The sequence below is a fragment of the Ascidiella aspersa genome, chromosome 8 (assembly GCF_963924565.1).
Source record: "Ascidiella aspersa chromosome 8, kaAscAspe10.2, whole genome shotgun sequence".
NCBI lineage: Eukaryota > Metazoa > Chordata > Ascidiacea > Phlebobranchia > Ascidiidae > Ascidiella > Ascidiella aspersa.
In genome coordinates, this window is record NC_139454.1 from 6,592,546 (window position 1) to 6,653,493 (window position 60,948).

A 60,948-nucleotide genomic window follows, 5' to 3' on the forward strand; every position below is an offset into this window, starting at 1 on the left:
TTCCACGCGTGACATCAACCTTAAAATATTTCTGTCGAATCGAGAATTCCTATAGCGTCTGGAAACATCATGCACAAACGAATATGTTTTTAACAAAGTTTTGTAGTGTATTATAACGTCTAGTCCGGTTTTGAAGGTAGAAACAACTAACTGACTCAACAAGTGTTAACGTTCAATTGGTACCGTTTAGCCTTTACAACGACAAAAATTTGGTTAAAATTTTGTTTTTGATTCCACATTTTACATCTTTGTCTGTCGAGTTTAAGCTTCGCTATGAATTATTGATGCTACACATGCGCAAGTGGAATTAGCTTTGCACAGAAAGCAGTCGCTGAATTCACGACATCGATTGCCATCGCGTTCGCAGTACTAGCTTGTAAAACGACGTAAGATTTCTAGAAACGTAAACAAGGTGAATTAACCGAAAATTCTGTTTTTATTTTTTCTGTTGGAATACGATTAAAAACAGGCTTACACGCGTGGTTTAATTAAACGCTTAAATAAGTGTGGCCAACACTATAGTGTAAGTATCTATATATCGTGCTGATGCGGCTTAAATTACAGCAATAAGGGGGTCCGTCACCTAGATTTTAGGGGTCCATGAAGGCCTAATTGAAATATTAGTGTATATTTAAGAAGTAATCAACTTATCAAACACAACAGCTTAATTAAAAATAAAACGGTATTGTACTGAATGCATTAAACTCCATTACCCTTTCACATTTTTGGACCGAAATCAGCAGACTTATAAAGTCTATTTGTATTGTGACGTAAATTCATGACGTCATTTTAAAATTTTTTTGCCTATTGTGGTCCAAAATTTTAGGGGTCCGCGGTAAAAAAAGTTTAAGAACCTCTGGGTTAGACCGTTCGGTAGTCTTGATCCTATAAAAGTTACGTTTTCGTTACTTGATTGGTCGCAAAAACATAGTATTTTACAAACATACAACTAGAGAGATAAGGTATAATAACATGTAGACTACAAACATGATGATTTGGGTTGAACGTATGAGCAAATAAAACAGATTTCATTATAGTTTCACAAGATTTTTCATTACAGGCCTTCATGGACTCCTTTAAATTAATGTTCGCGTTATCCGCAAGGGATCCATGGACCTAGTTTAATGACTTCTGAATAAGCGAAATTACCACCTGTATGTTTGTACGATTGGTGCGTAGATAACCGTTGTTGTCCTAAGTTTGGCAGGCATCTTATTGTGCTTCCTTGTATGTTCTATTCCGCTGTAAGGAAATATATTTACCCCTTTCTCTGTTGCCAAAGCGCCATGAAGACGTAGCACCCTATACAAAAAAAAGACTCATGCAAACTTACCTTTAAATGTAGATTAATGCGTTATTGCTTAAAGCGCAATTCCTGTTAAGTCTTTACAATATGGAGAGTTTAGGTCAAATAAGCTGCTACAAACAAACAGTCAAGTTTTAATCAGAATCAAGACTTAAACCAATGTTTTCATGTATACGATTGTTACAATCACGGATTTGTTTATTTTTTTACTTTTGACCAGGGTCTGATATGTGGTTTTCGAATTTTGTTCGACAATTTGATCACATATGAATGTGCGGATTTTTTTAAGTATATACCACGAACTTTCCTACTCTCCTAACTGTGTGAGAAAATGGCCATTATATGTCTTGTGACTTTTTTTCTGCATGCATTAGTTAGTTTCTTGAACACAACGCAATTTAAGATTGTCGAGTAGATTTGTATACCATTAGACCTGTGTTCTATCCATCCAGATAAATCTTTTCATTTTGAAATTAAACCCAACTGTTTACGGAAATATAGCGGCACGTTTTTCCCGCTTAAATTATTCCCTAACCGCAACGAATAGTTGAATATGCCCCTTCGGCAATCGTAGCTCAATTTCTCAGCGGTTGGGAATTTCCGATTTGAATACGATTAATTTGTCATTGAATAAGATATGACTTGTGCAGGAAATTTTTGCGGTGCCAGGTCTGGCCTTACTTGACTAGAAGGGAAATTTTTGCGGTTTTATCTCAAGAAAAAGGCTTTTAGTGGTTACGCATGGCATTCTGTCTCTTATCAAAAGCCAGCCCTGAGTATTTAAGCATGGCAGGCACTCTATTTATCGTCAGTAAGCTGGGTTATTTGAATTACAAACATACATGCAAGCATTGCAGAATGCTTTTTTTATGAAAGAACAAACTATAAAAAAGGTTTAGAACAAAAAATAACGGAGCATATAGCACAGCTTATTTATTCAACCGTGCATTAGTGAGGTACTTGCTTCTGAACAATAAATTTACGTTCATTTACTTCCATTCTTAATTCCTCCCCAAGCCAGTATTCCTGTAAAGTTAGGTATAGTGACACAAATGAAACTAAATTCTAAAAAGCTAGCTTTTTTAAATTGGTCTGTGGCCCACCTAAAATGTTTCCATGGCCCACTGGTTGAGAACCGCTGGATTCGGCGATTGTAAAGTTACTGTATTGTTGTTCTGTTAAAAATGCGACGCGACATATGAAAGTTGTTTAGTGTGCGGTAAAAAAAACTGTTTGTTGCAGTTGTTTAACGAACGTCCAATGATATAGTGAATTGAAAGAAAGAGGTGTGTGTGCTAAAAAGAAGTTATTCGCCACACACCGCAGGTCGTAGTTATAAACACAACGCCCACCAGCAAAACGTTTAATAAATAAAAAATATTAAACTTGATCAGCAATTGGGCCATGGCCGTGTAACGCAATAGGTTTTCAAGCAAGTTATTTATTGTTTATTGCTGGTTAATATACGGATGAACATTACTGGAATCGGTGGTCAGCAGTCACAAAGTATAAAGCGGTTTGGGATTTCCAGAACGTGCTTGCCATGTATCGACAAATATTTCAGAAAGGCATTCTTGCGTTCCCAGCGCTGTAATAAAAATCCAACTGGGAAAGTTTGTTGTGATTTGGTTGTAACAAATATATCTTGTAGCGCTAGTAGATGGCGACGATGACTTGTAATTGAAGCAAATATTATGTCGGCTTTTAAGACTTTCGACCGATTCTGATTATCTTTATGGAATCCAAAACCATTGGCAGCAGGTTTCTGCTTGTCGATCACTGTTCCGCTGACGCGTATGTTAACAAAAAACTTGAAGTTTAAAAACCAGAGAAAAACCAGGATCAGACGTTTTTTTAAAAAGGAATGGATAGTTTTCTTCTGACAGCCTGATGTTTTTGTTTTTAAACTTTTTTACTTAAACCTATACTGATTCCTTAATTTTGTGACCTTTTTATTAATTTTATTATTATTTTGCTTTGTATATTATGTATTTCACTTTACTTAAAGGAACTGACGATGCCAGTATAGGCGAAATATATATTCCTTTTTAAAAAAAATGTCTGATCCTGATTTTACTCTGGTTTTTAAACTTTGAATTTTATTGATTAGCCTAATACGGCATTTTTCGGGTAAGAAAGTTAGTGGTTCGAAACTTTAGCGCTTTGTATATAAAGCTGTTTTTCTGCGTAATTATGAAATAATGTTCGTTATTAATAACTGTCATTATTCCCTATGACTTAAAGTAATTAGTTTTCCAATTTTAAATGCTTAATTATTTTTTTACGAATTTGCCTATGTTGTCCATATATCTTCATTTGAAGGTTTAAACTGGGTAACAGTTTTTCGCAAGAATATAGCACAGGTGTTGGTGACTTAAAAACGTACACGTAGGTTATATTCATTTCAACCTTGGCTCTCCTAAATTAAACGTATTTGGGAAAGCATGATGCAGTTCATTACTGATACTACCGATGCGCACCCAATAACCCCAATTTAAAATACTCTTTTTAAAACACTGCCGCAAAAACCTTCATTAAATTTTGCCCTGTATACAGCAATCCTTGTATACACAAAGCGTTTCGCTCAGTGGTGGTCCACGCGCCTAATTTTCCCCTTAGTATTTCGGCGAACCCTTTCCGTTTCCACAGCTAGGGCCGCATTTCTTCTGGCAAACTTCGATCGCCTGCCGTTGCGTTTCGGCCCAGCGTTGAGCGTCTGCCTAGAAAAAAGACGCAAGTAAGTCGAATTAGGGCGGAACTAGTCTACATAAGCGCGGTCTCCTCGGAGGACCGTCAGGCTCCTGTTTTTAACAATGCCCGTGCTAATTTGTTCAACCCTCAATTGCTATCTTTTAATACTAGACTTCGCTATAGTTCGCCCTATGGCAAACGCTTAATCTTCTCCGATCGCCGTTAGTTAAGTTAATTTTTAAGCAAATTTTTTTTAAACTGCGCTATTTCCAATTTTTGAAAATGCGCTATTCCCGTTCTAAGTTGTCCCAACCCTTAATTATTTTCATTTAAAAACTAGGCTCCATTGTAGTCAGTTTGCCTTATGGCCGACGTTTTATCTCGTAAGGTGGTCGCTCTTAAAATGGTTAGATTAATTTTTAGTTTTGGCTTTGTGCAATTTCAGCCACCTATTCACTGTTTATTTACCATTACGAAAAAGCACACTACTTTTTCAGCTATGTCTCTGCGCGTTTCGGTCACAATCAAAAAGCACTTTAGGCTCTTTTAATCATGATCTTGTGTATCTTTTCAACCTGATTTTTGTTTTACTTCGACGCTTCCGTGACCGTTTTTTACCCCTTTTTTTAATTTACTCAGACCCTCGAAAAACGCCAGGCTCAGCATTAGTAAAAAATCACTTTTATCTCGGCATAAAAAGTAGTCGGTTCCCACCCGACCAACCCGTGAGGTTTTCACGTCTCCCTAAAGAAAGAAAAAGGCAGGAGTCCCATCCGGCCAAAGAGATGTAATCAGGGCGAAGAATGGTGACTCGAACCGAGACGTTTGAGCCACGCATTTTCAGCGGTCGGTTGTATGCCGATCAAATACAATACGGCACCGAACGTAGCGAGTTTAGCGCATAATTTGAAAGCAAGGGTGTTTGCTTTTTATTATAGCAAACCACTACAAATCGTGTTTTTGCAGTTGCTAGTTTTTCGCCCGATCTTACACCGTTGTGTCGTTTTGCTTTCAGCATATGTAAGTTAGATATTTTCGCGTTAAGAAATCGAAAACAATGAAATCACGAGAACGATGTTTGCTATTGGTCGCAATAGAAGTGATTTTCGCGGGTGCTGCAATTCCAGCTCAACTCGTCACCACAGGTAAGTTTGTTTTTCTTTACTTATTTTATTATTATGTTGTTTTTAATTATAGTCGTATAGGATGTATATCACTGTTGCCTATATATGCTACTTTGTTTAGCCAATGTAGTCCCAGGTAATACCCACAGTGTAAAAAATACATTTGTATCGTTTTTTTTACTCTTGCGAATTAAGATTGTGTTTCAGTTTTCCATTTAAGTTTGATTTGTTTTGTTGCGTGCGACTATTTTTCAAATTAAAATATTTTTTCTAAAATACAAAAGTGTTGCATGTTTTTGCCCCTACTTTAAAGTTTCACAATTTACTTAAAAGTCTATATTAATAGCGATGTTACTTTGGGCAGGCCGTAATATTTTACAAACTGTGATTGTTGGTATCACATAAAATAACCATTGGTAAACCTATTACACTACAACAGGGGTTCTTAAACTTTTTTCGACGCGGACCCCTTTTTTTTTGTTTCGTTGCGACCACAGTATAGGCAAGAAATTTTTAACGTCATAAATTGACGTCACAATCAAATAGACTTTCAGAAATATGCTGATGATTTAATTAAAATGGAGTCTAAATACATTCAGTGCTAAAACGTTTTATTCTTCATTAAACTGTTTTATTTTTTTGAAAAATTAATTACTTCTTAAATATACACTAATAGTTCAATTGGCCTTCATGGACCCCTTAAAATTATTTCACGGACCCCCAAGGGGTCCATGGACCCCAGTTCAAGAACCCCCGCACTACAACTTAGTAAAGTTTGTGAGACGGCCTGCCTGAAACAAATTCAAACGACAATGGGTATGGCTTTTTTTAGCCAAAAAACAAACGAACCAATAAAATTCACTAAAAAAATGTCGACCTTGTCGCCAAAGCAGCATTTCTCGCGGACTTACTGCTGTTTAGCCACGACTACAAACTTGTATGCAAATGTTTACAACTTTACAACTACCTCTTTGTAAGTGATCGTATTCTGTGTAGGACCGAGCGCTGTCAATTGTTCCCAGTCGTTGGAGCACGCCAGCGTGAAAGCCTACTTTGATTGGCCCTTTAAGCTCGACTGCGATGAATTGCGAGATCTGTGGACCTTCAACACAACGCTTGATTCCGCCAAGGTTAGTTGCCCTTTGTGTCAAGGAGTTGTGCTTTGTCGACAAGCGACCCTTTTCGTATTCATACGCGCAATATTGAAATTATACATACAATACTTTTTGGGTTTTATTAATAGAGTTTTTTGAACTGACGGACTCTCATTAATTTCTTAAAACATATGAATAATTGTTTGAAAATAAAAATATCGTATCCACGTAAGATACTGCATTACTGCATACATATTCGTAATTCGAAAGTCAAAATATAAGTAAACGTTTATGTCAATTCGAAGCGCGTTTACAGGAAGAATTCACTGGTCATCATATTTTTACTTTTTTTCTAAACAAGAATTTGAGTACCGTAATAGGAAATTTCAAGAATTTTGAGTGGAATTTTGAACTATTCCCAACTACTAAAAGCCTTAGTGACGGGGTTTAATTGCTTAAAATGTCGTTTTTGTTCGTCACTCACTTAACCAATGTTTTCTGGAAAAACTTCAACTATATAGGTGTGCAGGAAATACACTTTGAGTGACAGGCATATCCCATATTTACTCCTGTAGTTCAACATAATGGGAAGGATGTCTTCCAGCAACACAAAATTGTACTTATTAAATTTAAAAAATGTTGACGCAATACACTTAGACCTCCTCCCGGGTCCCTAGGACCCGCTGATGCCAGTTTAAAAAAACATTTCTTATGCAGGGATTGAGCTTCATAAAGTTAAGAAAATTTATATGTTAATAACAAATACAGTACAGTTCGACTGACAATTCCGATAGGTGTGAGCTTTTTGCCATTTCTGTGACTGTCGGCCACAGATGAACTACAAGATCACAAGTGAGATGAAAGCATTTGTTTTACTGCACCATCTGAGGAACCTAAACAGTACATGGTGACAGGGGACTTTTACATTCAAGACACGTATTGTTGGGAAAACACAACAAAACAACGATATCTAACTCAGAATAATCAATAATACCATAACATTAAGACCAATGACCTAATAAAACCAAATTCGCAGTAATAACCATGACTTAATAAGAATAAAATCGTCTGAATATGATCTAAACATGTGTGAATAAGTTATAAATTTATCGTAATAAGGACTAAATAGATAAAACAAAAAGGGCGAATGGTAGGGGTTAGAAATTGGGTTAGGGTTAAACATATTTGGGGAGTTAGTGATATAGGGTTGGGGGTGAGGTTGGGTAAAAGGTTATATAGGCCTGATTCTGACCCGTTTTTTCCGGTGGATTTGGGACCTATTTCGATTTAGACGATTTTTATAACTATTTAGTCCTAATTTGGTCTTATTCCGAACTGTGTTTTTTTTCGACGTTGATATTATTCTTATTTCGGTCTTATTGGTGGAGTTTTGTCACCCTACTGTGTTTTGTCGGAGAACGTAAACAAACAATGGCAGTATTTGTCCGAAATGAACTGTATCGTCATTTGCGCAAGGGCCTCTTAAACAGGATGCGCGTGGCTAGTTTTTGTCCTCAACCCTCAGCCAATCAGCGCTCGGCTAGGTCGTCACGTGCTTTCAAATCCTCCCGATCACGTGACTCCGCTTTGTTTTTGAACCAAAACAAAACAAAGCAGAAGCGATATAACAAAGCGAGGATGCCTGCAGAGCCGGCGTCTTGCTGCATTCACAAGACAGGAAGGACGACCGCTTAAGAACTGTGATCAATTTATTAATTATCGGCCCCTTGCTTGGAAAGGATCGATCCCTCACGTATCCAACACCGCCTCCATTGTGTTCAGGTGCCGTAAAAAACTCGCCCGGGACTCCTAATAATCCGCTAGGGTTGGCGGGGCAAATTGCTGTGACAATTGTTAAGATAAAGGGTGGGGCATTTTTTTTTTCGGAATTCTTGAATTGCTATTTTTATGAATATACTGTTGCTACCAGGCATTGTTTCAATTGTAAAACTGTTGTTCCGGCAAAATTGTTAGTGCCAACGTTTTGACCACCTGTTCGGCCATCTTTTTCAGGGCAATATAATTGCAACTATAGGCGATAAAATATATATAAATAAATTCTAGGCAAACAATAAACTACTATTTTTTACTTCTTTGATAAGCTTTTTGACCTGAGTGCAATGAATCAATAAATATTTTTCCACAATGTGCACAGTTTATCTACATTGTTTAAATTTCGTTTATTGTATCATCAAAGTATACCACTGTGATAAATCTTTTGGTGGTACAGATTGGGAGGCATACATTAGAGTCGAAACACCGATTTTTGTTTAATACAGTTTCGTTTAACTCTGAAATAAAGACCTCGAATTGAATTTCAAATAAAAACAGGGGGTTGTTTTGAATTTGCGATACTGGTTTGGTTTATTTGCTAGTTTTTAGTAAATACATTTACTACTCTTCCCTGTTTTGTCCATGAAACGATTTGAAATTACATTTTTAAACTTTGTACATACGTTTTGCAAAAATATATTTTATTATAGTCGTTTTCAAAAACGTACGTTATTTACGACCGGTACTGAAAATATTCCCGCCAAAATAATTTCGTTTCTCGAGGATCGTCCAACCAATCAATCTCTGGCATTCTACCTTTCCAGTTCCCGCCTTTTTTATATATTTTGGAGAACCGAAACTGTTGGATGTGGTCTGCGTCTGTCTTGTTGGACCGACCAGTTTCAGTCTAGACAAACTATATGTGAGTGTCTTGAAATTATGGATTTGCAATGGATAGTGCGTATTTAAGTCTAAAATGCTTGCGTGTATTCCTATTGGTAATACAGATACCCTTATTTTTCAAAATTAGAAAATTCGCGGCACACTTGACAATCTCTAGAGGCTTACTGGTGTGCCGTGCCACACAGTTTGGGAATCACTGGTCTAGATAAAAGTTCTTTGGGCGCTTTTGTCGTTTTTCCGCACTTTTAGCTGTTTACGTTGTGTCGAGTTGATGTGTGTTTTTCCAGTTTCGTTTATTGTGACATTCTAGTGTTTTACCTACGTAAAAATCTTGTAGGAGTGCCGCAATCTGTTCATCATTTCTTTAGGCTACCATCAAACGTTGAGAACCACTGGCCTACGTTAAAGTTCCCCGGTTGTAAACAGTTGGAGCTTTTGTTGTTTAACCTCACTTTTAACTTGCACAAGCGTGGACGCCATTAACTTTGTGTCAAACGGGCCAAAGTTGTACGTGACGACCCAGCAGAGCAGACAGGCCTAATCGAAACTTGAAACTGAGGCGCCTTTGGAAGCAGCCGTCGGCTTTTTACGTCGCCCCCCGCAAACCTCACGACGTCGCGAAGGTGACACGACCTCTGTATGCTGGCAAAAGGGAAGTCTGCGGTTTTAGCCGACACTTTCGATTCGAGCTCCTGCCGTGGCTGTTCATCTGTCCCGCGCATTTGCCCCTTTCTTTTTTTCGTTCAATCTGGATGCTACCGATGCTCTCGTTGCGCAGCTGATATGTAATTTATCTTTAAACGGTCAAACTGCTTCATCTGGGGATCAACCTACTTCATCTAGTCCAGTGGTACTCAACCTTTCTTCTTTCGTGGCTCATTTTCGTTGCACAAAAATTCTGCGGCCCAATAAATGTTTAGGAAAAAAACAACTATAAACTAGGTTTAGAACAAAAAACAGCAGAAAGTGTTTCAAAACAGATTATTTCTTAAACCGTTCACTAGCTGCTGAGCAATAAATTTACATTCCTTCTCAATTCCTCCCCAATCCATTATTCCTCTAAGATTAAGTATAGTGACACAAATGAAACTAAATTCTTTAGTAAATCTAGCTTTTTTAAATTGGTCTGTGGCCCACTCAAAATGTTTTCATGGCCCACCAGTGAGCCATGGCCCACTGGTTAAGAACCGCTGATCTAGTCACACTACTTGCCAGTGTCTCCTGTCTCTTTAACAGATCACATTTTGCTTGATCCTTAAGCACCAAACACACATCATTACATTTGCCCTTTTCTTTGTTTAATCTCGACGTATGCTACCGATGTCGTTGCTGATGTTCTTGGTAAAGTTAGAGAAATACAATTCAGAGGTTGTTTACCTGCATCCCGTCAACCTACTTCATCTCTAGTCACAGCACTACCAGTACCAAGTATAATGTTTTTTGCCCTTTAACGGATCACATTTTGTATTCGCTCTTCCCATAGATATCCTGCATCTAGGAAGGCTACTACCGGTTACAGTAGGTGGGGGGTCCGCAGTCTTTTACTGCTTGCCAGGGCAATGTTTTCCGCTAGTTAGATCTACAAACTAACTAGTGTCTTCTGTCTCTTCAACGGACTACACTTTGCCTTTAAACTGGAATTTGCTCAGCCCATAGACGGAGTTATCTTCTGCATCTAGTAAAGGCTAGTAACTGCCGGTTATAGTTGGGTTTTCCTCTCTCTTTTACTGGTTGCCAGGGCAATATTTTCTCTAGTTAGATCTACAAACTAACTAGTGTCTTCTGTCTCTTCAACGGACTACACTTTGCCTTTAAATTGGAATTCGCTCAGCCCATAGACGGAGTTATCTTCTGCATCTAGTAAAGGCTAGTAACTGCCGGCTATAGTTGGGTTTTCCTCTCTCTTTTACTGGTTGCCAGGGCAATATTTTTCTCTAGTTAGATCTACAATCTTGTGTCTTCTGTCTCTTCAACGGACTACACTTTGCCTTTAAACTGGTATTCGCTCGGCCCGTAGACTGGGTTATATTTTGTATCTAATAAAGGCTATAGCAATTGCCGTTTGCAGTGGCTCGTTTTCCTTTGTCTTATACTGATAGTCAGGTCAGGCAATCATTTTTCTCTAGTTAGATCCACCAAATACTGGCAACCAGGAGTTTCTTGAGCTTGTATCAAGGGCTACTCACACCGCATATGGGCAGGACTAATGTCCGATACTCGTGTTTTGTTTTGTGACCGATACCCGAATTAAGGAACCTCTACTACCGATCTGATACCAAATGAAATCATTGGTGGGGTTGAGAATCAAAAGTAATGAAATTAAAACGTGGAAACGTAGTACGTTTCAGGTTGTTAAGCGACATTGAACAACTTTTTTACCTTGTTTTTTGATATGCTACTTCAGTAAGATGCCTCTTGCCCCCCTTTGGAATTTCAAATTGCGCTTATTGTTATTGTTTAAAAGTGCAATATGTATGTTGATATCATAGGTAATAAAGTTAAATCATGTGTATGTATTCATGGAAAAATAACGAGCGCATTAGTAACCAAATTTTAGCGCTTCGCTAATGCACCGATTTTAAAAAGCTGCAAAATCCTATATGGAACGATAGACCGACCGATTTTGCAAACCTAACTTGCATGCAATTTTGGCATTATAGCTGTAAGCTAACCCTGTGTGTTGTAGATTAATATTATTCAGATATCGATGCAAATGCAGTTGGGCGGTAATGGGTTTACTTGCCTATCAAAAGGTCACGGGGTTGACCGCGTTGTTTACCTAAATAGACTAATAGCCAGCGTGTCCCACTCAAATCGACTTTGAATTGATTTTAAATCTAGTAGTTTTTTTACTTTGTGAATAATTTGTTTTCAGGGCTCTGTACGGCCGCTAAGTTGTTTACCGCTTCGTTGTGTTTGACTTGTTATTTCCAGGAAAATATTTTTAATGGTCGAATATCGATTTGTTTACCGTTGGTCGGCAGACCGGTTAATCCCTCTTTAATGATCTCTATTAGTTAATTTGGCAAGATATTATATTATTGACACTAAATCGAATAACACAATTAAATGACCAGTTGAACAGCTACAAATGAACATCTATTATTCAATGAAACATATGTACACACACATGAGTGTTAACAACTGAGATCTAGCCCTTCTGAATGGCTTTCAGTGTACAGTTATAATGCTAGGATAAAATTGTTGATATTATTTTGTCGCCAGTTTGAGAAGTAGCAGGTCATAATAGTGAATCGAAAACATTTTGTTAAATGACTATCGTCGGACAATTATCATTTGAAAAATTGGAGTAAAATAATGGTTAAGGTGGCGATTTTATGTTGGCACACGCGTATTTTTTCTTTCGCGAAATGTTTCGCGTTAAATATGTTTTTTTATTCAAATACTGCCTGACGAATAGCTTGCCAAAGAGGGCATTTATATGACCTTTATTGGGTTTGTTGTTGTTTTTCTTGCAGCGTTCGGGTTTTTTACCATTGCTTGGTAGTCTGAAGCAGGGTATTGTTGCTTCATTCACTTGAAAAGTAAGGCTTTTGTTTCAATTAGATGCAAATTGGTCCTCGAGATTCTGAGTAAAACTGAAACAGCATAATGAGCATATGCCCGGGCCGAACGTTGTGCAGCAAATCAGATTTCGGGGCAGAATTTGCTATGCGACTGCGGCATATTGCAGTTTTATGCCCCATTAAAATATACTTTTGGTCCAATTTGTTTCTATATTGTTAAAATTGCGTAAAAAAGATAGAAATGATGTTTTCGATCAAAACGTTTAATGCCTCTTTAAACGTCAGTTGTTTTTTTAAATAGATGATATCCTTGTTTGACTTAGCCTACAGCATTTATAACTTTTTGGTATGGTTTGCCCAAATTATAGGATTTAGTTTTGAAATGTGAGTTATTTTATTTCCTGATCATTTTCCAGACTCCAGGGTTTTCATTAAACGGGTATTTGGGTAAGCGCAAATTATTATTTTTTTAATTTATTTTACAACGAAGTTTCTGTACACTTTTTTCAGTGTTACGTGGAGGGCCACAACACCCTTATGTCGCCTTCAGAAGAAGCAATCACTCTGACGTCATCAGATCCCGGCCTGGTCCGTTACTCCCTTTATCTGGTGAGTATAGTTTGCTTTTGGTAGGTCTTCTTGCTTTAAGGACAAGGCGGCAATGCGAACGGACAAGGGTTAACCTCAACCACAAATAGCATAAAGCTGTTTTTATTGAATGCTGCCAGCTGTATTATCTTTAAGGTGTGAACTTTGCGCGACACCCCCGGAATTTCTGACCACTAGATTTTCTTCTCGCTCACTTATTCATGCGATAAACCAAAAGTGTGTCAACATTAAAAAAGTACAAAACCACATACAAGCTAAGTATAATGAATGTATATTTTTTCGTATTTCGGTAAACGTGTTTACTCATTTTACTAGTTTACAAGATTTTTGATTTATGCCAACTTGGCATTAAACAACCACGCCGAAAACAAACATATGCTCAGTATATAAATGGCCAGAGAAAGCACTGGTTGCCAAAACTCTTTCACGTGTAACTTATGCAGCCCAAATACCTTAAGAATCACTTTACGAATTTTATTTTAAAACCGTACTCTCGCCCTACACACATAGCGTTTTGTTTCGGCAAAAAAAACATTTTGACATCTATTATTTACGAAGTCCGTTAGATCGACTCTAACCACCATGCGTCACTTGAAAAGTGCTTTGCCACCGCATACACCATCGCTGTAGCTTGCACTCTAAGTTAAAATCGTCTTTGACATTGCGCGTGGACAAAAGTCAGTGGTGTGTTCAGTGTCCATACAATGCGTCGAACTAGTAGAAATCAATAAAGGCATAAAAAAACAAGCCTTCGTTTTTTTTTTACCTATAGATAAACAAATATATACTAAACATACAATAGTGCCTAATAACTTGGATGAATTTTTTGAGTTCAAGTTTGAATGCGTGTTTAATGAAATTCCATTTTTTTTAAAGTCTTTTGTTTTTCTTTGCTAAAAATGATTTAAGCCGATCGAGTACATCAAACATTCCTACAAACATCTGAAAACGGGCGTAAACACAAAAAGCAATGTTTGGAACCTATATCTTGACCTTGCGTTTCGATGGCAAAGCTATTTTTGCGAACTGGGCAAATTTCCTTGAAAATTGGCTCGTCTGCAAACCAGTACATTCTTACAAGAAAACTGGCGTCTTGCTATTATGGTAACAGACATTCTGAAAGTAGGAGAGTTCGTGACAGGAACGCGTGCGCCATTGACATCAGTAGATTTAAACATTTTAACTTGTTTTTAGCACGGTAAGAACTCCCATTACGCTTTCTTAAAACTAATGGATCTGATCCGATACTGAAGTCTTTATCAGTGTACGGGAATGTATTAATAACACAAAGGCTTGCACAAGTGGATTTATATCTTAATTCGAATGAATGCTAAACAATGTTAATAATACAAAAACAACATCAGTGTAAGGTAAACATTATCGCCAAACACATACAAGTAGTACTTAACAAGGCGAGCTCCTACTGTGACATGGTAACTGCTGTTAACGACAACCACAATGTCAAGGCACCATGTGCTAAGTGACCTTTGACCGTTTAACCGCAATTAATAGAATGTTTACACAACTAAATAGCTCATAAAGCACTTACATCAAAATGTGCTTTAACAAACTCACTGTTAATCTTAACACTTTCCACTAAACAATACAGTCAAACATGAATCACTCTTCCCATGAGGCTATAGCAATCAGAAAAAAATAGCTTTATCAATTCTTTCACCAATAGTGTGCATTAAAGTCTCGCATGCTTGCCTTTATGTCTGCTGTTTATGTAACATAAATTGATTTTTGTAATGCTACAAAAGGTTCCGCGTCACACATCGAAATCTTTCGGGCTTAGTAATGTGCAATAGGAATGTCCGATACTTGATATTCTGTTCCGATACCCGATACCCGATATTTTGGACGCAAAATATCGCGATCCGATCCAAAACCGAATGACGTCATTGCTATGTTCCAACAAGCGAAATAGCTGAAATCGAAACATTGAAAAGCCCTTTTTTTCAGGTTTTTCACCAAAGTTTGCTTTCGGGTTAAGAGTTTAACTCTATTTACCTCCAGTTGTTAAAAAAAATACCGATCAATTTACCTTTTATGTTTGAATCGCTGCGTTTAATCTCAAATCATGGCTAAAACACCTGTATTAATTTGATATCGGATCGGCCCCGATACTGCCTTAGTATCGGACGAGTACCGATACTCACACTTGGCATCGGGTATCGGCTTCGATATTTCATTATATCGGACGTCCCTAGTGTGCAGCGTCGCACAGGTTGAGTGCCACCGATTTAAACAGAGACCCGTCGTTTCTCTGTTGTTGCCTAAACGCGGCGGTCACAATAGGCGGAGATTGTTCTCAAAAGTGTCTAGTCAGACAGATTCAACTTGTTGTTGGGGCTCCTTCGTAGAGTTGCTGGAAAAATAAAGCACTGAGATTGGCAAGGCCTCGTGTTCCTTTTGTGCACAACGACCTTTGCACGACACAGTTTTTTGCAAAATAGAGTTTTTTTTATTGTGGCGCTTTACATATTTTGTTCTTGCATCGATGATACCTTGTGTCAACATTTGTTTTTGTTTCATATAAACAACACGTTAAGCACAACACACTTTGCAATAACAATGCTCAGGTTAAGCGAGGTTAACTTACATTTACTTGCAAAAACCGTAAATACACGCACTTATATGACCAAATATTTGCTAATAATGTAAATAACCAAAAGCTGCATTGCAATATGGTCTGATTTAAAAGTATTACAATATGGTACGATTTAAATTTTGGCAGACTTCGGGGACCGTTTGCTTATCGCAAAACGTCACCGTAACAGTGACATCACTGCCAAATGTGAACTGCACAAGTGACGTCAAACAGAGTCTGGCGGATGACGTCAACGTCCAGTACCTTAAAGTTAGCACCAAAAACACAATCGACGCCTACTGTTACCCCGGTAAGTTTTAAGTTATGGTTTTATGGTTGGTTGGATTGTTGAATGGTTGGATGGTATACAGGTTGGATGGTGGGATGGTTCGATGGTCGGGTGGTGGAATGGTTGGATGGGGGAATGGTTGGATGGTGGAATGGTTGGATGGTGGAATGGTTGGATGGTGGCATGGTTGAATGGTTGGATGTCGGCATGGTGAGATGGTTAAATGGTTGGGTGGTGGAATGGTTGGATGGGGGAATGGTTGGATGGTTGGATGGTGGCATGGTGAAATGGTTGGATAGTTGGATGGTGGAATGGTTGGATAGTTGGATGGTGGAATGGTAGGTTGGTTGTATGGTGGCATGGTTGGATGGTGGAATATTTGAATGGTTAGATGGTGAATTAGTTGGATGGATAGCTATTTGACTGGATGGTTGTGTGTTGGGAGTATTGGCTGGTTTGTTGGTTGGCTGCTGGGATGGTTGGCTGGTGGAATTGTGGATTGATTTGATGGTTGGTGGTTAGATGGTTAAACGGTTGTTGGATGGTCGATTGTTTGAACTGTGGTGATGGTGGGAAAATTAGCGATTTAGGTTTTGTTAAAATTAAGCTGACGGTTAATGAAAAATAACCAACTTTATTATTTAGTTCCCGGAAGCGGAATTTTACCTCCGGCTGTATCCCGGGATCAGTACGAAGTAAAATGGGTGAAGACCTCAAGAAAACGCTCGGGTGGTGTCGACAATAAACCGTGCAAAAACGTGGTGGACATTTACAACCGCTACGATATCAACGTGATTGGTGATAAAAAACACCTCAACTATCCAAATATGTTCTATGTGAGTAAGCTTGCAATATAGTTATATGAAAAAAAAATGTTTTTATAAAGCTAAATAAACAGCTTAAAAAACCCTAAACGCTAATTAGTTCGGAACATTCATTTTGTGTTTTAAATAAATACCGTTTGCACAACGGATTGATTAAAACATTTCCATTTATTTTGAAACTAATTTTTTTTAAATAAAAAAATATACATATTTTTTAAATTGAAAATTGTTGTCTTATGTTCATGTTTCTGAGGAAATAGAGAGAGTAGAAGAAAAATTGTTTTTTGATAATTTTTTTCAAATTATTGCGAAGCCGCGATTTACCAAAGCGAACACAAAGGGCAGGCATAAGCAAGCATACCATAAATAATTGGAACATTAATTTTCAGGTTCCGTCCACTAGCTTTCTGTTTCCTGGCATATACACCTGTGCTTTGACATACGGGGCTCAAACCGCCTACATCGCCCACTACTCCGTTTGCGTAAAAGGTAACAGTCTAGTTTTTTTAGTTTAATCTGCCCTGACCTAAATTGACGGTTCGTTAGTCAATTACTCTAACACTGAAAGATCCCAGAAATTATTGCCAACAAACAATATATACCCTTTTTATTATTTCTAGTTAAAAATACTGGATGGAAAATCGGCAAAATAGGTATATCTTGCTTTAAAATAGTTTTATACATGCGTTAGGTCAGGATGACCGAACACCATAATGTTGTTGATTAAATGATTTAAAAAATGCAACAATGTGTTTCATTATAAAAATGATCTCGCTAAAAGGTTTGTTTCATTGTATAGTGCAGTGACTGCCAACCCTATTTGCGCTACTGCCCCTTACAAAAGTTATATGAAGTTCGAGGCAACCTTTCTAGTATTTTCGTCCGTCGGTTTACTGTTACGTCACAATATACGAGATTGAACCAACACAAATTAACTATACACCAGGTTAAAGAACCTTCATTTATTGCAACTCTAGTCATCCACAAAATATGTTTCAAGAGACTCGCTAAAAGGGCAAAACTTGGGATCCATAGGAATATGAAATATCTCTCGGCACCCTTAAGCATTGCAAATGGCACCTATTCTGGGAAGCACTGCTATAGTGACCTTCCAATCCGATGTATTTCTATCTGCAAGAACAGAAAAAGAAACTCTTACCAAACGACAGCCGGATGATTTTTAGTTTCGAAGGCTCCTAAACCGGACTTTCACGATTTTTTGCTTGCATTCAAAGAAAAGGAAGACCAGTTCTTCAAACCGGACGTTAACTGTGAAAAGGAGATTCTCTTCTTCGACAACACGAACGTCCCAATTTCGTGCGACAGCCGAAAAGACATCAATAAACTGGGCGACGGCAACCTGAGCGTCGAATGGTTCAAGGTGCGGTACGAAATAACCCGACAAACATAGAATTGCCGCGTCGTTCTCATCACATATATTTGCGCCGACATTTTTCTGAAAATTGACTTGAAATAGATGAAAACTGCGCTCTTCGCTTGAAATAGATGAAAAGTTATTAACCGACGTTTAGGTAGCAGATACCAGCTGGCATAATAGCAGGGCAAATGTTTTAAACGAGAAGACGTTGGCTAACTTATATACTGTATATATGCCGGTTAAATAAAAATATAACCATAAAGGTAGACCAGCCTGTTATACAATCCAACATACAATTTTCCACTTTAAACGGTAAATTTTTAATAAAAAACGAATTTAAAATCTTACATAGATAAATATATAAAGTTATGTGCTTTGTTAGTTGAAATGAACCAACAGGCTGTAATCGATGTCAAACATATCTCTTAGCGGCAAATTTTCTTTGTTAGGCAAAGCTAAATTTTTTTCTACAGCACAATCTCTTAAAAACTTAGTTGTAACAGGTTGGATTTCTAACTAGTTTTTGGGAGGAGATGAGCAGTCAAACTGTGTTCTGTTTTCTCACATTCATTTACGTAGCTTTTGTAAGTAACATTTTGTTTACTTTTTTCTCATTTTAGGGCGGCGAAGACAGCAGCAATGTAATTTGTCGTAACTCCCTGCCAAATTTGGTGACCCCGACTGCCGATAGTCCCATCTCGTGTGGACTGTAAGTATTGCTGTAACGCATTTGGTTGTAAAGAATTCGCTTCAACTTACCTTTTATCAGTGGTTCTTAACCTTTTGTCTTGCTGGACCCCTTCCAAAGCACCAAACAATTCTCGCACCTCTTTCAAATCACCAAACAATTCTCACACCCCCTCTAGACTTGCCTAAATAATAAAACTATTCTTATTTTATTTTTATACGAGTTACTCATAACACAGTAACACAATAGCAAAACGTGAGCTTGTTTTTCATTTAACTGAGTGAAGAAATAAATTACAGTAATACGATTTATGTGTTTGATTCAGCAACCCCAGCACCCCTTGTTAAGAAACCCTGCCTGTAAAAGCTTACTTGAATATAAGACAAGGTTGGTCCACTCAAATAACACGCTTCGGCAGCGAGCAATACATTTGTTTCGCGCGTCGCATAGTAATCTAACGAAGTTGTTTAGCTTGTATATCACGTAAATAAATAACAAACGGCTTTTACACACAAATAAAACTATTATACCTATTGGCAAGATCCACGTAAATTCGTCTACACGTAAATGCGTCTACACGTAATGCGTCTACACGTAATGCGTCTACACGTAATGCGTCTACACGTTATGCATCTACACGCACGTAATGCGTCTACACGTAATGCGCACCTAACATAAGCATGGAAGTATAGCAGAAAACATTGAATTTCTGTTCAGGCGCGAATTTGTGAATGAGGACCCGCCCTGCTTTGATTACGTGCCTGAAGATGACCAGATCAAGCAGAAAGAAGAAGACAAGACGTTTAAAGTCTTTCTTAACTTTAGGTTGGTACGTTTGTCTACCAAAATAGGCGATATCAACCCCCCCTCCACCCTAAAAAACAATTACGTATAGCATTTAGTTAGATTGTACAAAATAACGATTTGCATTGACTCACCTAGGGTTTTGTTGGTTTTCAATGACCTAAAACGAAACTTATGGAGTTATATTTGTCTGCGACTTACAGAAATCAAATTTTAGGAGTTTATTTTAGTTATTTACAATTTGTATTATTGGGAGGGTTTGAATTAGTTCAGAGAAATATATTATGTATCAATTTTCACTGTTTTAACATGATCAAGCAGAAGGAAAAAGACAAGACATTTAAAGTCTTTCTCAACTTTAGGTTAGTTGGCCTACCAGGCATAGTATGTACTGGAAATAAGTTCCCCTGATACTTATCTTCGCATATAGGCAGGTGTTGAACGATAAAAAGCAGAGTTTTTGCGTCGTTGCCCTTATCGCTTTTATGTTGAACGTTGTGTAGCGCATTTTTGCATCCTTTTTGTGTCGTTTTACGTTGCGTGGTGTTTGGCGTGGTTTTGTTCCATTCCCTGATGTAAGCATTCTGGATAGGTAGCCGAAACTTCGGCAAACAAATAAATACCAGAATAACCTAATTTTAGAAACACTATATACGGATTTGTTCATAAGTTTAATGATGAAAATAACGGCCCAAATAGACGTTAAAAGCGACATGCTTTATTTTCAAACGTTTTCGGCAATATCACTGATGATGGCATGAGCATTTGCCGAAACGTTTGAAAATAAAGCATGTCGCTTTTAACGTCTATTTGGGCCGTTATTTTCACCATTAAACTTAATTTTAGTATATTTAGGTTAGTATGGCTGTCTGCCATAATAGACCCTCCACCCTAAAAAGCAATTACGTGTAACATTCTAGTCGATTGTACAAAAATACCGATTTGCATTGACTCATCTATAGGTTTTCATTTGAGCTTTAATGACATACACCGAAAGTTGAAAATGTAAGTATGTTTGTACTGCGACATAAGAGAAATGAAATTCCGGGATTTAAGTAATTAACACAGTATATTATCCGTGGGAGGGTTTGAAGGTGTCCTTACAACATATCTTTTAAGGCTGATAATAAAAGTTATGCTAGTTGGGAGAATATTTTTCTTATTGAGTTGTATAACAGACCTTATGACTGCTTGTGTACAGTAAGTGTAGTTGATATGACCGAACTGATTGTTAGAGTTATTGTTGTTCAGTCAATTTTAATTTTCGCTGTTTTACACATTAAAACGGTCTGCCGGACCATAAGTAGTCCGCAATTTAATAAAGTTTGAGGACCACTGATATAATTAAAACACGAAATTTTTTGTCAAAATATAAACTGCAAAATAGGAACTGCAATAATGATCAAGCTCTTCTGGAAATTGTAATTTGTCAACCTATTCAAATCGCCTTCGTCAGGGTGAATGACACTGAACGTAGTACAATAAATGAAAAAATACTAAGAAAAATACGAGCAACCACAAGATAAGAAAACAATTAGCGATAACGTAAAGCCTCTAGTCTACCAGAAGAGTTGTTTTTAATTATTATCACTAAGCCCGGTAACAACAGTTTATATATGAACTGCAATTTTGTCAATCCTCTTTTGACACGTTTCAAACTTATTTCTATTAGTCACGAAAGCCGGCCCCCAAACCTCAGTTACTTAGTTGAAAAAAATCTTTCCCAATTATACTGACCGGTTCCACTTTTTACAGAGCCATCAAGAAGGCGCAGGCCGGCAACTACACGGTCCGCGTTACGATCAACGGGAAAACGTCCGAGGCAAAGACCATAAAGCTGGTGTTCGACAACACGAAGGAACTGGAGGAGCGGGTCCGGACACTTGTGATCGTGCTGGCGTGTTTTATCGTTTTCATGCTGGCCGCCGCCATGGTCTGGTACTACTGGCTCCAGCTCAAACTCTTCTACCGGCGCCATTTCGGCAAATACGATCGAGGTTGGTTCACAATTTGCTTTTTGTGTGTTTTTTTATTTACTTAATTTTTATGAAAAACATTTCAGTTTTTATGTTGTTGCTTGTTACCAACATGTTTTATTGCATTGGTTTGTTTACTGAATGTGTCTTTTGGCAGTGTTGTATATCAGTCATTTTATAATGACTCAAGTCCCAATCAAACCAAATCAAGTCATAATTTAAGCAAGCCAACTTCGAGTCACGTCTTTGTCATAAGAAAACGTAACATATAAGCAAATTGTTTTAGGTGCTAAAATTATGATAAATATGAGCTTAATTTCATAAAAAATTGATTTATGAAAAACATTTTATTTTATACCCAGTCCATTTTTCAAAAGACTTAAGTCAAATCAAGTCATTTGAAAACAGTGACTTAATGCACTTAAGTTAAGTCATTGACTTAAGCCAGTGCTTTTCAACCTTTTTTCGCGGCGACCCAAATATTAAGCGTAAGTTTCACAAGGCTTTGGCGACCCAGTTGTTTTTTCTTGTAAGCAAAATAAAAACTAGCTTCTTGCGAGCGAACAAAAAATATGCATTAGCATAAAGAATTTCGAATTTTAAAAAATATTATAAGACATTATTTGTATTGCTTCCTTAATTTTCTTGATTGAGAAATTTTGTTCAAAACCAATCTCAATAAACATATAAACTACTGCGGTCAGCGACCCAACCAAATCAAACAGCGACCCAATTTTAGGTCGCGTTTTCACCCATAGGTTGAGAAGCACTGACTAAAGCCGTTACAACACTGTTCTTTGGCGACATATATCTTAAAGTCTTTACAAACGACTTTAATTATATCATGAAATTCTTAAGAATGTTTAATAGCTGTATTTGTCTACTTTAAAAGCTACAAAATAGACGGAACTATACTGTTGGACAAATTGCACTTTAGAGATCGATTTATAATACATTACGCATAATTTAAATCAGCGTCCGTTTATTTCCGTGGCAGACGACAAAAGGTACGCTATGGTGCTGTCGTACGCCTTCTCCGACAACACTTCGGACAGCGAGCGTAAAATGGTCGGCGAGATAATGGAGTGGACCAAGGCGAAGGCGGTCGAAATGTACGGAGAGTCGTCCTACTTCGACAAGTGGGAGGACGGAGTCGAAATGGGATGTAAGTGGCGATTGAGCATGTGCGATACTTAGCATCTTGTTCAGATGTAAAGTAACACCCATACAATCTTTTACCTAACGAGCAATAAAAACTGAAACATTTTACTGACTATGTGCCAGTCCCGTAGCAGCTATGTGCTGAAAACATTAAGTAAACTGTCCTTAACCATACAAAAAACGCGCTCCTGAATTGTTATCGTGATTATAAGCCAAAAAATTAAAGATTTTTGAATCAACAGCGTTAAAACCATGTACTTCTGTTAGGGCTTTTCAACGTTTAACCCCCTCGTCATTATACTCAAATTAAGGCGGTTTGCGTGTTTCTGTTTTTTAATAAGAGTTGGTATTTTAGCAAGACTTCTACTGCACATATTTCACATATATATATTTCTTTTAAACTATTTAAGCAATCGCACAATCTCGCAAAACACAGTTCGGTTTTGCTCTCGACGGACATAGCTCCACACCAGCATGTTCTTTCGCACTCCTCTACCTAGCTGACTGTAAAATAACCGCTTTATTCTGTTCTCAGTTTCGGTGGAGACCCTTCTGCGCGACCTGCAGAGAAGTCATCGCATGGTGGTCGTTCTAACCGAGGAATACGTCAACGATAAGCGGATGCTCTTCGAAGCGCAGCAGGTAAATGTGACGTCACTGCTGGTGACGAAAGGGTTGTACCGATTTGCCGATTGCCGTAAAATGCCTATAAATCTGGTTGTAGACGTGCAATGAAATCGGTCGCCTTAAACTTGAGGTTCTTTACCTGTAGTGCTGTTACACGTACAACTATTCCTATGCGCAAAAACTATATAGTCAAGTTTTATGAAGCTTTTAGGTCAATTACGCGAGTGTAAGATTGCTTTATTTGCTCATATTCTTATTTTGTTGTAATGGCACGATACCTTAAATCTACACTCACAACTATCGCTGAGAGCAAGGCTTTTTGATTCATATTTAAGCTTTTCAAATTTAGCATAAAATGGTTTAATATTAAGTAAATAGCCACTGATACGAGGCTATATAAAGCGGTTAAGAACCATTGCACCAAGTGAAACAGGGGTGTATTTTTTGCACCAATTACCCTAAAATAGTTTTAGTGAAGTAAAATAAAAGTTTGGATTAAAAAAAAAAAGTTTGGACTGCCATTATTCGACAAGGTTTTACATCATACCATTAGACTTACAAATATAAATAGGCGTTTAACTGAGTATTGCTCACCCAGCAGTTTTATTATAAATAATCGAAGTTTCGGCGCCATATCCATTGTTATAATAAAACTGCTGGATGAGCACTACTCGGTTTTACATTATGCCTAGCAGTAACAGTGTATTTCATAAGTAGGCGTGCTGTGGCCATATATGACTATAAAATGCTAGTATTATGCTTCAAGCGTTAGACATTCAGTATTTTGCAAAATACGGTTTAAAACCTAAATTTACGCCAAAGTGTTGCAACGTCGACGCGAAACCTTCACGAAACAAACCATAACACTACTGTGCGGCATGCATCATGGTCTTTTATGCTTTATTCACTTTTCTAAGAACCGTAATTTCGTCGCAGGGCTTCATCAACATGAAAGAAAACCAGATGAAGGTGATTTTCATTCGCACGCCTGGAGTCAAAAGAGCACTCAAGCGTAACAACTGCGATTACGCACGTGACCTGAAGGAGGCCATCAAGGTAAGATTAAAAATTCCATTTTCATTTAAGTCGTTTTGTTGCGCAGTTGCATTTGTTTAGGGCTAGGCAGTGGTCTCCAACTTTAATTAAACTGATATCCGCATTTACATGCGACCCCAGTTTGTTTTTAGATAACTAATGCTTGAACTAAATAACACAAGCGATTGATTGTGCTTGAATTATACCCAGGTCCAGGTTATTTCGTTTGAATATACTCATTGCACTCGTTTAAATCCCGTACGCAATAAAATAGAACTAAAACTGCAGATATTGGTAAGTGACTGCGACCCCATAAAATGTTTAGGCGACCCCACATGTGGTCGCGACCCATAGGTAGGAGACCGCTGTATTAAGGGATAACAAAAATTACACAGTACTCATGGGAGTCACAAAAATCATCATTGTTACCGATTATAACCCAATTTTCTAAAATATTAAACGCTTTGCTTACAGACGGTGATGAAAAAAGGCGTTTATTCAATGTGTCCGGTCCGACATGACAGTTTTTTTTTTCAATGTGGTAAAAAATTAAACCTTTTTTTTGCAATATTGAAATGAAAGGTGTAATTTCAAATAATACGGTTTGCACTCCGCAGCAGTTTGCACAACCACTCGACTCGGCTAGGCATACTTTGTCGAGTTCGAGTACATGGGTCAAACTCGTCACACCACCTATAATGCTAATCTTTATCAAGCTTACAACACCGACACCAACTCGTATGTTCTACTCGACTCGGCTAGGCCTACTCGTTTCGAGTTCGAGTACAACAGTCAAACTCGTCGCACCACCTATAATGCTAATCTTTATAATCTTTATCAAGCTTACAACACCAACACCAACTCGTATGTTCTACTCGACTCGGCTAGGCCTACTCGTTTCGAGTTCGAGTACGCGGGTCGAACTCGTCGCACCGCCTTTAGAGCTTTTTTTTTAAGATTCCAGCACCGAAACCAACTCGTATTTTCTACTCGTCTCACTTAAATTAACCCACGATGCTATTTCCTACTCGTTCCAGGCGTGCCGAGTAGTGGACTGGCGCCCGAAGACTTCGAAAAAACGCTTCCAGGATGATATCGAGTACGCCCTGCCCAAACTGAACCGACCCAGTATTCGGTCGGGCAACTCCGACGCCCACCAGCTCACCAACGGGAATTCCCCCTCGTACGCGAACGGCGCGCTTACAAATTCGGGTAAGAGTTTGGACGAGTAAAAAACGAGGCTTCCAGTTATTTCTTCCAGATTATTAGACCTAAATGGTCAGAATCAGGCCTATACAGTGTGTAGGCTACTTGTCATCTTACTGTTTGGAAAACGCATGCTCAGCTGTAAAGCATTTCGAGAACCAACCATGGAATTGTACGCACTAAGTATCAATGTTGGGTTATTTGAACGGAATTTAACTGAGCGACCATGACAACGAAAATAGCTTAGCGACGTTTCGCATTTTAACCTGTTCGACATAAACTATAGTTTAACTACATTACATCCCTTAAACCTATTTTATTTGGGACCTGGGAATGGGTAAAGGAATTTCAAACAAGCAAAAAGTTAGGTTAATTACAGCAAATTATGCACACGATTTACGTTAATCTGAACTTACAGACCATTTCTCAATGCTGGAATTTGCCAAATTCTGTGACGTACAAATGCAATAATGTATTTTAGCAAAAAGTTTTTTTGAAAAACCTAGCACTGAATGTGTGATAGTGGAAATCACTCAGGCCGTTGCAAAATAAATGTCGACCTCAGTTCGACCTCAATTAATAAGGTATACTGACGATGCATTTGCTGGCGAAATATATATATATCTTTTAACATTCATGTGTCTGATCTAAATTACTAGCTTTGCTCGAGTATTCTGTTATTATGTACTAAATACTAAATAATAATGCATTACACTTTGTTTTATTTTGTAGCTTCTGAAGAAGACATGCGCTTTTACGCAAGCCCGGCTGAGAACCACGTGTGACGTCACTGCCAGGCAAAATGACGCTCTTGTGACGTCATTGATTCACCGAGGGTTCGATCCCAAAACCTGTACAAACTAAACTTCCAACTAACCGGCCGATTGGAAGCTCTTAACAGCGTTACAACTAAGGAACTGGGCCGACTGAATTTCTCTCGCAAACTTTCAGAGGTTGCGGGATCGATTCCCGGCAAGGACTCAGCTGTGCGCTTATACCAATCGGCGTAGAGCTTAATCACAAGAATATCTCCTTCCTGGTGCTTATGAGTTATGTACTATTACGGTTCCTCGCACTATCTTACCTAGTTTGGTTCGAAGGAAAGTAAATCTTGGTTCAAAGAAAAGTAAACTCTTCAACGAGCGCGAGAAATATTTGCTAGGGCAAAGCGGGCTCTGAAAAACCTTTTTTTTTGCTGATCAGTTTGCTTGTTTCCTTGCACGTAAAACATTCTCCACCTCCAATAAGGACTGAAGTAAAAAACGGAAAAAAAATTGTTAACCTATAAGGCACTGTTAGCTCTTTCTGTTGACTACGCATATCAGAGTCTTTGGCCCGAAAACAAAAAAGAAACACGCAATTTTATTGCAAATCCATTTATTTTGTTATCCATCTTCGTTCCATCTTATTTTCTGTAAATTATTTGTTTTAGGGGGGTTTAGAGGGATAAAGGCCATTAGCTTGCCGTCTAGAACACCGCCTTGTGAAATTACCACAAATAACTTATACTCATGAAAATCGGCACACGCGAATACACACGCCTCTTGAATATAGAAATCGACGCCTTTTTCGACGAAAAGATTCCAGTGTTTTTTTATCGCCTTGTGTTCAATTCTGTTTGTGGTTCGATTTTGTCCGGGAAGTTATATTTCATTCTGATTTGTGAAACGACGAACAAGCCACTGGTCTATTGTAGAATGGTACACTTGCACAGCACAATCTTAGAGACCAATACTATACCCAGGGAGAAATTGCAAATTTGTTCCAACGTTGTAAATGACCTTCATTTCGTTTAGTGGGGAAAGTCCTTTTGTTCGTAATATACAATGACCTGATGCGTTTATGTGGAAAAACAGAGTAATTAATTTTGGGTAGCTTTAGTAGGACTATACTTGGTTTGCGCATCACACAAAGGCTTTTTGCACGTTTAAATCGAACATGCTGTCCGTTATGATAGTGCATAATGATTGAAGGCTGTAGTAAGAATATCAAAGCCCATACAGAAGTGTAAGTAGCATTTTGAACGTTTTGAATAGCGCCTTAGTTGATAATATATAAGAGTTATTCGAAACGTTCAAAATGATACCTACTTCTGTATATAGGCTTTGATATTCTTAATATGTTTATAATAGTGATATTTAAGTACCTAATATGACCATAACGCTGTAAGGTTAATATCGTTGTTAAAAAAGCTGCCTATGGACTTACCTTATAACGAGTTGCTTTTTGGTACCTACAAATTTGCATTTTTTTGTAAATATGCCTTAATGTTTGTTCCATTGCCGCACTGTATTGCGTGGACTGTCCGTACACTTTTGCCGCTTAACCATTGCTGATGAAATTTGCAGAGTTTTTTTTTTCTTTTTGGCTGAAAATTGTCATTGTTTGGTTTTCGTTTGAGCGCAATACATCATTTAAAAATGTCCCATTTTGCTGCCCAACATTAGTACCTCATAATATAGGTAGCGAGTGTAAATAACCACAAACCGTCCCTCTGATAAACCTTATGGCATCTCTTTGATTTTTACGTATATTTATATGAAATAAAAAAAAATTGTTCAGTTAGAATTCTTAAAAATGCCTGGAAAAACATCTGTGGCTGAACAAGCAGATTATCGTGAACATATGCCTGGAAGAATATATGTGGTCGAACAAACAGATAATCGTAAACACAAGGAATTTACCAAAGAAGATCATCATTGCTTCATTTGCGATGCACTAGGACATTGGGCTAGGGACTGCCCAGAGAATGAAGACCGGGACTAACTGGTCACTTTGAACTGGTCACTTTGCACGTGACTGCGACAGCGAACCAGGAGATTCAGTTGACAGAAGAAGAAGAAATGATTATTGTTTTCGCTGCGGCCAGGCTGGTCACATGGCTCGCAATTGTGAATCTGATCAAAATACTTGTTACAACTGCCATAAAGAAGGACATTTGGCTCGCAATTGCCCAGAAGAAAATGAATGCTACCGATGTGGCAAGTCGGGGCATATTGCCCGTCACTGCACAGAAGATTTTGAGCAAGGAAGTGAAAGTAGATACTCCAGGCTGGATATTGGCACCAAGGAGTGTTATATTTGTGGCAGTACTGATCACATTCAGGCTAACTGTCCAGATGCTACATGCTACAGATGTCACAAAGACGGCCATATTGCCCGCGACTGTCCCAGTAACAACGACGACTATGTGTACAACAACAAAGGAAGCGGGCGACGCCAGGAAGCTATAGTAATGATGAAGCAGAGGATGATGAGGAGACGACAGATGCTGTTGACAATGTGGAAGAATCTTAGGGCAACTGCTTACTACCTGGCTCTGTCCTCTCATGCTTGTGAGCAGTGGCAGTTTGTGCAAGTCAACGTGTGTGTGTGGACCATGAATAACGAATTCCTATAATTTGCTAAAACCCGCCGCTGGGAAGAGAGACGCATATAACAGAGTTAGAAAAACCACTTTTGATTTTAGTGTGGAGGATTTGCTCTGTAGTAACAATTTGTGGTCCTGGTGCAAATGGACAATGTGGAATTTTAAGAACACGTGAATACATTTTCGATTACAGATTATAAAGTTGTGAAGTAGGATTTTAAATATATTTGTACCGTTCCTGTAATTTAAATTACATAAATGATGGTATATTGGTAAAAAAACTTGCGTCAATAAAATTGGTGTTATATATAAAAACGCTTACGGGTATGATTTCGCTGCACATAGTTCCTAGGTTGGTATTGCGTTGCTCGGATCAATTGTGATTTGTGCGTTATTAGCTTTCTATAACTTTTTATGTTGGTAGATATTCTGTGTTTATTACCAATAAACTGCTCGGTTGAAGCAAGCTCTTCGTTAAAATCTGTTTTACAAACTATTTGGCGTGTATGTTATGGTAAACGTTTAAATAAATCTAGCAAAGAATACAAAAAAAAAAAAATGGGTGTATTTGGTGAATCACACAGATGTCCGTAATAAATTAAAATAAAAACAAAATATTATTTTCTACCAAAGCATAATTTTGTTAACGAACTGATATTTAAAGCGCATTGTAAAAACTATATAAATACTCAACTACTAAAATTTGAAGACCACCAGTTTTTAAGGTGTTACTGAAACCTCATACCTAGTTGTAATGTTATACAGTATAATGTAAAGCTTGTCGGGAGTTTTCGACTACTTCGTGAAAAACTATAGTTCAACCAGTGGTGAAAGTCAGCCAGAATGTTTCGGCGTTTCGGTTAAAGAATTATTACCGGTAGGTCGTTTATGTAAAAAAATAATTTATATTCGTGCGAACTCATTTTGCTCTTCAGTCCGGTATACTTCGGCCCTAGACTGTGTGTTCATGAATGTATCGAACAAAAAAATCTAAGTCCATTAAGTATGAAAAACATGAGCATCTCAATATTAAAACATATTAAATTGTTTCACCATCATTTTTTTTTCAGCTGTTACCTTGCATATCACTTTTTTGCCAGTTACTTGAGAAAAACAAATAAAGTATCCTTTTTAATGTTTTTATGGCTTCAAATTATTTCAATAATTTATATTAACCAGCGAAATAAAATTTGGTTAATCACTAAAAGTTACCCTGTGCTTTGTCATTTATGGCTCGCCAAACAATTTTTAATATTTTACAGAAGGCTTCAAATACGAACATAAAATGGACTCTTTCGGACAGGTTCTTGTTCGGTTATTAGTTGGCATTCCGCTCCAATATTTAGTTTAATTCCAAATTGGCTCGTTAAAATCTTACTAAATTCGGCTAAGGAAAAAATTAAAAATTAACGTTCTTAAAAATGCGGTTTGGGTTCGGTTTTACTCCCTGGTTTAAACCAATAGACGTAAAGCAACTAAAGGACTACAAGCGGTGACTATTCACATTAATTTCTGCCGCTTGGTGGCAACCAAGATTTTCCTAGTTGGCAAACACTTTATTGGTATGGCCTGTAGTACTACTTTAACTGTTCTGATATTACAGAGGTTACATATACTTGATAATGCCTGTTTTATAATATTGGCTAAACAATTTTGGACGCTGGTCTAGAATCCTACCACATTATTAAATCAACGCAAAATTTTGGTGTTAGGGTGAGAGTTAGCGTTTGGGTGTGGGTGGATTAAGTATTATTATTTTCATTATTTCATAATAATACTTGACCCACCCTAACCCAAAACACTAACCCGCACCCTAACCCAAATAATGTGCGTTGTGGTAGGATTCTAGACCAGTGCCCAATTTTGTCCTTCATAAACTTTGCTAAAGTAAAATTCGTGTTACAACCCATTTGAGTTTTAAATTCTAGAAACGAGCAACCGTAGTCCACAAACTGTAAAGGTAAACTCAATTTACATCTTTTTTACCATTAACCACTATTAATCTTTGTAAGTGTTTGATTAGATTAAATGTGTTCAATGGAATTCAGAGGTTCGGTAGCATAGACTTTTTTTTGTGCTTCGCAGGTAGTTCCTGTTTCCTTTTTCCTTCGGTATTATTAGGTTTACTTTTATCTGTAGTTAGTATATAATGTTGTTATCTTATAGCTTGAGTTAGTTTGGTCAAATGGCTTTGCTTGCTTTACGTTCGAACACGAAACCTAGGCTATATCGAATGATATGAAATAACACGGTTTGGATATCTAGAGTTTCTCTACACTCCCACGTCTCAAATCATTTTGCCTGTGATTTAAGAAAAACTGTGCATTTCCATGTTTAGAGTTTCCCTGACCGACAGTGTACAACTTTTAGGACTCTTTCGGGTTGTAGAAAAAAACAAGCCGCGGCCCTTGCGCCGCGTATTTGTTTTATAAAGCCGGGTCGGGTTGAGGCAAGTCAGTCACGGCTTATCGCTTTTTCGATAGCGCTGCGCGCTTCAGCGATTTTCCAAGGAGCCCCTAAAGCAAAAAACGAAGCTTTGCGCTCGCGCTCTCGGCGGGTCCAGAAACGCAAAGATAAAAAAAACTTTGCTCTGCGCCGCTGTGCCGATACAAAGCCTCTTTGTGCGCGAAACGCCGCGAGGTTTCCATTACAAACTTAACGAGGCGTTGCTGTTCCTCGGCGCCTTCTTTTTCTCTTTACAGCTCGCCTTTCGTGGCGCGCCTACGGCTTTTCCGAAAAAGTACCTCGTCCTCTCGCGCTGTTTGCCCAGTACATTACGTCATAGCGGGCAGTGCGCATGCGCGGGGTAAGGCAGGCGGCGTTGTCGACATACCATCTTTCGTATCTTTCATATTTGGCATACCTTGCCCGGCAGGTCGTTCAGGGTAGGCACGTTAACGACGAAATTAATCAACAATCAAGCGGAATTTTCATGATTATTGATGGTCAAGCGCTGTGCGACATCCCACCCTTGAGGTAGGTGCTTTTGTTTGCTGATTTTCGGCCCTGTTTTGGCCGATTTCGGGCCTTCGAAATGTCTCTAATCCGTGCCGAGGCTGCGAGTTATGCAAGGCATGTACGTGGTTTGTGATTGGAGTCTTGGTGAGTCAATTCATTTCATTGAGGGCAAAAGCAATTGTACCGAGCAGATAGCGGACTACTATTGTGCTCTACAGTAAATTTAAACTAGCGGTTGTGTTAATTGTGGAAAAATGTTCACTTTAGTGGTAAATTTATAGTTTTAGTCAAAAAGAGGAAGTAGTTTGGAACTGATAGCTTGACCACCTGTTACAAGTTTTCTAATTTAATCAAAAGTTTAAAACTAGTTTGATGGATTATTTTAGGTCAATGGAAAATACCAAATTGTATTTTACTTTAGCTTATTTAATCTGGTACAACAATTAAATAGACCTCTGTCCTATGTTTGGTTCAGTATCTCTTCCAATGACAAAACAGCTGTCCTGCATGGACCTGTTTTTTCAATACATTACAAGAAACCATGATTTTGGTGTTACTTAAAGTGAGTATTTTCTTTTTCAAAGAAGTTGTAATAGGTGTGTGACAGACTGTTTTGTAAAGTCTTACAATACTTTTTTATGTTATACCTTTGTTGTTTATTTTTTGTCAGTTAGAGAAATAACTGCCTATTTTGTATTTTTTTAGCTTCTTGACGTTGTTGGTATAAAATCATTTAGTGTTGGTTCTTAGTCATATCATTATAATTGAGTTTCATTGGTTTGCATTTTTTTAAGCAAACATGTCAAAATATTGCTAACTATAGATTGTTTTGTCTTCCCAGTAAGTTAAATGCTATTTATTATTTTCTTTTACCCAATGTTGTTGCTGTTGTTTGTATCCAATATCCTAAAAACAAAACTTTAAGCCAAGAAAATGTTGACTTCGTTGTCCTGAGCAATACCTTGCAGTTTATGAAGTGTTGTTTAATCTATGGGTGATAAGATCAAATAAAAAAGTTAATCTAATGGTGTCAAGTCACTGCAATTATACCATACTGACAATACACTCAGTAAGAATATGCTTTGTCATCAAGTACTTTGGTAAATATGGCCGGACTATGTGTGGCTTGAAGCCTAATTGAGATTCATAAAAAGGTTTAAACTTTAGAACTTTTGTGTTATTTGCTGTATTAAATAAATCCTTTATTACTGAAAATAATTTGGCAATTTTAAAAACTGTTAATAAATAAAATATCTCTAAACTTTGCTTCTTTTATGTTGCTTAAGCCAATAAAGTCACACTGAAAATAAATATATTCTAAAAAAGTTATCTATGTATATTTTTGTAGTAGCAAACAAGTAACACATGATAAAGGAAGCTATTGGTTGCCAATTCAGGAAGCAATTCTTATCTTTGAAGTGCCCAGGCTATTTCCACACAGCATTGACAATTAGCAAAAATTAGCGAATCCCTCTCAAATCTTGTCCAATTAAAATTGACTTGTTTAGGATCAAGTATATCCCTCTGTAATTGGCCACTGCTGAGAACCATTAAACCTCTCAAAAGCACAAACTTTCAATTGGTGATTAAAACTTTTTGGTTGACCAGCTGGACATATTCTAAATACCTTACAGACAAAAGACCTGTCCCCATTTTTGTAAACTTGAACAGTATATATAGTAATTTAACAGGTGTCCATTTTTTAATATCATTTAAATCCAGTGTTCCCGTGGAGCACATTTTTGTTGCAAATTTATTTTGTGGTCACCTTTACAAAATACGCATTCAAGTCTCCTCGAACCCAAACATCTTGATATTGCAAGGACATTTAGGTATAATATATACCTTCATTACACAATGTTTACTTTACCAAATTTAAAGGTATGTCCTTTGGACACTTATTTTTGGGCGCTGTGCGCATCATTTAAGCGCAACATTTTGGGCACGTCTGCGAATGTCGAAAAATATTTGGAGAAACATAGCAATATTTAAAAATAAATTTTTCATCTGTTTTACATGTTCAAAGACTTACATGGTATCTGCTTCTATTAATTGCTTACCAAATTATAAGTTGGTAAAACCGGCAACCGCATTGCCATCAGGGACATACCAACGCCCAACTCTAATAAGCACTGTCCACCTGGCAAAACTCGTTAAATTTTTAATGGCGCTCCTCTTTTAACGGCCTGCGCTAACCTTACCAGGCGGTTACAAGGCTGTTAGGACAGCAGTAATTACCTCGAAGCAATGTGCGTCGCAACGTTAGGCCGAGGTCGTTCCATACCGCTTGACCTGGCCTTTGTAGTAGCCAGCAATGCCCGATGAAAGCTTCTGTTTATTTAAACCTATGGCGCGTAGGAGAAAATAATGTCCAGCGGTCCTCCTGTGCTTTGGACCCGTATTGTTGTCATTATCTTTACGTTAGTGCCATTTAAGCGTTGTAATTGTTACTTGCGGTGATTCGCCGGCTTCTTGTCTTTATTGGCTAGGTGTCGGGCAAAAGGTTGGCTTGTTCAGTAGCGCGATACTTACTGCTTGGCTTGTCTATAGAATTATAAGGACTTTGCAAACTCGTCGCAGTTTGTAGATTTGTGTGCATATATTCAGGGACACACACCTAAAAAGGCTTTGGGTAATCAAAAACAAGCGTGTTGTTGTACGTTGGTCGCTTTGCAGCTGGCCTACTCCGTGTCACGGCAATAAACATCGCCTACTCATGAACGATTTACGGCGGTCTTTTGTTTCCACAACCGGGTTTATGTTAAAAACTGGCAAAAAGCACTTGGCTTCGCAGCGGGGCACTGTACTTGGAGCAACTTTTAAATCGACCAGTGCCACTTTTCATCTGCGATTTGAAAAAGCCACGGAAGCATAAAAATCCGGCATTTTGAAGTTATCCGACAGAGCGACAAAAACTGTGCTACGATTGAAAGCCAAGCGATTTTCGAAAACGGCATCGTAAACGAGCCTAGCTTAGCACTCCTATAGTGCTTGTAATTTGGTGTACTTGGTTTCCGGCCTAATGGACTGGGCTTCGTGAGTCCCTCCTCTATTATACAACAACGCCGCTTTTCTGACTTGCGCCTACCAACTCGCGCTTGTTCTACTGTATACCCTGAGTCGCCTGATCTATACACCACCAGATAAAATACAAAACTCGAACACGGAACGCAAAGAAAAATTTATCATTTACGGAACAAGGTGCAGATTTTAAGCGTGTTTAAATGAAATGAGTCTGAAAGTGTTTTTTCGCCGTAATACAATTATTCCTGTTATTCAAAAGTTTCAATTAAAATAGCAATTAAAATCATTTAGTTACACAGCGTTTTTAAGGCGATGATGGTAGTCAATAAAAACGTTGTGTCCACTTAACGATCGTGCTTCTATTTGCTCATCCAAGCAAAAACGGGCTGACTTGACGTTTAAGAATTGTGTAACCGGAATAAAGGCAGATAAAACCAGCGATGATAAGCAAATAGGTAGGGCGGAAATTCGCAAGCATCTGCACGACTTTCCATTTTAGACTTTGGTTTGTTGGCGTCTGCCACCTAGTTTCCATGTCTTACTCTAATCCTTGTTGTTTTCAAGTTAGCGATTTTCGGTCTTGTTTGGCGTAGCATTTATGCTAAAAAAACACCCGTAAATCACAGCACATGTAGCGAAATCCTTGGCCAAAGTATTTGTCGGTTCATGCAACACAGCAAATGTAAATTTATATAGCAATAGTTTTTAACTGCATCGAACTTTTAATGCCTAAAATGTTCACTGGGTAAACTTGCATTTCGGACAATAAGAACCGCTTTTTGGCAGCACTTGGTTGTGGGCGTGGCTCAGTGTTCTGCTTACGGGGCGAAAATCTGCTCTCTTTATGCAATATTTCGCCATTCATTTCAGACGACGATTGTTCTTTGTGGCGCAGTTCACTCTAGACGAGGTTTCGCGTTTATGCCTTGTGCTTAAAAAACAGTTTTCTTGTTAAATGAAGCGCCTAATTTTTTAACTCTAAATTATACATTTTTTCATCCTTACACATTTTTTTCATACTTTAGTAAGCATTTTTTTGTATTTTTGATCCATTGTATTTTACCCTCGATGTTGCAAGTTGAAAAAAAAAATTAAAGGGTGCTATTTTTAAAAGGCCATTTAGCCAAGCCTTGCAACGCGTTTTCCATCACTTCTGTTTGGTTCCTCGCAATTTGCGCAGACGCCCGCTAAGAGGTCTAAGGCGAGAAGGCGCTGGCAGAAAAGTCTGTCAACTCAAACGCTTTACTGCTGTCGGCGCCCGCGGCGAAAAACCTTCTCAGGCGACTTGGCAATGTAATAAATCTCCGGGGAGCTTTGGCCGCCTCTCAACAAAGTCTGGCAGAGCAGGGCTGCCATGTCCCAGTGATTTACGTCTCAATCTGTAGAACGGTTCTTTTTTGTCATCTTGGAAATGACCTACTGTTGTGTTGGGCCTATGAGTTTCTCCCAAGATTTGCCAAAAGGCTTAGTATTGGCAAAGCAAAACTTTAGGATGCATTTAGGACTTAATGTTACCCGCGTTGGCAAGCTATTACATTGTGTGTTGTACCTAATATACCAAAGCAATGGGGAACCACACCGACTAAAGTTTCATCGTGATTTTATTTTTTTTTTCAATTGTAGCTTGGCAGACTTGTGTAAAATTAACATTTTGAAAGCAGTATTAATAATGATGTTCACATTTGACTTACATATGTTGTATTACATTCTCTTTCTCATTCGGGCTTTAAAAACATACTTTAATAATTTTTAAATACTATGCTTTATATAACGCTAAGTTTGTGACCGCCATTATAAAGTTGTCTTGTATTTTTCTGTTCCTGTGGCCGCACTTACCGTAAAACCTATGAGTAATGTTGTCCCTCATAAAGAAAAGCAAACCCATTACATCATTCAGACAAGGTCATCTCATTTTAGTAAATCATTAATCCATTTGCCCTACTAACATTGTTGTATGTGGTGGTAGAAATTTTCTTGTCAACATGGGCTAACTTTTCCCAGACAGAATGATCATAAACTTCTTTGGACATTACACCTCAATCCCTTGTTTGTTTTTCAGAGTATTTGTGGATGCTACTGGCTGACTCAAGAATTTGATGCATTTTCAAGTGGGCCGTTAAGATTGAAGTTCAGGTGAGTTGTTGATATGCACTTTTTATTTTGTGGCATTAGTTCTGTCACACCGACAGTCCACTCAAACAAAATGCTACAACTCACTGTTTGTTTGTTTTTTTGCCAAAGACTTTTTGTCAATTTGTCAAATTTTAAAGTTTTTGTTGCTTGATTTCATATATTATATATACAATTATATATTGGCTGTTTGTTGTGATTACCATAGGTTTTACTCATCAATTTTGGAAAAAAAAACATCAAAAAAACGATATTTGTCTATTGATGTAATTCTTTATTTTTTTCCAAAAAAAATCCTTTTTTTTTTTATTTCTAAGCCCAATCACGTCCCTTTCAGCACCCTGTTAAAACATGGCTGTTTATTAAGATTACCATAGGTTTTACTGAATTTTTGCGTTCTTTTATATTAAAAAATCCAAGCAACATCCATTTTGAAAAGAAAAACATCTGAATAGCGATATTTTTCTAATGATGTAAATCTTCATTTTTTTCCTAAAAAAAGTAATTTTGTTTATTTCCAGGCCCAATTAAGTCCCTTTCCGCACCCTGTTAAAAATGGCTGTTTGTTAAGATTACTTTAGGTTTAATTGATATTTTTGCATTCCTTTATATTAAAAAATCCCAGCAATATCCAGTTTTAAAAGAAAAACATTAGAACAGCGATATTTGTCCATTGATTTAAGTCATTTTTTTTTCTTTTCTTTTTTAATTTCTAGGCCCAATCTAGTCCCTTCCAGCACTCTGTTGAACATTTCGGTCGCGTACCCCAACATTCCACCATATCATCCTCTGAAGCCTCATTCCAAGCGCAAAGCACCCTGGCCGGCGGGGCTGCTTCTGCCGCTATTCCCGCCCTCCTAGCCGGGGTGGAAAACACAGCTCCCTCCGGTGGTGCCCCCCTGTCCATCACCATTCCGCCGGTGTCTTCGACCCCCGGCCTCATGGGGGGCCCGGGCTCCGAGGGTCCATCTCCCAGTGACGATGATGCAAAGTAAGTTAAACTTTTTTATTTGAACTATGAAAAATGTTAAATTTGATTTACTTTCAATTTGCAATTTGTCCTAAAATGGTGTAGGCAGGGTTTTTTTTAAGGTTTGGTTTGGGTGACCGCTAAGTAGTTTTAAGAGGTCGCAAGTGTTTCATTTAAATACCAAAAAGTTGCAAGTCCAAAATTTGGGAAACCGCTGGAGAAATTTGGGGGATCGTTTGGTCCCCCAAAACACCTTAAAAAAAACACTGGGTGTAGGGATTAGATGAAGCTGTATTAAAGATTTAGATGTTTAAATTGGAACTGACAGACCCAAAGTATTGTGCAGCCAAAAATTTGAAAACTTATTATATAAACTGCCCAGTGGTGTCAATGTAAAGTAAGTTACTTTGTAAGAAATATTATTTGAACAAGGAACATGTTAACAATGATTTACTTAATATAAACAACTCCCAACCTTTTACAGTTATGTTTTGGCAGTTTTATTTTTCAAGACCTATACGTGTAGTAGGCATTGAAAATCGCTATTGAGTTGATAAGTAGTTTGTTTTAATGCTTACACTGATAGTTTTTTTGGTACATTTTTAACACAAAAATAATTATTTTGTATTGTTTGCCCATAGGAAAATCGCTAATGATTTCATTAAAATAAATGAAAGTAAAGACATGGTTAAAGATAACTTAATAGGACTTTAATTCACCGGCACAAAGTACATTGTTAATATTTAATTAAAAAACAGTAACAGATACAACCTACACTGCATAATCACGATCGAAACACCTAATTGCGACATGCTGGCCATAATATAATAAAAAGGCCTTGTAACTGCGCCCTATTAATCTGTCAAAACGCGCAAATTGCCTTCTCCCGTTGGAAGAATCCCACTAATGTGCGCGGAACGCGTCTCCCTAAACGCCCGGCAATAACTACAAGCAGGGCGAAATTGAAATAATTGCCGTCTTCCTAACCCACAATTAGATGGCAAAGAGCCTTTTTGCGCAATGTTAACAGACCCAATTTCAACACCGCGAACTAATCGTGTAATTTTTTTCCCAATTCGACATTTCTCGAATGCAGTTCGTGAGTTCTGGTTTATTGTAATGGTGGGTTTACCTTTTGTAAAACGCGGATAATTCTTAGTGGTGAAGCGACTGCTTGAAACTCGTTTGGCCAGACTTTGTTAATTGTTTGAATAAATTGAGTCACAGAAAAGCTTTATTGTCCCTCGTTTTGCTGACTTGGCCAAGAAAAAAATAGCCTTTGAATGCTTTGATGATAGGAAAGAATTACGCGAGGTAATTTCGCGTGAGAGGTAGCAATTTCGTTAGATTTATCTAATCAGTGCAGCACAGGTTTAAAACGCTTCAAGCCCAGTTGTTACTGCAGAAGCCAGTGTCTGGCGTAATATTGTTCTTTACCCATGACGGTAATAAACTATTTACAGATCAGCGGTCGACATTTCGCCCAAGTCGAACTTGGCCGCGTTTCATTAAAAGGCTGTCTCGCAAAACCATCACTTCACGATTTTCCGAGATCTGCAACACTAGACCTTTCGATGCGCTGCCCTCGGGGGCAAAACGTTGATTCAATGAAAATTGTATTGCGCCATCGTTGCCTTAAAGGGCGAATCAGCTTTTCAGCCTAATATGACCAAAAGATTGCCGTGCTTTCTATTTGTTTTGCCTTGCGCCGTAACTTTTGCGAGTTTAATTCGAAATTTCCCCCGTGTTTCCGCAACTTAGTTTCCTTATACCGCGAAAGGATGTATTTTGTTGGCCGACACATGTCGACCGACCCTGTTGACAGACAGCTGTAAAGATAGACAAGGTTGTTTGCTAGTTGTAAAGAGAAAGTTGCCTCTTAGTACAGGACAGGGAAGTAGTTGTTCTGTCGGTACTAATCTGTAGATTTTTTAGTTGTTTTCATATGGAAGAGAAAATCTATTATAAGAATCCTATAAAAAGGAGATACAAATTAAAACAGCTACAATTATTAGCTTAGTATGTGTTTCCACAACATAATCTTGTCCTCCAACAGAACATTATAATGCCGAAGATAAAAGTTGTAAAATTTTATAGCAGCTTAAGAAGCGCACCGCTTCAACAAAAATCAGTCTGCAAGGTCTAAGCTCCCATTAATATTTTTTTATTCAAAGTTTTGTGCCCGGCGTGTAGTTTGTTTTAACAAGAGTGTCGCATGGTGTATCTGTCTATAAAGTTGTGGCGTAAATTGGCCTTTTGCCACACTACAAAACGCCGATATCCGATTTCATTCCCTCGCGGTAATTCGAAGTTAACCTAAGCGGAGAGTTTACCAACGCGTTTGGGCTTCACTTCTCCGCAATTAAATAACGCCAGGGGAAAACAAATTGGTTGTTGGCGGCCCGCGTTAGCAGCGAAAACGGATACTCGCAATAACCACAGACGCTGCTCCGGGCCCTTTTCCTATTGTTTTGAGACAAGTGAAAGTTTAGGCGTCGTTTGTTTTCTTCAGCCCGATTAACAACCGCGGAAAGGCAACCCGAACACTAATCGGTGTTCTGACTAACGCAAGGGAACCCACGTCGATTCACCATCGCGCAATCTGACACCAACACCTCAACTAGTTCTGGCATCAACACAACACCACAATCGCACTTCCAGCTGAGGCCTTTTCGAAAGATATTTGGCCTTCTTTTTAATTACCTTTACGCCAGTGTTACTAAAAATTGGGCCGCCATTTGATTTGGTTGGGTCGCCGACTGCAGTAGTTCACATGGTTAGACTTGTTAAGATTGTTTCTGAGATTTGTCTCCCACTTGTGTTTTGTCCAGAACAAGTTCAGTGAAAATAATTCACTGACCCAAGCTTTGATGTTGTTCTTACGCTTAGTATTAATAATCTCCGTTAGTTACGCAAAGCTTTCTCTATAAAACTAACCTTTTCTCATTCCCCTCCGTTAAGGTGTGAAAAAAAACAGGATGGAAAAACAGTGCAGCCCAGTAGCCAGGAAAACCGGCCACTAGTGTATTGTGCTGGGGCGTCCGCTTTGTAGGCTAAACTAAGTGGAGTCTTTGTTGGTAACTACCGATGGTCTTACTCACCGGCCTCTTTGTACAGGGCAGAAATAATTAGCATTCTTGGATCGTGTTTGGGCCCGTTTTGCTTTCGCCCAATGACCGGCTTTTCCATTGTGCAGATACGCTTGTAACGCGTACAGGTTAAGAATGTATGGACAGTCGACAATCACGAATTACCAATTTATTTGAGCAGCATCTGCAGTTAGCTATTTGACATCTGAACAGCTAACCATGTAGACTGCTCAGGATGGGTAGATGAGTGTTTATCTATCGTTTTTGTATGTCAAATGCCTTGGTTTTACCTGAAATTCCCGACTCCCAATAACTAGATATACAAGGTTTAGTAACCAGACATCAGCGACAATCGTTGTCGAACTTTACGGCTTTGAAAGTTTGCGATACTAACATCTCATTACGCGAGCGCTTATTTTCAGTAGAATGGTGCAGATTTTTTTCCAGTAGAATGTCTTTATTTGCACGCAACTGTGGTTGTTCTCTCAGTCATGTATATTATATGCTTGTTAGTGTTAAATTAGTTGACAGTCATGGACAGACGAACCGAAAAGCCACAGATTTCCGCTAAGCCTATTTTCAAAGCAGGCAGAAAGGAGACCGAACCGAAGAAAATGGTTGGCTTTGAAAAAATAATAAATCTCTGAACAACCAATGCAGTTTAAGTGTTATCGCATGTTGCGAACCATTGGTCATCATGTTTTCCGTTACAGAACGGTTTAATGCAAAAATGTCGCTTTTTTATGCAGAATGTTTGTAATTTGATTAGAACTTTAAACAAAGACCGAGTTGAATCTGATTTTTTTTGGAAAAACGCCTCGCCTATTACGTCACAAACGCGATGCGCGAGTTCATTACGAGCCCCGGCTCTTCGGGCTCCTTCTGCCAGACCCCAAGTCCAACACACGATGACGTCAAGCCGCGTTTCAGCTTTATGACGTCACAATGCGACGGGTGCGTTGCGCGAAAATCCGGAGTTTTTTTTACTTTTAAAATGTCGATCGTGTGTGATTTAATTGGGAAGAAAATGTAAAACCTTTACGGCGAAAAATCTTATGTGTACAGAGCGCACTGTACACCCGTTATTTTTTAACGACCTGCTCATAATATCACGCCTACTATCTCCCGTTTGTTTGTTTGTTTTTAATGAAAATACGAGACGAGAATAGTTGTCATGTGTTTCTTACAATATAAATATAAATAGTCATAAATTTATGAGCGAGAAACTCGCAGACTTGGTGAAATAAAAAACACCACATCCCGTAGAGAAGTAGGCAGCATTGCGTGAACGCTTGAGATAAATCTTTAAAAAGTGTTATAGTGCGTATAGCCATTATAAAAATATTTCAACATTTTTTTCTCTTTTATATCTAACCGCCTCTACCCGCAAAAGTCGCCCAAATGTTAAAAAGTCCGCAGACCCGTAAAAAATATTGGACCAGTGTAGGCAAGGGATTTTAGAGATGACGTCATAAATTAATGTCACAATACCAGACTTGAAAAATTTGATGTTTTCATTTCAAAAAATGTGAAATGGCAATGGAGTCTAAATATACATTCAGTGAAAAAATAGTTTTATTTTTTATTGAAAACCTTCTTTGAAAAACTGATTACTTCTTAAATATAAACTTATGTTTTAATTAGGGCTTCATGTGCCCCCTAAAACTAGTTCACGTACCTACCCACGCCCCCAGTTTAAGAACCCCTGCGTTAGGGGCGAATCCCCCTCGAAAACCGAAATGTTGGCGTTCTTTAGCTAAAAAAAGGTTGAGAACCACTGGTCTGCCCGCACCCGGTGCCCCCCTGGTCTGAGTGCGGGTAACGCTCTTTCGATTGTCTGTGATTTCGCGCGCGTAACAATCGCTCTATTGTTTCGCGACAGTGGGCAGAAATGCGGCGACATGGGAGACAACGAGGCCGAGGGGGTTTGGAGTCCCGACATCGAGCAAAGCTTCCACGAAGCCCTGGCCATCTACCCTCCCTGCGGAAGACGCAAGATCATTCTCTCCGACGAGGGAAAGATGTACGGTGAGTTGAAACCGGGTTATTGCTTTTATGTATTTTATTATTTGATATTATATGATAAACAATATATAGAAGGGCGTATATTTTTGGAATCCAAAACCATTGACCGCGGGTTTCTGCTTGTCGATCACTGTTCCGCTGACGCGTATGTTAACAAAAAACTTAAAGTTAAAAAAACAGAGTAAAATCAGGATCAGACATTTTTTATAAGGAATATATATTTCGCCAATACTGGCATCGTCAGTTCCTTAATTCGTTCGAATTATTTGAATTAAGCAACTGAAGATGCCAGTATATGCGAAATATATATTCATTTAAAAAATGTGTGATCCTGATTTTACTCTTGTCAGTTTTATTGTGTATATATGATAAGCAAGGCACAGGGACAGCATGGATAAAGACATAATTACATCATATAACGACAATTTAACGACGACGCGATATTGGATGATTTCGCGCAGGGAAACACAACGTTACCTCACTAACATGTAAACGACCATCGCAGTTAAAACGTTTCGCACGGTAAAGTGTGTGTGTGTGACGTCACAGTGCAATTGTGACGCGTAAAAGTAAAAGGATAGAATCGAACTCATAATCCATAACAAACCCAGATGGAAAACCTTAGAAAACATAATCCACACCAAAGGCTAGGCGTAGGGAACCGGACCCCTGGCTTTCAATCTTGTTTCTCTGTGATTTGTCTAATTAGTGTTTCGGCATTTGTGGAACAACGCTCATTTTTTTGATTTATTTTGGTTGATTGTTCCTCTGGGAAATCCAAAATATTTTGGCCGTACTGGCTTACTCACTTTCATTCAGTTCATTACAAAAGTGGTATGAACAGAGCAGTTTAAGTTGGACAAACATTATTCCATGTAAAATTTAGGTATAAAAGCTGCACTGAATTATTTAGAGAAGATTCCAAGTAAAATTAAAACTTATTATCTAAAAATAACTCGGTTTCAGGGAGCTATAATAAAGTATATTTTCCATTCGTGATAAAACTGTAAACATGTTTGTCGTATTGGTTTTGTCTGCAAAGTTTTTTTTGCATGTGCATAACCCGCTGGGTATAGTGTGAAACAACAGTCTGTGTTTACTAAATTGCAAAGGCTTGCTCGTCCGCACACAGGCCTAACTTCATATAAACAAGTTTGCGAAATTAATTTTGAAAGACCTGCCTTGTCGATGAATTTGTAGTTGCACTATTTTCGGCGCTGCTTTAGAATCCTGCCACAATTATTAAATCAACGCACAATATTTGGGTTAGGGTGCGAGTTAGCGGTTGGGTGTGGGTGGGTCAAGTATTATTATATTCAATATTTAATAAAATCGCATAACCAACCCTAACCCAAATAATGTGCGTTGTGTAAGGATTCTAGACTAGCCCCCTATTTTCAACTAACACCAGCGATCGGCCGTGTTCTATACTAACGTCGTACGCATCAGCAATCCTATCCCAAATAATTAAAATCGGAAAGCATCGGAAACGTTTATTATGTACAACACGTAAGGGGCTTAAAGTGCTTAATAGCCGCTCTTCACTTGAATCCCGACCTAGCACCTCTGCTTGTAATTGCCGTCTCACTCGCAGCTAGCAAAGTGCGTTGCAGCGGGCGCACATTACCAGCACTCTTCTATCTGTCGACACCGGACTGCTTTGGTTTCCGTTTTGTCCGGCCTTATTTTGTGGCCGCTTTTCGGTAGGCCGGCCCACTTTTTGACACGCTTTTTTCGGCTTTCCCAATGCTCTTGGTCAGTGCTTTTCAACCTTGAACATATCCATCCTCACTTTTTTTATTTCGGAAAATTTCCATCCGCACGAAACAAGCTCAGTAAGTTTGCAACCTTTCAAACAATGAAAGGGTTTGTGTATTAAAACCGTGTGCCTTGACCGATATAAATAGTTAGCTTAAACTGCAATAGACCACTATACGATACTATATTACTGTACCTGTAACGCATTAGTGGATTACACATAATAAATACTGTATTACACATAATAAAAAATAACATGCACCATTTTCATCCGCATTTCAATTTCTTTCATCCGCGCCAATGCGTACCATCCCACGGGTTGAAAAGCACTGCTCTTGGTTAATCAGGACTTAAAAAATCGTCCGATTTTTCATACCGAACTATAGACCGTTGTGGCGTATTTTGCTTTTTTTTTAGAAAAGCCGTATTTTAGTTGTCGTCTGAACTGGTCGGCGAAGGCCCGCTACTTGGAAACACTTTGGCACCCCACTTGTGGGTAATATCGCTGTGTGCCGCTGACAGCTTTTATCAGTATACTGTGTTCTGATTGTGCAAGGTAATTCCATGGAATGGTTTCAGGGTTACTCTTAAGCAGCGCGTAATGATTTAACACTCGCCCCTTTGACTAATCTAAGTTAAGAGAAATTTTTTCTTGGTTTTCTTCACGAAGATAGGCTTGTTAACTAAGGTTTAAGGCGCTACCAAGTTTTACTTTTCAAGGCAACTTTATTTCCTTTTGAACCATATTTTATTTCTTCAATTATGAATTAGCCTGTTCCGTTGTTCATATAAATAATAGTTTTTTCTATTCTATTTTGGTGCCACCTTTTGCACCACTGGGAAACGCATTGTTGTTGCGTTAGGAAAAAAATCGAGTACAATGCTGACATTGTATATAAAACCAGCCAATTCGTTGATGGTAGAAACACTGTTGTTCGCCCGAGGATGCTACCTTTGTGATGTTCATTCACGTGAACTATAAAACGTCATTTGTCTTTCGGAAAAGTTGCCTACACAACGTCTCTTCCGTTCCCAAAGTTGCAAAACCGGCGATTCCCATGTGAACTTAACCTTGTCTTGCGCAAAACTTAACGCTTTGCAATTATTTCTAAAGCGAACCACGCTAAGGATTGCCTAATCGTTTAGCTGTTATGAGTAGGGCGAATATTTTTTGACTTGTCAAAAAAAGTCAAAATTTTGTCAAAATTTACACGTTAGGTCAAAATTTGTCAAAATTTTGTAAAGTCAAAATCAAATAAAAATGCACATAAATCGTTTACAAAATTAAAAAAAAAATGTATAGTCAGCTTTTTGAAATTCGTCGTTCAGTTGTTTTCAAATTTATCGTTCAATTTTATCAAAAAAATTAGTTTTGATTTGTGTTCAAAGTCAGTTTAACCGTATTATATCTTTATTAGAGCAATATACGATATAAAAAACGCGTGATTAATGTCGCCTAGCTCATTTAAATCAATGTATTACTAATAGGTCAAAATTTTGCCAGATAAATTATATTTAGGTTAAAATTGGCCAAAAGTTTAATTTTTCAGGTAAAAATTTCCTATTTTTAGGTCAAAAAATTCGCCTTAGTTATGCGTTGAATCAGTGGTTCCCAAACTTTTTTGGCTCGCGGCACACTAAAAATATCTTAAATATTTCGCCGCACACTTTTAACAAAACGACAATAGAGTCATTTTTCAATCGCCCTTAACACACGACAAACTATATGTAAATGTCTCAATATAATTAATTCGTTATGCGTGGTGCGTATTTTGGTAATGCAAATAACTTATTTTTTTTAAATAACAAAAAGTTTCGCGGCACACTTGGCAATCTCTCGAGGCACACTAGTGAGGCAGATTAAAATTTTGTACCAAAAAAAAATTACCAGTCATTTTAACATTTAAGTTTCACCAGCCGAGCAACAACCTTACGCGTCGTCTCACTAATTGCCATGTCAGCTGTTCCAAATCCTTTATGGCTTATTTTTGCAACCTTGTGCAAGAAAAGCAAAACATAACATTTTAGATCCGTCAAAAAAGCAATAAACCGACCTGTCTGTCTTTATGCTTGAATCGTGCTGGCCGACACCTGTTGGCAACGTAATAAAGCCTTGCCTTGTGACGTAACAGTGGTGCAATTGACCGCCGCCGGTTCGTGTCTGTGTCGCAATAAACGGTTTACGCCGGGCCGCAGCTTTGTAAACAGAAGACAGAGCGAGCCGTTTTTTGCCGATCGAAGCTCGTTATTATTGTTGTTGTTGTGACGTTGTGGCTGCTTTAATACTATGTATGCGGTTAAGGTCGACTTTCTTCCGTATTTCATACCCGCGTGTCAGGCAAAAGTGTTGCGATGCAATGACGTAGCACAATTAATCAACGAAGCTTCTTTAACCCAAAAAGGCTTTAAAACTTTGTTAAACATGGTTGTGGGTTTTAATTAATTTTTAAATCGGCAAAAAAGTTAAGTTTTGCATTTCTATATAATTATTGCCAATCGCTTGTTATATTTTAAAAAAATCTTAAAAATAAAAAAAACCTTGTACTTTCACCAAGATATCATGAGTAAAGAATACCAAATTTACGCCTAGCTACCTTTTTGGTTAATGAGACAAAATTATTTTGTTAAAAAAAGTGCACTGTACAAAATGTAAATATATTTGAAAAAAGTCATTAGGTTGACAAAAGCTTTTCTAAGTCCCCGCTTGGTCGTGTTTTGCAAATAAAGTGCGACCTCGCGAAGAAAAATTTCGCAACGTTTCAAAAAGTTACGCAACATTCTTTCCAAATTTCGCAACTTCTTTCCCGTTTTCCTTAGGATTGGTGACCTAATTGCTCGCGCAAATCGTTCTTTCGCTCTGTGCGCGCGGAAACAGATTTCCAGAAAGCACTTCACCCTAGTCATGCCCCGTCGCCGTTCCAAAACCCCACGGGTCACTCGCCCCATATTCCTCTGAAGCGGGGTAACTTTTTAGGGGTCACTTGTCCCCGCCCCTTCTACCCCCAAAACTGTTTGAAGTGGCAAGCTTGTTAGGTCTTCACCCGTCAAGAAAGTCGGATAATGTTACCCTCTCCAAAACCCATTAACTGTACCCGGGGTTCGAACATGGTGCGATTTTTTTTTTTTTAATTTTCTTTGAAATTATCGCGACATATTGTTACAATGTTACGCAGAGCAGATGCCATCACCATTGCGAAACACGACATCACACGAACGTTTGAAAAGACCTTTCCTTTAACCCAATAGAAAAAGAAGGGGTTAAAATTTAAAACATTCTCACTACACCTGATTATGCATAGGTTTCGATGCTTTAGCAAAGAAAGTTGATAGTGTTCCCGCGCGTTTTTTTAAAACAAAATCTTACTTTCGAGTATAATGGTTGGTGGTTCTAGCTAGACGTAATAATAATAACAAAACCCATAAAGAAGTAGCTAGCATTTTGAAAATGAATTAAGAGTTAATCGAAACGTTCAAAATAATATCTACATCCGTATGGGCTTTGATATTCTTACTAAAACCGTACTTGTTTTGTAACTTCTGCACTATTTTACCGTTTTGGCACAAAAAATATCAACCCTAGCTTGTTCAGAGCAATTCGTTTTTAACTACTATTGGCGTTTCGGTAAATCTTCCGTGAGGGGACTTTTGTTCTTGAATCAACCGCTCTTGTCGATCGTATTTTCGCCGGTACTTACCAGATGGTCGCGCAAGAAAACCAACACGCGAACAAGTAGAAGTTTCCCAAAAAACAAGTCCGGCAACTTCGACGACCTGTAACCAAAACTTCACGGATCATCGCCTACAAACTGAAACGTTGCTTTCGCTCTGCAAAGCGTACTTCCCGCTAAGTCGCCTCCTTTTTGTCCAGCGCCGAGCTAAAACCCGGAACGCCCGGCTTGTAAAATAAAAGGGATAGAACAGCGGTTCCCAAACTTTTCTAAAATTTTGCCTGGTGGACCCGTTGCCATTATTTCATATTTCATGCGGCCCAAAAAGAAACAGCATAATAGATACTTTATGACAGTGGTTCTCAAACTTTTCCAAAAAAATTACGCAACGGTCCCCCTCAATTGCTTACGGTCCCTTTAAAAATATACAGAAATAAACACAAAGTAACACGTTGTTTTTTATGGTATCAATGGGACGGGTGCACTTTTTTTTTCTTTGCTATCAGCTCGACTAACGAATCACTTTATTTGAGCGAAGCAAACACAAACAGTTTTAAAAGCGTGACCCTACAGCCTACAGTGTCAGCGCAGCAAGCTGTAAAAGAGTAATTCTCACTAGCACAACGCAACACTTTGACGTCACAATGTAACGTGAATAAACAACTAATCAGCTTGGTCTGGAAAAGTTTTATTGCACAAAAAATTATCTTCTTAAGAAACGTCGTGTTGATTTTTTGTTAGGTGCTTCGCGGTCCCAGAAAATGGTCTCGCGGACTCCAAAAAGGACCGCGGACCCCAGTTTGAAAACCACTGCTTGATGATGTCACAAGAGAGTTCATTAAACACGCTCTATGATCGAATAATACAGCATAACTAAAGACAATAAATATTACCAGATATTGTTTAAAACATAGACTAATGTTTAAAAGACATTCAGGAAAGCCCAATGTTGAAAAACTTAAAGACTAATTCTCATTGCGGACGCTCTGAAACTGCTGTACGGACCCCAGTTTGGGAACCGCTGGTATAGAGAGTGTCGCAGAAATGTAGACTTTGAAATGGCGCACAGGCCACCCTTTAGTCCCAATGTGCCTAGAGTTTGTAAGCTTGGCTTAATGACTCGATGTAAAGACTTAGGCGCGATAACCGGACTGGAGAGCCCGGCTTATACGCGTCATTAATTTCCGTTTTTAAGTCTTAAAAAAAAGAAAGGCTTTCTGCAAAAAGCGCCATAGGCCAGTTGACAAGGCCACTTTATAGAACAATCAACGAATTGGCAAGATGCAAATAAGTGAAAAATAGTGTTTTTTAGAGAACTTTGATAAAACCCAAGCTCCTTTCCAACAAATGTGCGAATAAACCTCGCTAATATCAGGAAATATCTCTAATTTTCCTAAACCAATCAAGCATCAAAAATAGAGTCGAAGTTGCGTCGAATTCCACCCTGAGCATTAACATGCTAAAAACCCCGAAATGTTTATTTTATCACTTTATACATTAAAGCAGTGGTTGTCAACTGGCGGTGCCATTTTTAAGGCTCAAGGGTACCGAGAGATATTTTAAATTCTTTAGGATTCCAATTTTTGCTATATTGTTAACGATAAAAGTGTCAAAAATTAAAAAGGTTTTTTCAACCTTGTTGCACAGTTACAGTTAACCACTCAGCAAAAATACGAGCAAGGGTGCCGCGAATTATTTCTAATTTCTGTAGGGTGATGCAAGCCAAAAAAGGTTGCGAAACACTGCATTAAAGATAATGCAGTCTACTTAGATCTGCTTCTCAAGCCGAAGGCAGGCCGCTTAGCGCGCATTTAGCGGTCCTTTATCGAGGTGCCAAAGAGCGAGGGACGGCCAATGGACGCGTGTGCTTACAAGGTGTCAAGTTGCCTTGTCACCTGCTGCCGCGAAAGGTCTTAGCACCTCCCAGTCGAGTGACAAGCGCCTCGTCGCTAATGTCGTTTTGCCTTGTTTGTCTTTTCTCTGCTGATGATTTATTGATTCTCCCCGCTTTTCATTGTCGCCTTCTCAGTATTTTAAAGAGAGAGATATATAACTGTTGGCCTCTTGCTATGCCAAGTCGCCCGTTTATGTGGAGATTTTATACCGGCCTGGTATATTTGAGAAATTAGGTATGTCCGATGGAAAACAATTAGTCGATATTTCGGGCTAAAAATACATGGCCGACATGTCCGACACAGAATGATTTCATTCCTGTATATTCCCATAGGCAAAATAGTTTGAAAGTTTTAAAGGTAGTTTTTTAGGGTAATAAGTCAAAAAATTGTATTAGGGAATAGGGATACCTTCAGTTGCCTCTACCAATACCTTCATGATAGAAATTGTTGCGTTCAATCGTCAAATCATGTTTCATATGCCTATACAATTTGGCATCGGTTCCATACCGATACTACCTTTGTCTGGTATGCTATTATTGGACATACCTTTACCGATCTGCTGCATTCTATCTCGTGTTTTTGTTAGAAAGCCCTCCTTCGTTGTCTATAAAACTAAGGCGGCATGCGCCATTTGCCGTTTGCATCTGGCAGTTGTTTGTGTTGGCCGTCACTTAAATTGCTTGTATAAAGAGCACACACACGATTTCGGAGATAAATGCAATACAAAACCGCGTTTTACGGAGTTTTTTTTTCGGGCAAAAATCATTTCAAGCACTTGACAAAAATTTTAAAACTTTTTAAACAAATTACTATAACGACCAACCAGTGTCCTCATAAAAACGAAGGAAAACACCAAGGATTTAAACTTTAAAGCGACATAGTCAATAATAACGCGGCACAGGATTTGTAATTGCAATTTAACGCAAGCTCCGCACCGTTTTTACCTACCGAAACCATCAACAGCCCGCAACTTTGGCCAAATCACACCGACAACGCATCAGCAGAGTGATAGCAGCCAGGGGTGCGCAACACTCCTCACAGGGCGATTCTGTTGTGGTCCGCGTATTGTCTCGGCCGCAGCATCAGCGTGAAGTGTGCTTTGTTGTCATAGACTGACACAAACCATACGGCGCACTTGATAAAAGATGTGTGTCACTCCCCCATGGCCAATGCTTCGAGTGTTGCGCTTGTCACAGTAGGGCTTGAAGTCCCATCCCTATTTAGAATTTTTATCACATAAGCCTCGGTAGGTTTTCGTCAGGGCAGACTCAACGTTACCTATAGGTGGCCTGGCGATTGTTCATGCAGTCCTGCTTGTAATGCACAATACTTATTATGTCGAGGCAAGATGTCTATTTATTAAGGCATATTTGGCGAAGTATTTGTGGAGAATGTCTTGACAAGATTTTTCTTGAACCCCTCCCAAAACCACCAGTGTTCCATTTTTTAGTTGTTGAAAGGCATTGTAGGTTTAATAGTAGTCCTCCACTGTTCATCTTTATTTGGTGCCATTCTTACCTATATTAATGCAAAATTGCAAAGCAATATTGGTTCCATTTAAAACTAAAACCTGTCCAAACTAAACGTTTTTTTATAATTTCTTGTCTGACACTAGTGCCCATATTTTATTAAGTGGTCAGTATACAATTGTTTGAAGTTGATGACGACCTAAATTCCACACCAAACCGTATACATAATTCAACAAGCTTTACTAACTAAAATAATTGCTTGAACAGTTGGACTCCAGTTAGGACATGAATAGAAAACAAAGTGAAGCAATTACAGTTCAAACAAACCAATCACTTCTTTGTATACCCCAACAAGTAGATTATTTTTTACACCTGGTAATTAGTCTTGCAATCCTGTCTTATCCCCTCAAGGACGACACCTTTTTAAATTGTCTCTTTTATGAGGTTTTCTCTCTAATACTCTTAACCCTAATTGGCACCTGTTTTCCGTGGCGTTGGTCTTGTCTCGTGTTTATTTGCTTAAATTATTGATGACCAAACCTATGCTAATCTTACTTCTAAGTAAGTGCGATGAGTCAAGTAATGTAGAGTGGTTCTAATAAGATTTAGTTTTGGCGCGATTAAACAAAATCTATCCCGGACATTTTCTTTCAATTTGTTTAAAGGTTTGTATAGTTTACAGGCACAGAAATGAGATGTGCTGCCTTACACATCTTGCCTTTGCCCTTAACAAGATACGTGTGGAAATAATGGGTTTACTTTTGTTTTTAGGGCGAAATGAACTTATTGCAAGGTACATCAAGCTGCGTACAGGAAAAACCAGAACTAGGAAACAGGTTAGTTTTACTGAAGTAATTTGATTATTATTTTAAGCTAGATTTATATATATATATTTTTTTGCGATAACTTCTTGCGGCCATATGACTAACAATAAATCTGGTTTACTAAAATATTTTTTTTATAGATAGAAAAACTTATCTATGGAATTATGTATTGAATAGAAAACTTATCTATTGGTCAATAGACAAATCTATTGACTTTTAGAATAAGAGCCGTAAAACATCAAGTGGTCTTGAATACAGCCAGGGTTGTATCAGTAAGCGAATATACTGAAGGCTAATGTTGTATCCTGAAAATCCATTTTTTCTATTTTAGGTCTCCAGCCACATTCAGGTCCTGGCCAGACGGAAATCGCGCGAGATGCAATCTCAGTTCAAGGTTCGTTTTTGTGCCACTTATAAGACCGTTTGCGGCTAACCCGGGAAGATGGCTTGTTTAAGCGTTTTCAAGTGCGAAATTTAATATTAGCTAGTAAAACGTGTGCAATTTCAAACGCGAGGCAAAAAATAAACAGCCGCCTTTTCTTTATTCATTAAATTTAGGAATAAGGACTTTTTTTCAAATACAAAAAATACCTACGATGTAATGAGTTTCTCGCTATCAGTGCTCTAATACACTTCGATTTGAAAGCCTTTATTTTTTTCTAACCAAAACAATTCCAGCGTTTTTACTTGAATCTAGAGTGTAGCATACGCTAATACAAGTTTAACTTAGACGCTGCTGTTTATTTTTGTTCAACACAAGTCATTAAATGCCCTTTACATAAAAATCCAAAATTTACAAAAAATAAAAACCTTTTAATTGTTTTCTAACTAGAACAATTTCAATAATGCGAAAAATTCGCACCGTTTTTACTCAAATATCTAGAGTGTAGCGTAGGCTAATACAAGTTTATCCTAGGCGTTGCTGTTTTTATCCAACACGTCTCTTGGTCAACCTAGGCTAGTCCTTGACTGAGCTCTTAGGCCGCCAAAAACACGGTTACGCTTCGTTGCGCAAGCGAGGGTTACTCGGGTTCGTTTAGACAACGAAACGAGAAAATCTCCAAAAACGACGCATTGCTTTTTTTGCTTGCGGCGAAACGCAGACGAAAATGTTTTCGGGTTTAATGCGCCTTCGCCGAAGTTTGTTATGCGTCACGGGTTTTCGCGTTTGTTTACAAGAAAACATGCTAAAATTACCCAAAAAGGTTTTCTGTGTGTTACCGATTTACTAGGGTTTTGAACTTTGATTTTCTCGGTGTGGACGCCTAATAAACTCAACTAATCTTTATAATACGGCGTAATCCTTCTTAAACTGAACGATTTTGCCCCCACGGATTTCAGAATAAAAAATTCAGATCAATTTGTTAGAACTGCTAGTACCTCAAAAGCAATTTTGTTAAAACTGTGCCTCGACCGTGCCTTACATGGCCTTATTACCTGTTGAAAAAAACTTGTGCTTTATTTCTAAAAATAATATTTTGGTAAATGCTTTTAAAAATTTTATGCGTGATTATTTCCTACAAGCTTGTATATTTGTCCAATCTGTCAATTTGTGGGCAAAAATTCCCGTACTTGTCGTAATGCATGTCGTAACTTTATTGTTTCTTGTACTGCTCTTTACTGCACCCCAGCGGCGTCATAATTCCGAAATGTTAACCACAGGGTGTCGCCTTTCAGGACCAAGCGACCAAGGACAAGGTGCTGCAAAGCATGGCGTCCATGTCGTCGGCGCAAATCGTGTCGGCCGGTGTGCTGCAAAACAACCACATGGACATGAACCAGAGCATTAGGCCGCCCTACCCAAAGCCCTCGGTACGTCCAAGTTGTGAAACTTTGTTGTTGTTGTTTTTTTCGCTTGTTTGCAGCCGGTTTTTTTAAGCCTGTTTTTTGCTTAGTATCTCAATGCTGTAGGCCGACGTACGCCCTAAAGTTTTATGTGGTCCACCTGATGTTTAAGTATAAATTTTACTTATGTAGAATACCATTGACAACTGAAATATGCAAAACGTTATGTAGGCTAAAAAACAGCTTTTCTTATTTTCTGCCGTGTTCAAATTTAATATATTCAAAACACCAATATGCGTCTTGAAAATAAAAAGTAGAAAACTGCTGTTCAAGTTTGTTTTTTTTGCGCCCATCGATATAATTAAAAACACTGGGCGCTGTTACATATTGCTCAAGTATGCCTACCTTGTGTTATGTTTTCTGCAAGTCTGGTAAATAGTGTGTATTCTGCATGAGTCTACAAATGTTATATAAAAGTTATAATTTACCTATATTTTCTCTTTTAAATAGATATGGAGCGGGATTGTTGGCCAGCAAGAAACTGAGTAAGTAGATGTGCTATTTTGCTCTTTCTTATTTTTCCAAACGACTTTGGCTTGTTTGTCAAACTAAATACACTTTGAAAAAAACGATACACACTAATTATACGATTTAGATGTATTTCTCCTTGTTTCCTTCCATTTTGTCACCTGCCTCAATAGTATATATATATATATATATACTTATATACTTATATACACATAATCAATGCCTTCTCACCATGTTGAAAATGAATGAAGAGTTATTCGAAACGTTCAAAATGCTACCTACTTCTGTATGGGCTTTGATATTCTTACCACTTCTTACTACAAACTCAAAACATTATGCTCCAAAATACACACTTGTTTTTCTCTCTGTCCCAAATCCTGGTTTAAAATGATCGTCTTTTTATTTCTAGTATCAAGCCGTTCAACTCTTACGTTGGCCAGCCCGGTTTGGTGGGCGGCGCCATGCAGGCCCAGAACCTAAACACGGGGATTCCCCCAAGGACTGTCCCCATACCGGCCACTAGTGCAGGTAAGTTTGTTGTCGATGAATGTTTTTAGGCACAATCTAAAAGTGAGTTCCCACATGGGAGAAAATCAACTTGAAAATGAATATTTTAACTATTTATACTGAACTGGCAGATTCCCAAAATGTAGCAGAAATTCTCTTTTCAAAAAGCAAAATTCATCTTTTCCATTAAGTTTTTCCTTAGCAAGTCAATTAAAACCATCTAAAGATCGCTTGCCGTGATTAACCAACTTTAAGGCAAACTACGTTGTTGTTGTTGTATTTGTTCGGGCAACATTCTTGGGAGACCAAACTAAGAGAAACAAACCAAAAAGCGACGAATTTGCGAGCGAAAACTGGCCCACTTAACTTCCGATTTACTCGTTTTCTGTTTAAAATCATCTGTTCTTAAGCTTTCGGAATCACTTCTCGATGGCATTTCATTTGTATTCTTGGAGTGATACAAATTATGCACAGAAAGTCCTACTATTTAAGCTTGTTTAATAAAAATAAAAACTGTACAAATTACAAAAAGTTCTTAAAATTGGCAAACGTACAAGTTTATAAAATGGTTCACCTTTTCATCTGTGGTTGATGTTTAATAAACAAAAGTCTTTCAGGAATAGAAGCATACGGATAAACCACCTTTTCAAACGATCAAAAAACACGCGTTGCTATTTGTAAACCGTTTCACTTCCTCTTTGCGGCAGGCTTCAACCAAGCGGTGGCTACCGGTCCGCCTTGGGAGAACAGACAGATTGCAAGCAGCAGCCTTCGGTTGGTCGACTTCTCCGCTTTCCTCGAGCAGCAAGCGGAAATGGACAACGTAAGTTTTTTCAGTGCTTGGAAAACTGTATGTTATGGTTGGCGTTGTTAAAAAAATTCCGTTTTAGAAAAAAAATAGTATTTCGAGTTTTTCCGAGAACCTAAAAATACCAAAAAATTGCTACTTTGTCCAACGGCATTTTTTATTGCGTCTTAAATTAAATTGATTGGCAATAATAATGAAATGCAGTTCTACTTAAAATTCTAGCTGATTGTGCACAACAACACTCCACCTCAAGGTAACCACCATTTTTGCTTCCTCGCAGTACTCGAAACACCTTTTCGTTCACGTGAACCAGACCAACCCGTCCTACAACGACCCGCTGTTGGAATCAGTCGACATTCGCCAGATTTACGACAAGTTTCCCGAGTCCAAGGGCGGCCTACGCGACCTCTTTGAGAAGGGGCCAAAGGACGCTTTCTTTCTCGTCAAGTTCTGGGTGAGTTTTTTGTTTATGCCTGACCCGTTGAGCTCGGATTAAGGCTAAAACGAAATGATTTTTTTTTCAATGGTTTTGTGATAAGTTGGGGTTTGAGGTTAGTTGGCGGTAGGCATATTCATTAATGTTGGGTCCATGCTGATAAATCATACAAAGCGAGCGATTCTCGGACGGTATTGGTGTTTCGCCGTAAATAACGATCCAATATTTCTTTTATAAAAAGGTTAATTTTTCGAAAATATTACATTAAAAAAAGAAGATAAATTAACTTCCGATTTGTTATCAGATCGAAAAGTTACTCTTTTTTTACCCGTATTAGAATGAAATAAAAGTCCCGGACATAGTTAGTTGACGGTAGTCAATTCATTCATGGGTCTGGAAAAAAGTCCAAACTGGTAAAAACTAGTATTATGCAATTGATAGCAAATAAGCGTCGATCATAAGATTTACTTACAAACTTAAAGCGTTACCGTTTTTCACCTAAATTTCTAATAGAAACAGTGAGGAGTTTGTTAGAAAGTAAGTAATGAGGAGTTTGTTAGAAAGTAACGCACGTTGAACAACAAATTTCTGTCTGCGAACCCCATTCAATGTTGTCTCGTTTGACTGGGACAAACAAAACATTTTTAGTTGTCTTGCTTTTGCACGTTTTTTTAACTAATGTGCAAATTATTTCTGGGATTAAGTTTTACTCATTGTAACATTTGCTGTTTTAAGTAACAACATGTAATATAATAAGTGGATAACTCCGACGCGGGCCAGCGCACTTGGTCGAAAGAACCACCACCTATCCGTAGTGCCCCCATTTGACCTTGCATCGTTTACAGGCCGATTTGAACGTAAACATCGAGGATGACGCGCGCGGCTTTTATGCCGTCACAAGCCAGTACGAGAGCAGCGAGAGCATGACGATCACGTGTTCGACCAAGGTGTGCTCGTTCGGCAAGCAGGTCGTCGAAAAAGTGGAGGTAAAAACTCAAAGTCATGAACTCTCACAAAATAAAATACCAGTATTGTTAATACCCAATCGGCGCCTATGTGTTATGGCAGTGTTTTAGTGACTTGGATCCAATGGGTCTTTCAGTTTGATTTGTAAATGACTTCTCTTGACGTCTTTCGGGCAAAAAATCACTTGACTTTACTATAGGTCCATCGGACAAAATTACTATACTTGAAGTCATTGGGGTGTTTTTATCATTTAATTTTGGTAAAATTTGTTTTTTTTTACGATTTCTGCCTTTGAAAAGTTCGCTCGCAATATGCTAATTTTTTTTAGAAGACATGACTTGACTTACTATTTTACGCATATGACTTGATTATGACTTAAGCTGTGTTGCAAATGATTTGACTTGGACTTCAATGTGCTTCAAATGATTTGACTTGGACTTAAGTTGTATTGCAAAAGACTTGACTGACTTAGTCTTAAGTTGTGTTGCAAATGAATTGACAGACTTACACACTTGTAACCAAACAAAAGGAACCTTTACGTCATTGTTTGCAGACCGAGTACCCCCGGATTGAGAACGAGCGCTTCTCCTACCGAATCCACCGCTCCCCAATGTGCGAGTACATGATCAACTTCATTCTCAAGCTGAAGCACCTGCCCGAGAAATACATGATGAACAGCGTCCTGGAAAACTTCACTATTTTGCAGGTGAGCGGCGCTCCCTTAAAAGTATTCAAATCGGAGTTTCAAGTTTAGTCTTGGCCTTGTACTATACTTGTTTAAAATTAAGTGATGCTTTATAAGTTTACAACGTTGTTGTACAGACATGCTAACAGTTTTGATTTTAAAAGTTTGCCCCCACTTTATTAAATTAAAGCACATTCGGCCTTTTTCAAAGTGAATTTTTAGAGAATTAGACATTTTCCTATTTTTCCACTTTGTTACCAGTTGCAATTTGGAGCGAGGACTTGCAATGTCATTTAATAACTAAATTATGTATAATTCACATATAATCCAAATTAAAAAAATGGCCCTATTTGTAGGTTCATCAACGGTCAAGTTAAGTTTGTTTTGCGCTGTTTTTGATATAAACTTGTTGGGACCATTTTCCAGACACAAAATTCCATGTGCCATAATCTTCGACAAACGAATAACTTCCGCCCTTAAAACCGCGCATTAAGAGTGAGAGCTCTTGATTATTTAAGCCAACTGGCTAAACCTGTGTTTCCATCGCCAGGTGATTTCCAATCGCGAAACCCAAGAGACCCTGCTCTGTCTAGCTTTCGTCTTCGAAGTCTCCACCTCGGAGCACGGCGCCCAACATCACATGTACAAGCTGGTCAACGACTAACGCCACTCCACCATTTAACCCACTAGCGCACCAAGCGATCAAACTCGCCAACGATCGCTCGCCGCCAGCTGGCGGTCGCATGCGATCTTGGAAACAATCGATGCTGGTAAAGTTTTTAAGCCTCTGGACAAGACGAACTTCGCTATTTTAATGGCAATGTTTTCGGCAAGCGAGAATGGAGATTAGCAACGGCACACCACAAAGTTTGGACGTTTTTAGAAGGTGTTTTTTACGAAGAAAAAAAATTGTGTTGCAAATTTTCGGAAACAGCAACTACTTAATACCGCCACCGCGTCTACTTTCCCCCCTTTCGTTGTCTTTTCATTGTGACGTAATCAATTTTTATCGCCGCCGCCTACGCGAAAGTTTTATGCGCCTTTTTATCGGCGAAACAACGAACTGAATGCGAGAAGTTTTATATTACGTGTCGTCCCGCTCTCATACCTCTCTCTTTCTGTCACGTGATCCGTGCTCAGCCAAGCGTGCCTTGAGTCCCATTTTCAGGAGATTTTTCTAACGTCGGCGCGAATATATATATAAACATTTACAATATACTAAAGCCAATTACAGGTGTAAAAAAGCGAAGTTTGGTCAACTGATGGTAGGCAAGCGCATTTTTAACACAGGTGTTGTTTCTCATCTGTTGCCTCCTCCGTTGGTCGCTGCGCAAGGTTCGCGCGTTCTTTGCAAAAACATTTCACCTTTTTTTCCTCAAGAAAATTGCCAGATCAACTGTAAAATCGTGCTTGGTGCTGCAAAAACACTCTTTGGGCAAATTTATTTTAGTTTCGTACCGAATCGAGCAACGGCGTTTTATCGTGCCACAACTATAGCGATGTGCATTTTTAGCCCCTCCCCCTTACCCCCATGAATTCTGCTATATATCTATCTACTCCCGAAAAATATGCAATCATAATGAGGTGCCTGACGTCACAATAAGCACTTCTGTCGTCATAAGGAGCCCATCAATCCTTTCATGACGTCATTGCGTTATTTCTTTGTTTGTTTTTGCTCGTTTGTTATCCCGCTATTATTGTTATTATTATCGCGTCACACAAGTTTTATTGTTCCAAACGTGTTTCGCGCGCGCTCTCTCTCTCGATAAATCGCTCTACGTTGATTTCTTTTTTTTTTTATAAGGGAGTAAAAAAAATACTATTATTCTTATTCTTAGGCAACTCGCGTTGATTTAACATTGTTCGGGACCTTTTTCCCGTTTTGCTGCGACAAAGTTTTTTTCCTCGATTTTTTTTCTCTCCTAAGTTTCACTTGCATTATTTTATTTCGTCCGCTTCGTTTTCTTGTTTTAATCTGGCGCCACACCGATTCGAGCGAAATCGCAACGTCCGTTGTTTTGCTTGCGTCGAATAAAATTCTACTTGTAACCATTGTACACGCGCGAATGCGAAGGTCTGTAGAGTGATCCACGTCGATTTACAAACAGCCAACTTTCATCACGGTACCTGTCAGACTTGGACAACTAGATAATTCTAGTTTTCTAATTCATTGAATTAGAGCAAAATGCGGCTAATTCTAATCTAATTTATGAATTGCCTCTGTGTTCTAATTCTAGTTCTAATCTAATTCGGAATTTTCCAGAACTGCTACTTTGTCCAACGCCATTTTTAGTGACTCAGTTCAAACACAGAATTTCAATTAAAATTTTATGGTTGGAACGACTTGTATGTAATTTTTACAGTCTAAAAAGCATAAAAAAGGCTAAAAATTAGCACACACATATTTACCATTCACGTTCTTATAAGAATACTTTGCGATTAAAT

General features: G+C 38.3%; 3 protein-coding genes across 3 annotated transcripts; all 3 read left to right on the forward strand.

Annotated features, from left to right (window-relative positions):
- The first annotated feature begins 4,990 nt into the window (after positions 1-4,990).
- Positions 4,991-27,949, forward strand: LOC146135553 (uncharacterized). The gene is made up of 15 exons (XM_083395198.1): positions 4,991-5,142; positions 6,118-6,251; positions 12,929-13,027; positions 15,768-15,930; positions 16,555-16,745; positions 17,123-17,222; positions 17,969-18,114; positions 18,732-18,820; positions 19,517-19,624; positions 21,359-21,600; positions 22,577-22,744; positions 23,276-23,382; positions 24,304-24,423; positions 25,440-25,614; positions 26,341-27,949. Exons 1-15 carry the CDS (start codon positions 5,055-5,057, stop codon positions 26,391-26,393), a joined length of 1,983 nt encoding a protein of 660 aa, XP_083251324.1. The 5' UTR covers positions 4,991-5,054; the 3' UTR covers positions 26,394-27,949.
- A 185-nt stretch (positions 27,950-28,134) lies between these two features.
- LOC146135554 (uncharacterized) lies at positions 28,135-29,324 on the forward strand. The gene is given in 2 exon segments (XM_083395199.1): positions 28,135-28,388; positions 28,390-29,324. Coding segments are annotated over 2 exon segments (822 nt in total). The 5' UTR covers positions 28,135-28,185; the 3' UTR covers positions 29,009-29,324.
- Positions 29,325-31,812: 2,488 nt separating this feature from the next.
- On the forward strand, positions 31,813-60,560 carry LOC146135555 (transcriptional enhancer factor TEF-1-like). The gene is made up of 14 exons (XM_083394976.1): positions 31,813-31,954; positions 37,020-37,093; positions 37,807-38,081; positions 43,032-43,177; positions 52,736-52,800; positions 53,120-53,209; positions 54,451-54,600; positions 55,084-55,118; positions 55,511-55,629; positions 56,316-56,431; positions 56,697-56,870; positions 57,698-57,838; positions 58,372-58,524; positions 59,054-60,560. The coding sequence occupies exons 3-14, from the start codon at positions 38,032-38,034 to the stop codon at positions 59,165-59,167; spliced, it is 1,353 nt and encodes a 450-aa protein (XP_083251102.1). The 5' UTR covers positions 31,813-31,954; positions 37,020-37,093; positions 37,807-38,031; the 3' UTR covers positions 59,168-60,560.
- The last annotated feature ends 388 nt before the right edge of the window (positions 60,561-60,948 follow it).

Coding starts and splice junctions, on each gene's coding strand:
- LOC146135555 (XM_083394976.1), top strand. CDS start 38,032: ATGGGGGGCCCGGGCTCCGAGGGTCCATCTCCCAGTGACGATGATGCA. Junction 55,119..55,510: donor GTTGGCCAGCAAGAAACTGA/GTAAGTAGATGT, acceptor TTTTATTTCTAG/TATCAAGCCGTTCAACTCTT. Junction 56,871..57,697: donor TCTTTCTCGTCAAGTTCTGG/GTGAGTTTTTTG, acceptor CATCGTTTACAG/GCCGATTTGAACGTAAACAT.
- LOC146135553 (XM_083395198.1), top strand. CDS start 5,055: ATGAAATCACGAGAACGATGTTTGCTATTGGTCGCAATAGAAGTGATT. Junction 19,625..21,358: donor AAAGTCTTTCTTAACTTTAG/GTTGGTACGTTT, acceptor CACTTTTTACAG/AGCCATCAAGAAGGCGCAGG. Junction 24,424..25,439: donor ACCTGAAGGAGGCCATCAAG/GTAAGATTAAAA, acceptor TACTCGTTCCAG/GCGTGCCGAGTAGTGGACTG.